General features: G+C 42.4%; 2 protein-coding genes across 6 annotated transcripts; both read left to right on the forward strand.

The window, feature by feature from the left end:
- The first annotated feature begins 7,503 nt into the window (after positions 1-7,503).
- Positions 7,504-50,248, forward strand: HIPK1 (homeodomain interacting protein kinase 1). Of its 5 annotated transcripts, none has more exons than XM_053393519.1 (16): positions 7,504-7,605; positions 16,331-17,408; positions 20,184-20,307; positions 21,781-21,900; positions 22,845-22,931; positions 23,373-23,557; positions 24,196-24,358; positions 24,854-25,076; positions 26,337-26,458; positions 34,250-34,384; positions 40,302-40,441; positions 42,684-42,866; positions 43,293-43,508; positions 46,862-47,094; positions 48,254-48,390; positions 49,523-50,248. In XM_053393519.1, the coding sequence occupies exons 2-16, from the start codon at positions 16,333-16,335 to the stop codon at positions 49,991-49,993; spliced, it is 3,615 nt and encodes a 1,204-aa protein (XP_053249494.1). In that variant the 5' UTR covers positions 7,504-7,605; positions 16,331-16,332; the 3' UTR covers positions 49,994-50,248. The 5 variants fall into 5 exon arrangements, with proteins under 5 accessions (XP_053249494.1, XP_053249496.1, XP_053249497.1 ...); XM_053393518.1 differs by having other exon boundaries at positions 7,505-7,605; positions 40,299-40,441; XM_053393520.1 differs by lacking the exon at positions 7,504-7,605 and adding an exon at positions 8,154-8,463 and having other exon boundaries at positions 40,299-40,441.
- A 15,007-nt stretch (positions 50,249-65,255) lies between these two features.
- OLFML3 (olfactomedin like 3) lies at positions 65,256-70,986 on the forward strand. Its single transcript, XM_053393540.1, has 3 exons — positions 65,256-65,476; positions 66,484-66,769; positions 69,501-70,986. The coding sequence occupies exons 1-3, from the start codon at positions 65,369-65,371 to the stop codon at positions 70,283-70,285; spliced, it is 1,179 nt and encodes a 392-aa protein (XP_053249515.1). The 5' UTR covers positions 65,256-65,368; the 3' UTR covers positions 70,286-70,986.
- Positions 70,987-71,601: the final 615 nt, after the last annotated feature.

Consider the following 71,601-nt stretch of genomic DNA (forward strand, 5'->3'; position numbering starts at 1 on the left):
AACTTGGAACCATTGAGGGAAATCACCCTTATGTGTCCTTTGCTCCAGGGGCTACTTAAAAAACAAAACAAAAGGGGTTAAGTACTGGACCATCAAAAGTCAAGAGGTTGCCAAGTTCCAAACCTAACATGCCAAATTCTTTCCACAGGTATAAATATCAGAGTACTCCTACTATAAGTTTGCCTCTCGAATAGTTTTTTCTTAAAAAAAGAACAAGAAAAAGAAATAGGTTTTGTTTTGTGTGTATATACCTATGCATTTTAGGAACAGCATTTCCTGACAGAGGTTTTCACATGAAATAATTTTTCCTTTCAAACAGGATACGTGAACCTCTAAGAAGACTAAACCAATTAAAAAAGTGTTTTTCCCATCTTTTCTCCCACAGCACAAATAATAATGAGGGGATACAAACAGTAATTTAAATATTCTATATCCGAGTTTCTCAGAAAAGTAATTGCATTTGTGTTAGTGGCTTTGACAATTTTTAAGTTACATACAATCTGTTTTCATTTATTAATCTAAGCACAACCAAACATTGTTTGTGGAATGGTATTTGTTTACCTTTTTGTCTGAGTATTTCTTATTAGTTCTGTCATTGTGGCTAGTTCAAGGTACTCACACAACTTTAAATTGCCATTCATCTTTTCTTGGTATTAACTCATTTTCCAGTATTTTGCTATTAACATTCTAGCCGATGTTGTCACATCAAGAAACACTCTTTTATTTTCATTTGGGATACTCAAGCGTAGAGTTACTTTAACAATTGTGTGTTTTAGCATTTATTTATTTTTGGTTCCTCATAGGTCATGTCCTTTTTTTTTTTTTTTACTTTGGGGACATGTCCATCACATGTTGAATAAGGCTCCTTCATTTTGTTGCATCTCCAAAACTTATTGCTGATATGTATTTATTCTGACTGATTTGGATGGGATCAGGTACCATATGTAAGCCATTTTCATGAAGTTCTCTTTTATCAGATAGCACATGGTGAATTTTAAGCCTTTTCCCAATGTTTTCCCATTTTTCAGTCCAGTAATAATCTGTGTGGTTTTGATAATATCTTTGTATTATTTAATAATAATTCTTCTCTAAATCTGATGTCTTTGTGTCAAGTCCGTTTTCATCTGACTGGTAATCTAATTTTTTATTTTTGTTTTCACCTTTCTTGTATTTCTACCCTTTTCTTCCTGTATATGTGGAGTAACTAAGTGAAGGAAAGCAAACTTAGTAGATAATAACAATAATTATATGGAAATGTGATAACAATATTCAAATGAATAAAATGCTTAACGCAGTAAGATTTTATTATTTGTAGTTTCCTAAGATAACTCTAGATTTTTTTTTTTGGCTTTCCCCCCTTCCTTTTCTAACTGTGCCTTTAAGTCCCCCCAAAAACCCTTACAGGATATCCCTTCTACATAATGTCAATGCAGACCCAATGATGGAAAACCCTCAGCCCAATTCCTCCTGATTACAAGGCTATTTATTACCTGCAGCAACAACAACAAAAGACACCAGAGTGGCCACAGCTATCTCTTTCCAAAGGATATAGACTGACGTGGGAGGGGGGCTGACAAAGGGGAAAAGTTGAATTGCAAGGACACTCTCTCACTTTTAAACCTCAAGACTCTGTGCTCCAGGATTGAAAAGATATGTAAAAGATCACAATTGCCTCAAGATATGCAACTGATATTTCATTAGTTTTTTGTGTGATAGTATGGTATGTAGGAATGCTAAAATGTGTCTGTTTTAATTGGGGGGACCCAATTATTGTGTGTCCTGTAATTGTTTTTATGTTCAATGTATAGTGTCTTATTGCTTACACCAGTGGAGGATTCTCATGCATTTTGAGCCTTCTAATAGATCAGGCTATTGCGTAATCCAGTATTTAGATTAGATCATGTTCCACCTGGCACTCTGAAGTGTGCCAACCTTCTCTAACCATTTTTAAATTATTTTAATTCATTTCACACACAAAAAGGCAAGCTTCAGGATCCATGAAACAGCAGATGCATGAAGGTATATATCCCTTGATTTAGCAGGAATGATCCCTTATAGAGTTAAATTGACTAATTTGGACAGGTGCCCTTTTTAGAATGTTTTTTTACAGATTGGTTTGAAAAGTTGAAAACCATGGTGCTATCTAAATTCTAATTGGACTCAGTTTGAATTCGACAGGTGTACCCAGACTGCAACTACCTTTTTTGTCCCTTAAGGCCAAGTGAGCAACTTCCCCATAGTGCAAGACCAGAGCCTATAATAATAAAATCCCATAGAAAGGTCAAGGCAAGGACATCTCTCTCACGACATGTCTAAACCTATGGCAAGGTGACATGGTCTATATGAAAGCCCTAAAGGGATTCACCAGGGATTGTTCCTGCTGTGGTATGATGGGGGAGAGCTAAGTTTGACACCTGAGAACACACAAAAAAGGCAGAAACAAAACAAACTGCATTTCCAATCGTTATTGGACCATCCTGCTAAGTGAAAAGCATAGACCACTATTGAGTAAATGTTTCTTCCAAAGTGTTAGAATGCCGCAAGTAATTCAGTAGCAAAATGTAACATGTTATTTTTACGCGATATCCTATATTTACACAAAGGCATCCATTTACAACGTACCATGTTATTATTTGTGGGGCAAAATTTTTAAAGAAAAATTCTAGCCTCAAAGGAGGGATATTGTGATAGGAATTTTGAGGTCTTAGATATATGTTAAATGTTCATAAGTGTACCAACCAAGCATTTACATAGATCAGCACAGGAAGACTGACCTGAAATCATTTTTGATTCCCAAACCGACCAAATGTTTTCTCTGCAAGGAGGGGGCGGGGTCAGGGAGCCTTCCCATTGTCTCAGGAATAATCAGCATTTCAATGGGTGATAGACTATCAGAGAAGGCTATCAGGAAAGGCAATCAGATAACCTGGCGGACAGGAAAAACAACACCTTTTCTGTGATGCAGATATGATGTTTGTGGGGGCTGGTCTTGGGTTACACCCCTTCTGTGATGTATGGAGGGGTGGTCTTGAGCTCCAGGGCAGAGAATTAAAAATGTCTATATAACGCCTTGCGCGCCATTGCTCTGGGTTCCTCCTGCGTGTGGGGAGTGAGGACCCTGTTGCAACAGAAGAATAAAGACCAGGCTTACTAGCTGCTTTGCTTCTCAATATTCTCTGGTTGGCCTCTGTTATTTTCTCCTACCAATAGGGAACCTATGTAAGGACACTATATGGGCTCTTGGATACCCCATAAGGGAAAAGGGCAGATTTTTGTTTACAACACACTCATATGCTATACTCTGAAAAAGCATGATGCAGCCAGTTTGCTGAAGGAAAGCAGGTTTGGATCTGGTCAGTGCCCAGACCATCAGCAGTGGAGCCATTGGCATCTCTCCCAGCGAGCCTTCAGAGAACCTATACAAAATGGATCCCAGTCTTTTTTCTCTCTTTCTTTTTCCCAACACACCTTGCTCTAAAGATTCTCTTTTCCTGTCACCTCAAACACACACTTCATCACCATGGCAACCTCTGCCCAGGCCCAAGAATTCCTCTCAGATGGGCCATCAACCCCTTTTTATCATGTGAATGCCTCTATCCCAGGTGAAGCACTGGCTTGGAAGAAAACTTTATGAATTTCAAAGGTTCAGACAGGGGTCAGCAAACTTTTTCGGCAGGGGGCCGGTCCACCATCCCTCAGACCATGTGGTGGGTCCCAGAGTATATTTTGAAAAAAAATAATGAACGAATTCCTATGCCCCACAAATAACCCAGAGATGCATTCTAAATAAAAGCACACATTCTACTCATTTAAAAACACCTGGCAGGCCCCACAAATAACCCAGAGATGCATTTGAAATAAAAGGACACAGTCTATTCATGTAAAAGCATACTGATTCCCGGACCGTCCACGGTCCGGATTGAGAAGGTGGTTGGGCCACATCCGGCCCCCGGCCCTTAGGCCGCCTACCCCTGGTTTAGGATTTTGACTCTTAGGTTGGCAGAGAGACTAGAAATGGTTCTGGAGTTTTCTTAGCAGCTCCCTGGTCCCCTCTGCAATCCCTAGATTGTAGCTGGATGTGTTCTTGTTAAGGGTTTAACTTTCAGCCACCTTCCCCTGTAAAATACTGTTCCTGGTCACAACACTGCTTTCAGAAGGGTGAAAAGGCTACTATTCAGATGCTTTTGACCTTTCTTACTCCAATTTAGGGGAAACAGAGTTAAACATCCCTTGCAAGAATGTGACACTGGTTGCATACACGCCATACCTTTAAAGCATATTTACCCCTGCCCAAAGAATCCTGGGATCTGTACTTTACTTCTCACAGACCTAAAATGTCTTTCTTAGAATCATAGAATCATAGAATCATAGAGTTGGAAGAGACCACAAGGGCCATCGAGTCCAACCCCCTGCCAAGCAGGAAACACCATCAGAGCACTCCTGACATATGGTTGTCAAGCCTCTGCTTAAAGACCTCCAAAGAAGGAGACTCCACCACACTCCTTGGCAGCAAATTCCACTGTCAAACAGCTCTTACTGTCAGGAAGTTCTTCCTAATGTTTAGGTGGAATCTTCTTTCCTGCAGTTTGGATCCATTGCTCCGTGTCCGCTTCTCTGGAGCAGCAGAATAACTAATTGTAATTCTCCTAATCCTTGGGGTGTACTGTGTGTGAGCTTTGAATGTATATTAAAGATCTGGAGGGCAGCCACTAATTCTGCTATCAATAGAACTTGCTACCACTGATCCTAGGGCTTGCCAATTGGAAGGTCAGTGGTTTGAATCCCCGTGACAGGGTGAGCTCCTGTTGTGCGGTCCCAGCTCCTGCCAACCTAGCAGTTCGAGAGCACGTCAAAGTGCAAGTAGATAAATAGGTACCACTCCGGTGGGAAGGTAAATGGCGTTTTCGTGTGCTGCTCTAGTTTCGCCAGAAGTGGCTTAGTCATGTTGGCTACATGACCTGGAAAAACTGTCTGCGGAAACGTCAGCTCCTTTGGCCAGTAAAGCGAGATGAGCGCTGCAACCCCCGAGTTGTTCACGACTGGACAGAGGTCCTTTACCTTTTTATACCTACACTAGAAAATAGCCAAAAAGGAAACTGCCTTATCCTGAGTCAGACCATTGATCCATCTCGCATTAGTATGATCCACACCAATTCGCAGCTGCTCCCCAGGATTTCAGAACTGGCTCTCTCCCAGCCCTACATGGAGCTGCCTGGGATTGAACCCAGGACTTTCTAGTATGCAAAGTAGATGCTCTAACACTGAGCTAGAAACCTTCCCTAAAAGGAAACCATTTGCTTGGTGTGTTATGTTGCATGTAATAGCTGGGCCTTGTGTCTTTAGCTGCTGCACAGCAAGATATTTAACAGGTGATGCTTTCTCCTCCACTACTATATACCTATGCTAGGAAAGCTTTACTGTTTTAGCATCTCATGCAGCTATTAAAAAGCAGGAACTCTACTGGGGGGGGGGAATGGAGACAATTTGGCGATAGCGTGTACATCTCACAGCAAAAGGTTGCATCAAATTTCTTCTTTAGACATGACAGAGAGGGGCAGACCCAGGAAACACAAGACATTTGCCTTTGCTCCTCTCATGAGTGAAGTCTAGAAGCAACCTGAGAAATGGTCTTTTAAGCTTCAGTAACCCAGCTATTTCTGTGCCTAACAGACTCTGCCTGAAACTCTTAAGTAATGTTTCAGTTTATAAAAGAGATGTACAGAGGATAGTAGGTTACAGTAAAATGGGCAGTTTAGCACTAATGGGGATATATAACAAAATACTTCTGTTCAGGCCTTGGGGGAGGGAGACAGTGTTTCCCCCCCCACTCCCACAAACATTTCTCTGCTGTACTAGATAAGGGTTTCTAGACTAAAATGTGACCATTTTTATTGCTAGACATGGTACTGGAAAGTAGAAAAGGGAAGAATGCCCCCCTTTTCCTCTTGAACCTGTATATTGTAAGGAAAGATATTTCAGTTGTGAAGGTCCAAATTAACACTTCTTTTCTGTCCTCCCCCCCCCACTGCTATCACATTGAGGGGGGGGGAAGCATGCCAACCCTGATTTTAAAAACATGCTCTGAGCATGTGCAGTTTTGCATTTTAAACACACTTAAATCATAGCACCATGACTGCAGGAACAAAATGAGCTTTGCTTCTCCTGCCTGGGTGGTAAATAAATTTACTTGGGAATAAGCACCATTTTGAAATAGAAAGAATAATATATTTTAAAAGTTTTTTTCTTTAAAGAGCATTATGTACATGGCTGGCCAGCTGTCTCTTGGCCATAAAATAGTAAGAAAGGTTTTTGCAGTGAATAGTGTCAGCCCTGATGGGCTCTGAACTAGCTCTGCTTGCTGCTGCCCAATCATCTGTGTAGTCATTTGGGGCATCCCTGAGCTGCAGGGTCCTGGCGTCTGGCCTATAGAGCATCCAGCCCCAGCTGGAAAAAACCCCAAAGCATTCCTTTGTAGCCAGTGCAAAGCCTTCAGTGTTTATTAATTCTAAGTTGAAACTAACATCTTTGTTAATTTTTATTGCAGATACTGACTTTGTTTACAGAGGAATAATGGAGGCATCGAGTGGCTTTCTACTTAAAAGTGAGCCTACTTGTTCTGTATACTTGTACCCTATTGAAATGTTGAACTGTTTGTTGGACCCATCTGTAAAATAAGGATAGTAAACTTTATTTAGCTTTGCCCTAGGCAAATGTACTGAATTGCTAAATGCTTTTAGAAGTCATGATAAATGAGCATGTTATCTCATGACCATTAGCCCCTTTCAGATTTCAATTTACAAGAACGTTGAACTTCCCTTGCCTTAGCAAAACGGCAGGATCACAGCATGAAGAGTGTTTTGCAACTACAGATTATATTACTATATTCAGTTATCCCTCTTGGCAACTACTCTTGCTGATTAGATTTGCCCCTCAAAAGGCTGATCTAATGTTGATTGGACCGTAGGACTAAGTGTGAAGCACTTAAAACTTTATTCACAAAGGCGCTAAAACGTGATGTGATTTACATTTGAATCGTATTGTTCTGGCCAGGTGAGACCAGAGTCGACTATATAAAGGCTGGCTCGCCTTCTCCAGAAATGGCCTGGTGTTTCTTCCAGCAGCGGTTGCGGTTGCTCTCAGGACCGGTAAATACTTCGTTGGCCGTTTGGAAGCGCAAAGAACTCTAGAATCATCCTGAAGACAAGTTCGGAGTGGATTCCTATCCCTTTCAGTCGTTGTCTAGGACTTCGGCGGATCGGTTGGGCTTGATCAGAGAGAGAGAGAGGACCTGTGCCGATCCAGAGGCGGGAAACTTGGGAACTTGGGCTCAGCTGATCTTAACCCGCGTGAAGATGGCAACTAAACGGCGCGCGCGAGGAACTGAATATAGCGGGGTGAAATGGAAAAGATGTAAGTACGGCGCTGCGCAGCTTTCCGGGGTCGAGCTGTGGCGGGGGAGCCACGTGGCGCGTGAAGCCACAAAGGGGAGCCTTTCCTTTAGGATGCTGCAGGCGAAGCAGCCGCGGAAGAGGACGGCGCTCTGCCCGTGCCTGCGCGCCCCAAAGCGGCTCTCCCCGCGGCGGGCGGATCTCGCTCCCGAACAAGGTGCCCCGGCTGATCTTTCAGGCCATGCTCAGCTGCGTCACGGGCGGCAGGTCCCGCCACGAGGGCCCGTCTCCTGGGTCTAGGCTCGGGGAAGCCAACCCTCCATGTTCTCGGCCTGTGCATTGGCGCACGTAACATGGAGGCGCTCCTTTCAAGGGCAGCGGGGTTTGCCGTTTCCATTGGAAACGCCCCTAGTATCTGGGCTCTGATCGTCCAGGGTTGTATCTCTCTTTCCCCCACCCCCTCCTTCCCAAATGAGATGGATCCGGGTGCCTGGGGAGGGCCTGCGTGCTTATGATTTGCGTTTTTGCTAACGTATCGCGGCCGCGACAATCGGAGAAAATGTCTCCCGTCACGACGGCGAGCCTCGATTCCTCGGCGCGGCTCAACCGCCGCTGATCACGTGGAGAGCGGGGGGAGGGGAAAAAGAAAGCGGCTGTTCGCATCCCCGCCTCGGCGCTCGGCTGCTTCCGCCTCGGCGCTCGGAGCTTGAGGCGTTAGCTGGCGTGCTGCGCTCGGCTGGCTCCGCCTGACTCAGTCGAGAGAGGGGCGCGGAACGGAGCGGGAGCAGCTGGGCTGAGCGGAGGGGCCCAGAGGGCGCGGCGACTGGAAGAGCGGCGGGGGCCGGGCCGGGCTCGCTGGCGGGCGGGCGACGGGGGCCGAAGCCTGGCGTCAGCGGCATCCGAGAGGCCCGGGGGCTGTCCCTGTGCTGGCCGCCTCGAGAAGGCCGCGGCGGCCGCGCTCCCCCTTGCCCGGGCCGGCCCCGTGTCCCGGGGCTAGGATGCGCCCGCTCGTCCCCCGGCACCGGCAGGCAGCTCCCGGCCCGGCCCGTGGCTGAGACACCCCCAACGGCGGCGAGTAAGTGCCCGGGCGGGCCCTCGAGGGGAGGCCTCGGGGTGGGATGCAGCGGGCGGGGACGGCGCTCTGTCGTGGGCTGTGGGCAGGTCGCTTCTCGGGTTCAGAGGCCGCCATCATCGCACTCGAGGGCCGCTGAGGCCTGGCTGGGGAGGCGGAGGCCGAGCGTTGCCAGCCAGATCGCGTAACTCTTGGGAGGTGGGGGTGTCGCCCGTCGAAGGGCGAGACTCGGGTTCCTTTATTTCTCTTGCTTATGCGGCCCCCGCTCCGTAACAACCTGTTAATCCACAAGGTTCCCCTTCTCACTGTAAAAAAACAAAACAAAACGTCCAGCGAGTGGGGCGCTGTGTAATCCTTTCCCATTACGCCCGTCGCTGGGGCCTCCGGTTAGTGAGTGGGCAGGGCATTTTCATATTCTCTCTCCCCCCCGCCCGCCTTCCGCCTCTGCCAAGTTTAAACTACGGTTCATTGAAATAAGTCCCTTTTAAGAACTTACTCCAGAGGCATATTCCTCCGCCATCGTCAGCTTTCCTGTACTTGTGCTTATTCATTTAATTACTACTTACGTTTTTATCGCCCCTCTCAAGATAGATATCCTTCCAAGGTGGGATGGCTTATCAGAAATATTAAAGCACATTTATTATACAAATATTAAAGCACACTTTAAGAAAACGTTCTAAAGAAAATCAACATATTGAAAAGTCTTCTGCTGCTCCTCACCCTGCCCTGTAGCAGAATGACCCTGTTGTGGGGAGTGGATAATCCATAGTCCAGCGCAGGCTCTGAGATGGTCTTCATTTCTTGTCTCTGCTGGAATCCTTCAAAGAGGACGCTTGGGTGTGGATTATGGGGACATAAGAAGCTGCTTTAGAATGAGTCAGATCACTGGTCCATTTAGCGCTAATGTTGTCTACACTGGCAGGCACCAGCTCTCCAGAGTTTCAGATGGGATGGTCTAGAGACTCTAGCCCTACTTGGAGATTTTTGTGAGGGAGAGCATCAGGGGGATTGCTAGGCGGTTCTGTTGAACTGAACTAGAACCTTTAGCAAAAACGTTAATGTGTTTTAACAAGTAGAAAAACCAAAGCGTAAGGCATTCATCAGTAAAATGTGTTCATATGAATTCCTCAGTGGTATTGTGATTCTATTTCCATAGCAAAAGTTTTCACTATGAGATTACTTGACATTTTAGTAGCTGAAGAAGTGAACTCTTGGTTTACAGCTGGTGGTTTTGATAAACTCAAATGCTTTGCATGCATTGTGGCATTCTGTTGTTGCAAATGCTGTTATTAAATATATCACAGAATGATTATGCTTGGAGTCAAAGCAGGTATTTAGTGCTGTATTCAGAGGGTATCCAGATAACCTGTTTGTGTTCTTAGATGAGTACAGGTATAAATAGCAAAATTCTGTAGCTAGACTAAAGCCAAAGCCTGATATCAACTGTAGAAAAAACTGGCCTTAGTTTGTTCCCCAGGCTGTAAAAGAATTGTTCACTTTGCTTGCAAGATCTATAATGGGGGCTCTGAGTTTATCATAGAAAACAACTTGGGCCTTGAAATCTTCAATTGGGAGTAGGTATTATGAAGTGAATAAAGGTTCTATAAATGCTGTTTTTCATTATTGATATTTTGTTGGTGAGGCTGATGCATGTGCACTTAAAGATATTTTCTAAGACCCCACAAAGTGCATGAGGGATAACATGCTTTATATTAACATCTTAAAGCAAGTATTGTACTACATTGCTTGAAGCAGAATGTAGCTTTAATTTTACTTACTGCTTATGAACAAAAGCTAAATGCCTTGTACAGAACCAAATATTTATGTAGTCTAGGACTGTGGTATCTTCGTAAACTCTGGATGTGTGTTGATGTAGTAAATGAAGAGATCTGTATAGAAATCTGCTATACAGTGGTACAGTACCTTGGGTTAAGAACTTAATTCGTTCTGGAGGTCTGTTCTTAACCTGAAACTGTTTTTAACCTTAAACACCACTTTAGCTAATGGGGCCTCCTCCTGCTGCTGCTGCGCCGCCGGAGCACGATTTCTGTTCTCATTCTGAAGCAAAGTTCTTAACCCGAGGTAATATTTCTGGGTTAGTGGAGTCTGTAACCTGAAGCGTATGTAACCTGAGGTACCACTGTATTAGTGCAGTCCCACCTCTAAAGCTATCTAGGTCACAACACCCTGAAATGCAGAACCTGCCACTGTGGAGATCACACCCTAATATTTTTTTTAGAACTAGATGAGTGGCTAGTGTAAACTTGTTGACATGGCTGAAGAATTGGTGGCAGCAAAAATGTGCTCATTTTTACTGATAGCATTTTGCATTAAGATCAATTTTATAAAACATGAACATTGCCGATGTGGCATCTGACCTAGCTTACATACAAAATGGGGTGGGAGTTAAAACAGTTTCCTGGATACTGATAAAAGTGTTTTACTGAAATTGAAACTTGTGTTGTGGTTGTTCTTTGAAACTTAATATGATGTTTTTAGTACAGCATTTATCCATGGGGACAGATGTTGTCTGGGAGTGAGAAGTTGAAGGGCCATCTCTTGGAGCCAAACTCATCCCTTCTTAACTACTGGTTTTTACATGTAACATGCTCCTGACAGAGTTGGAATAAAATGTTGGAAAGGATTTTAGCTCTTGAAAACACTTGAGTCTTTGCCAAAATCACAGAGAAAACATTCATGTTGTTCCTTTAATCTGCCCTTGAATTAGTAGTGTGTACAAGACATTGCTATCTTGGTTTAGAGATCAGAGCAGTCACTTTTACTACAACCTGGCTTAATTACAGTAAGATATGAAAGATGTTTGTAGTGAGTGGTTAAAGCATAATTGGGGGCAGGGAAGAGAAGACCTCTCCTGATTTAATCCACTGAGGCAGCTTGAACAAATGGATTAGCTGATCTCAGGAAAAACTAAACATACTACTGTTCTCGGTATCTGGAAGAAATACAGTTTAGTTGCCCTCCTCTGCACACGTTCCAGCTTGTCAATATCCTTCTTGAATTGTGGTGCTGAGAACTGGACACAGGATTCCAGGTGTGGTCTGACCAAGGTAGAATACAGTGGTACTATTACTTCCTGTTCCTATCACTGTTAAGCTGATCACCTGGGTCTTCTTTCCCCTGCTTTTTAAAGGTGGGGACATTTACCTGCCCCCAGACTGCAGGAACCTCACAGGTTCTCCAAGGCCCTGAAGATTTGAATTCATTTAAAGTAGCTAGGTGTTCTTTCCTATCTTCGGCTGCAGCTCTCTCGTTGCATCGTTTATTTTGTTATCACCAGGTTGGGCACTGCTTTCCTTTTGGGTGAAGACGAGACAAAGTAGGTGTTAAGCAGTTCCGCCTTCTCTCTATCGCCCATAGCGCTACTCCATGCAGCAGACTTCTACTTTTTTGTTCTTTCTCTGCTTCAAACATAGCCAAAGAAACCTCTTGTATTTTTCACCTTTCTTGCAAGCCTGATCTCATTCTGAGGTTTGGCCCACCTGACTTCTCCCTGCAACTGTATACTTTTCCTTCATTATTTCTCCTTTCTTCCATTTCTAATACATGCTGTTCTTAAATATCATCCATAAGATCTTATGCTGCCGCACTAAATGCCTCCTACTTTACTTTCTTGTTGGAATTGTCTGCCTTTGTGCCTTCAGTATTACACCTTTAAGTAACCCCCATCCATCTTGGACTCCCTTCTCTTTTAGAATTTCTGATCATGGGATCTCTCCCCGTAGTTCATTAAGCTTTTTGAAATCAGCCTTCAGAAATCCCAGAGTGCATGTCCAACTATACTCAGCTTTCCCTTGCCTCTGTATAATGAAACATGAAAGGACATGATCACTTCCTCCCAGTACTTCCACTTTGTCAATCAGTTCCTCCCTGTTGGTGAGAAAGAGGTCCAAGAGATGTTGCTTCTTCCATCTTCTGGGAAATGAAATTGCCGGTGGTGGAATTTGTTGAACCATACATTCTTGGCAGAGTTAGAGTTTCAGCATATATCAGGGTAGTTGAAATCTCCCATGACTACTAGCGCTCTCTTTTTTGAATGTTTGGTAATCTGCTGTAGGAAGGCACCACCCACTCTTCAGTCTGGCTTGAAGGTTTATAGCAGACACCTGCAGTCAGGTCACTTGTTTCCCTCCTACATTTTTTATCCATGTACTCTCAATCTGCCTTCAATTCTCCAGGTCATGGATTTGTTAAAAAGTGTATACATGCTTTACATGTAATGCTCTTCCTCTTCCCTACCTGTTTGGTTTGTTCCTTTTGAATAGGTTATACCCCTCAATTTTTACATTCCAGTCATGATTCTCATCCCACCAGGTTTCAGTAATGCCTGTTAGGTCACATTTGCCATCCTGCATTAAAAGCTCAAATTGATAATGGAATAGCCAGTTGAGCATTAGGCTGCCAGTGCTTAGGATAGTTATTATTTCCAGGAATTGGTATTTTTATATTGTGTAATGTGTGTGTCACTTCAGTTGGCAGTCTGATGCAGGGTTTTGAAATGGCTGCTTTGGCTCAGGCTTTTGTCCTGTGTCCTGTTTTCTTGTTTTCTGACTGTCTTGGTCTTCCAGCACATCACAAAAGATTTTAAGGAACACCCTGTTTTCATGTTGGGGTAATCCACATGTCTGATGAGACATACTTGAATTCTATATGTGCAGTCTAGAAGAGATCAAAGCATACTTTAAATTGGTTGTTCAAGTGTGTGTAACTTCCTCTGGATAGTGTCTCATCATTGCTGGCAACAATGAGTTAATTTGGCAGTCTTCATAGCTGCATGTAGTGACATACCCAAGATCCTACATAGAACTCCCTACTAAGTAAATTGATACACTTTTTTCAGAGCTGCTCTTTTGACCGGCCCAGATTACTTGTAGCAGTAAGACAAACAATGGCTTAATATGAAACAGCAAACATGTGAATTCACAGAGAGAACATGGCTCCTTTGCTTCTCTAACGCTGTTGTTGCACTGCTCTGAGCTAAACCATAGTTTGGCTTAGCATTATGTCCAAACCTAGGCTTGCTGCTTATCTCCCCAGACAAACCATGAGTAGTAAGCCATAGAATAAATATTAACTATGGCTCATGGTTTGTCTGGATTGAAATAAAACGGCAAGCCTGCATTTTGACATAATGGCTAAGCCAAACCACAGTATCAGGCTCAGAAGAGGAGCAAAGCAACCAGTCTTGTCTTTGGGAACCTGCATGTTTGCTTGTTCATGTGCTTTGTGGTGTGTGAATCTGGTCAGTGGGTAAAAGAACGGTGGCTTACATGGGCCATTATGAATGATGACACAAGCAGAAGCTTGTCATTGTCCTCTATGGACAATGTCAAATTGTATTGATGGAATAAGTTGCTTCATTGGCATTGTTTCTACTCCTAGCAAACTTTTCAGTGTTAGCTGGCACAAAAGTGTCAACACTTCTGTGAATGAACCACTGTTTCAAAATGGAGAAACTAGTTTGCAAAATGAGAACGGTTATGAAAGCATCTAAACTTTAGTCACAGTCAAAAGAAACGTGTGAATTGGCTGTGGTCTGGTGTCACACTACTACTAAGGTCTTGCAGGAAACGTGGCTTGAATAGCTGTTGGCAAATGCTCTGTTAGTCTTTAAAAACACGTGTTTCTAAAATTCAGGCTCTGCAAGTTGGAGAGAGTGTTTGCCAGTCTCCTTTCTTGAGCCTTACTTTCCTTTCACTGCAAAAGCAAATGATCAAAAGGTTACCCTCTGAATGTTTGGAACTAATGCTTTGAACTATATTTCCCCTCACCTCCAGCTATTGGCCATGCTAGTTGGGCTGCTGGTAGCTGGTTCATAACCTGTTTTGTAAGGCATTGCAGATTAAAATCTGTCCCCCTAAATAGGCCTGACAACAAGGAAATATTCGGACTGGACTTTGAAGGGCCAGTTGGAGCCTGCCGCCTTTTCTCTGTGACACTTGAGACATAAACCGTTAGACCATTTATGTTTTTATCTGAAGGTAACCTTCCATACCTGACGCGGGTGGCGCTGTGGTCTAAACCACTGAGCCTAGGGCTTGCTGATCGGAAGGTCGGCGGTTCGAATCCCTGCAACAGGGTGAGCTCCTGTTGCTCTGTCCCAGCTCCTGCCAACGTAGCAGTTCGAAAGCACGGCAAAGTGCAAGTAGATAAATAGGTACTGCTCCGGCGGGAAGGTAAACGGCGTTTCCGTGCGCTGCTCTGGTTTGCCAGAAGCGGCTTAGTCATGCTGGCCACATGACCCGGAAGCTGTCTGCAGACAAACGCCGGCTCCCTTGGCCTATAGAGCCAGATGAGCATGCAACCCCAAAGTCGTCCGCGACTTTACCTTTAACCTGCCATAATGAAATTGCTAGTGTTTACTTCTAATACTTTAATGTATATTGCTTTTTATCACATAGAACCACAGCACTGAAATTTAGCAAAATATAAACAGTAAAGCTACAGTAAAAGAAAATATCAGCTCATCAGCACCAGTTATTAGTAGCATCTGATCCTGACATTGCTTAATTGAAGGCAGTGTTGGTGTCCCTTTTGCAATACTGATGGTGAAGTCAGGCATATTCCCTTCTGCTTGTTAGTGTTTTCTAGTCAGTGTTAGTTTTCATTAAGTTGTACTTAAAAAAAAAAATTCCCTTCCATGTTCTCAAGGCACCTTTGAAATGAACTAAAAGCCAGTTGGTTTTTTTTTTTTTAAATACAGTGGTACCCCACAAGACGAATGCCTCGCTAAACGAAAAACGCGCAAGACGAAAGGGTTTTCTGATTTTTTAACCGCTTTGCAAGACAAATTTTCCTATGGGCCTTTCTCGCAAAACGAATTTTTTTTTTGAGTTTTTCCCCACAGGCTCCCTCTAAACTTCAGCGGAGCGGGGCGGGCTGGGAGGGAATCCCTTGGACCCCCGCCGGACTTCCCGAAGCTCTTTTGAAGTCCGGCGGGGGTCCAAGGGATTCCCTCCCAGCCGCCCGCCTTTAAAAGCACTCCGGGGAAAGCAGTCTGTCCCCGGACCTGGTCTAAAGGCGGTCTCCATAGGAACGCATTAATTGATTTTCAATGCATTCCTATGGGAAACTGTGCTTCGCAAGACAAAAAACTTGCAAGAAGAAAAAACTCGTGGAACGAATTAATTTCGTCTTGCGGGGCACCACTGTACTTTCAGCACAGTCAAGCTGTGGATCTGTGAAGTATCCTTAGGGATGACTTGCTTCTAGGAGTGAGGTTGGGGAGTATCCTTTGAGAAGCATGACCTGTCTATAGGAGTAATTATTGGGACGACATGGTGACTTGTCCTTAATTGTAGGTGGTTTGTATTTCGGTAGAGGTAGGATGGACAACTTGTTTGGTCGTGGTCAGGTGGATTACACATGTTGTATGTAAAACAGCAAATTAATGCAAATATTAACTCCACAATACTTTAACCAGCACATCTACTCAAAGCCATTTTATTAACTCACATGTTTTCTACACCTGACTTAAAGTAACATTTCAGCAGTTTTCCTCGTAACTAGGCATTTGACCACTTACAAGGAAAGTTGTACCCTCCCAAAAAATATTTATTGTTGTTCTTTGTTCCTGATCCTCCTATGTATGGATACCCGCTGGCCAGGGTGACCAAGAATCTAATATTGTTAGCTGCTGATGTGGCAGTTTGTGTGTAGCTATAGGCAATCTATGGAAAGAGCCATCTCCCTTGTTACCTTTGGGAAACATTTGGTGAGGTCACACACTCGCCATTATTACTTAGTGGGTAAAAAGAGAGCTGTGAATCTGGCTCTTTTTCCCAAGTGTGATTTCTTGTTGTGTGATATATTTATTGCTTATTCTTTAATTAGCTCTTTGTTTACTCTTCAGGTATGGCCTCTCAGCTGCAAGTATTCTCCCCCCCATCAGTATCTTCGAGTGCCTTCTGCAGTGCCAAGAAACTGAAAGTGGAGCCCTCTAGCTGGGATGTTTCAGGACCGAGTAACGGTGACGAGTATTACAGTCACAGCAAAAACCTCCCAGGTGCTCAAGGGCCAGCCAGCTCCTCTCACCAGGTAGCAAACTTCAGCATCCCTGCTTATGACCAGAGCCTCCATCTCCCTGCTCCTTCAGTTGAGCACATTGTGGTCACAGCAGCCGACAGCACAGGCAGTGGTGGAACAACGTCGTTCCAAAGCAGCCAGGCCCTAACACACAGGGCTAACATTGCTTTGCTGGAACCGTACCAAAAATGTGGATTAAAAAGGAAAAGTGAGGAAGTTGACAGCAACGGTAGCGTGCAAATTATTGAGGAACATCCACCTCTCATGCTGCAAAACAGACCTGCGGTGGGTGCTGCGGCCACTACCACCACTGTAACAACGAAAAGCAGTAGTTCCAGTGGCGAAGGGGATTACCAGCTGGTCCAGCATGAAATCCTTTGTTCCATGACAAACAGCTATGAAGTCCTGGAGTTCTTGGGCCGAGGGACCTTTGGGCAGGTGGCAAAATGCTGGAAGCGGAGCACCAAGGAGATTGTAGCTATCAAAATCCTGAAAAACCACCCTTCCTATGCCAGGCAGGGGCAGATTGAAGTGAGTATTCTGTCCCGGCTGAGTAGTGAGAATGCTGATGAATACAACTTTGTCCGCTCTTATGAGTGTTTTCAACATAAAAACCACACATGCCTGGTGTTTGAGATGCTGGAACAAAACTTGTACGACTTCTTAAAACAAAATAAGTTTAGCCCCCTGCCTCTGAAATACATTCGGCCAATTTTGCAGCAGGTGGCCACTGCCTTGATGAAACTGAAAAGTCTGGGTCTAATACATGCTGACCTGAAGCCTGAAAACATCATGCTAGTTGATCCTGTACGCCAGCCATATAGGGTGAAGGTCATAGACTTCGGCTCTGCAAGTCATGTGTCGAAAGCTGTGTGTTCTACTTACTTGCAATCACGCTATTATAGGTAAGTACCCATTTCATTTATTTAAACAACAGGTTTTTTGTTTTTTTGCATGGCATTCATCCTGTGGCACTTGATAGGTAAATTGTCTCCTGAAATCATGGCTGTCTGCTTTCTGTCTCCTTCCCATTTATCCTTTCCTGTTTCTTTTCCATTTGAGTTTTCAACTTGAAAGATATTTACAAATATTTTGCAAATAACTGGGTTGCTAAAGTTGAGTGGGAACTCAGAAGCCTGACTACTTCAAGCAGACTGCAGATGCCAAGGGGTGTGTGTGTCATTATTTGACATTTAGAAAAGGAACTTCTATGCTTCTAGAATTTGGGATGTAAAATGCAGTAGATTGAATAACATAGCCAGAATTCAGAAGCCCACACAAATCCCCAAGGGGAATTTATTTTTCTCTAATGGTAGTCATCCATGCCACATGAATAAGCACTTAAAACATTTTAAGGGTTTGAGATCACTCTGGATATGCCCAAGTTTGAGTTCAACCTGGCATATAGCCGTTGGCACTTGTAAGCCACACTCTTGGCGTTAAAATTGTGGTATCTGTGTTGGAGTGTTGGGAAGCTCAGATGTTTGTATCAGATTTGTCAGGCAGCTGCGATATTCAAATGGGTACCCAGTAGTCATGTTGTCATAAGCATAAACCATGGCTTGCTGTGCACAAGTGAAATCATGCCTGCATTGCTCTTCCTGGCTTTTGGGAAAAGAAAGCCATGATGTCTGGATTGATGTTATTTCTGAACCAGATATTTGTTGGATCAATCCATCAACCTCTGTTGAATGTTTTAGAAGTATTGGGTCTGGCATCACTTTCGCTGCCTTGACCACACCGGTGGTGAATGCCTATATATATGTTTGCTGCCAATATGCTTTTATGCCTGTCAAGTAAACTTATACACTTTAATTAATCTATATGGCATCCATGAGTGTTTATTGTCTACTGTGTGTACCTTCAACCCCGAAGACACTTCCCAGGAAGGAGCTGTGTTGAGATGTAACTCTGCCGAGTATGGCTACTAGCATACAACATGCACAGCGAAAGTGATGCTGGACCCAATCCTTCTAAATTATCCATCAGATGTTGATGGACTGATCCAACAGTATTGTGAGTTGGTTGTTCCCAACAAGTCATCATTAGTAAGATAAGAATAAAGGACTGATTTTCAGTCCCAATAATCCATAATCCCCTGTTCAAATGTACTGCGAAGACAAGGATTGTGATCTACTTCCTCCCAGCACCATTCATGTATAAACACGTCATTCCTTTTTTAAGCCTCTGAAAATAACAATATGCAGCTGGTTATCTAAACAAAATATATTTAGAACAAGGAGGGGAATTTGATCTACTACTTAGTTTGGTGATTGACACAAATAGTTCAATGGCAACTGCTGTCCATCTTGATATCACACGTGGTTGAGTTGGTGACTTTGTTGATTTTCCTGTGTTTGCTGGGAGAATATGACTAACTTGTAAGATGATTAATACCTACAATGCTTGGGTGTGTGTGTTAGGGTAGTGTTTCAACCCAACACTGGGATCTCTTGTCATTTTTGTGTGGTCATTGTATGGTTCCCTGGATAATGAATTTGGGTATAAATTCAAATTCCTCCTTAGAACTCACTGAGTGACATAGGATAACCACTGTTTTCCCAAAGGAAAGGAAACTAGGTAAAGAAACATGGAGCTGGGTAGAGAGGTTAGACCTGGTTGTCAACTGCAGTTTATGTTTATGACCACATTCCTTCTATTTTGGGGATAAAACCTTTAATCCTATAGATCTGGCAATGAAGTTGTTATTTTCCAATGTAGCCATGTTTGTCTTATTCGCTGGACTTAAGCTATATGAAATTAAATGTTGTAGTGAATTGTGTGCTAAATTTGTCAGATCATTTTCTCACTATTGCCTTTAAAACATAATCAGGCTGATCTTATACCTTAGCAGTAATTACTTAGGAGCTATTCCTATTGAATTTAATTCATTGAGTTATTCCAAATGTGAATGCATTAGTATATAGCCAAAGGTTGATTGTGTGGAAAAGTCATGATTCTGTGCCCACAGAGTAAACACCATCGAACATAAAAGCTTTACTTTGAAGTATATAGGTTTGGGAAGTGTGGTTGTATCAAATATCTTTGATTCAGAGGAACAGTCTGTCAGCAGAATGGGGATTGAAGCGATATTTGGCAGTCCCCTCGGCAGCACCTTGTGCCACCTCAAACCCTGTTTCAGAGGGTTCCTCAAACCTCTAGAGCATCTCTGGATCAAAGAGTCCCCCTGTCACCAGAGGGACAACAGTTGTTATAACCCCTATGGCTTTGTTAGGCTACCCAAGTGGAACTCGTTGAATAGAAGACTGCATTGTGCTGGTATTATAGAAACTATGTGTATTGCTAGTTCCATTTATTAAAGAAGAAAAATGTACTTTGAGATAATTGCATCAGTTTTGACAGATTTCAGAGGGTGATCAATGATACTCTTTTGCAGTAAAAGCAACTGAATACTGCAGCACCTTACAGACTAGGAACGTCGTTATGGTATAAGTATTTGTAGGACAGAGCACACTTTACCAGATGCCATACATTATCTGGGGTGCTGCATTAAATGTTTTAAGTCTTTAAGATGCCATAGCACTGATTATTGGTTTTGCTATCAGTTTTGCTCATTCATTCTTGGCTATACATTTGATAATCTAAACTTTTTAATTCAGTCAAGTTTGTGGGATTTGTGAAGTTGTTAGTAATCAAATATACTATTGCATGTTTTTCAGAGCTCCTGAAATCATCCTTGGTTTGCCATTTTGTGAAGCTATTGATATGTGGTCGCTGGGCTGTGTGATAGCTGAGCTGTTTCTTGGTTGGCCACTGTACCCGGGAGCATCAGAATATGATCAGGCAAGTTTGTGTAGATATTTATATAGTTTACATTCAAATCTAAATTCATATTTGGAACTGGATTTAATATCACTTTAGCACTTGATAATGCCTGTCCAAATTTAGCCACACTCTTATAAACAAAAAGGTGCCCTAAGCTGATTTCATGGTATTTAAGCCTGCAGTCCTAAGCAGCTTCAATCAGGAATAAGTGCCATTGTACTCATTGAGGCTTGCCTCTGAGGAAATAATGTTAGGATTGCACTGCAAATGCATTTGTGATTGGATTATAAACATCTAATTCATGAGCACTGTACAATTGATCTAGAGAGCTGGATTAGATCAATAGTCCTACTGTTTTCAGATGGACACATGCAAGAAGCACTGGTTAGTTGTAGTGCTTTGCATTGCCCCATTCAGTTCCAATACCCAAGACCAGAAATTACAAGATTATATAAATCACCCAACTGTATAAACTTCTTTTGAATGGATAGGTTACTGGTAGATAACATAATATGCTGACATTCTGACTTCTGCCCTGGCCATGACAACACCTCTCTGCTGATGAAGGAGGATGGGACATATTCACTGATGATGTGCTTTGCCTGAATCAGTGCTGCTCCCTCCTACCTCTGCTTAAGCTGACTACAGGCATACTTTTAGACAGTTGCAGTTCAAGATACCTGGCCTATCCATCTTGGTGGGATCAGCTCAATGAGCACTTTTCCCCCATAGCTCTTTTGAATGTTCATTTGGTTGGGTAGATGGGGGTCATGTGGTTCCTCTGATCAAGGCACACACATTTTTCACTGCCATTTCCAATTACACCATTGTTCATGATTTACCATGAATCCATTGGTCTGGGCTATATTCTTTTCTTCAGGACAAACAAATCACATTTTATAGTGGCATCAATGAACAAACCTTGGACGTGGTTTGCTTGGAGTGAAACAACCCATGACCCCTGGTTTGGACCTACAGTACAATTGATTTTAATCATATGCTGTTGAAAGTAGGCTGGTTAAAATTGCACAAATTAAATGCAGGCAAGTAGAGCACCAGGTCTGCTCAGGTTACCCAGCACATGAGAGCATTTAAGCTCTGTGCCTTGCTTGTGGGACAAGGCCGGCTCTGAGATGCTTGCACAAGATGTTGTGGAGCCATCAGAGTTCATTGACACTACACTGGAATCCACTGGAAATGATTGTTTCCTGGGTCCAGTCTAGAAATCAGTTCAGCCCTAACCAGAAATTGGGAATCTGACGCAAGATATGGTTGGAACTGCATAATGCAGTAAAATATATTAAACAACTAAGGTTTGCAAAGAAATGTATTTGCTTCAGCATGGTAATCTGTTAAGTGAATATTGTCTGAGGCAGTTTTTAAAAAAGAAAAGATCCCACTGTATGTTTTCCTTCCTCTGGAAGGAAATGCATTTAACTATTGACACAGCATTCTGCCTTTATCATAGATTACTTCTTTTTTCCATTGCAGATTCGTTACATTTCACAAACGCAAGGACTTCCAGCTGAGTACTTACTGAGTGCAGGAACGAAAACAAGCAGGTTTTTTAACAGAGATCCAAACTTGGGATACCCATTGTGGAGACTAAAGGTTTTTAATTTTTTCAGACATTCAATTTATTGTCTAAGAGCAGTATTTGCAGCTTGTGTAGAGGAAAAACCTTTAGTTATTGCATGTTCACCACTAGGTTGGAGATCTAACCCCATTTACTACGAGGAAGCCCCATTAAATTCAGTGAGACTTAACTACTGAGCAAATGTATTTCTTCTCTGGGCACATCCAGTGAAACAGTTACAATAAAGAGAGCTACCTATTGGTGTGACTAATTTGTATGCAGGAGCGAGTCTTTTCCATTTGGCTGGACTTAAAAAAAATATTCTTGATTTTAATTACATTCTTTTTTTTAGTATTAATGTCTGCCCTTTGCCATAAGGTCCCATGGTGGGTTACAGCTTTCAAAACAATGTCAAAAACAATTTAAAACAACTAACTTGTTCAGCTGAATGTTATAGGAAAGGAGAGCACTTTTAGAGAGTTACAAAGATTCACAAACAGAAGGCTCTCTTTGTCACCAGCAAAATAACATCTTATTAGAAAATTTAAGGCCATTAACATTAGTTCTCAGAAAATTTTTCAGTGACAAACCCTCTTTTTGCTAAAAGATATACTGTCAGAAAATCACTTTTGCAATCCCCTTTGCTGTAAAGCCATCCAGTGATTTAAAATCACCTTTCAGAGTTTGAACTACTGTTTAGAAACATCTGAAGCTTCACATTATGGCTGCCTTGTAAAATATCTGATACTTTGCTCAGGTTGGCTTGTATTTGTCCTTGAGAATATAGATGAGAACATTAATTTGGCACAGTGTCATTTTTCACAAGCTTAGGTAGCAAGGTTATGATGGCCTATCATTTCTGCTTCATAGGGCATTCCATTTGTCAATGGCTGATTGCTTGTTGACCTAGCTTTGTTTTTATTGCACTGAACTCTAAAACCCTGTTAGAGTTGCTTGTAACATGTATTTTATTTGATAGACTCCAGAGGAACATGAATTAGAGACGGGAATAAAATCAAAGGAAGCTCGGAAGTACATTTTCAACTGTTTGGATGACATGGCGCAGGTGAGCTGCTGAGAAAAATAATAATGCCTTTTATACTACAAGCATAATTACCCAGAGCAGTAGTATTTTACACTTGCTCTACATAGGAATCAATTATATTCCCTTCCTCAGAAATTAAGTTTGCAATTCTGTGCCCTCTTCTTGGGAGTAAGCCTCAGTGAACTCACTGGGTCTTATTTCTGAGTAAACATGAGTAAGATTTCATTTTCACTTCTATTCAACATGCTCTTTTAAGTAATATAACAGTGTGATCCCCCCCCCCCAACATCCATATATTAGAGAAACCAGAAGAAGAGAAACCAGATCCTGAGTCTAAAGTTGAAATGATTCTGCATTCTGAGAGCCTAGAACAAATGTATATTGTGTATCTAGTAATTTCCCTGCTATAAAATCAATGGTTTATGCAACATAGATCAAGTTCCAATTTTTTTCTCCTACAAGGTAAATATGTCTACAGATTTGGAGGGAACAGACATGTTGGCAGAGAAGGCGGATCGAAGGGAGTACATTGATTTGTTAAAGAAAATGTTGACAATTGATGCAGATAAGAGAATTACTCCGCTGAAGACTTTGAACCATCAGTTTGTGACAATGAACCATCTACTGGATTTCCCACATAGCAACCAGTAAGTTTCTGACAGATGTTTGAAACAATGTTTGTTCATTTTTTCATTCACCCTTATAGCCTGTCCCTCCCTCAAGGTTGAGACAAGTAAAAAATAAGGCATATGAAAGCATTCTAGAAGTTCACATTAACACAAAATAAATTCAAATTAGAGCAAACTTGATTTAATCAAAGGAATTCCCAAAGTGTATTTATTACCTCAATGGAGTTACTTTTTAAAAAAGTTGTTGCAGCTACTTATTCCACCAACACCTTTGATTTCTCATAGTCAGAATCTTTATATCCCAGATATAAAGTGGATACTTGGCAGCCACCCCAAAAGTATACCATTAGGATTGGGAGCATCTGGCCGTCTAAAAGTTGTTGCACTACAACTTCTGATTATCCCTGACCTTTGCCATGCTGGATGGCATTGATGGGAGTTGGAGTCCAGCAACATCTGGATAAACACAGGTTCCTAATCCCTGATCATTACTGTTTGAACTTCGGGATTTTGATGGAGGGAGAATGGCACTCTTGGTTATATTGATGCATGTTAAAATAAGGTGCAGAAGCATCGCACACGTAGCCTTACATGCTTGGTAACTAACTACAGTTTCACAGCCACACAAATCTCTTTGACATCTCATTTCCTTTTAGTGTGAAATCCTGCTTCCAGAACATGGAGATATGCAAGCGAAGAGTGAATATGTATGACACAGTTAATCAGATAAAAAGCCCATTCACAACACATGTTGCACCGAACACAAGCACAAACCTCACCATGAGTTTCAACAACCAGCTCAATACTGTGCACCATCAGGTAATTAGTTGTTTTTTTAATTATTATTATTATTATTATTTATTATTATTATTGTTTTGAGGAATGAAAACCAATAAAAACGGCTTCCGTCATTTCCTGGAGTGATTCAGCTTAATCTAGATTATTAATCATGAATTTAATCTGAAATCAATGCTATATGTAATCGGCAGCTACCACTATGCAGTGGCTGCCTTATGAGTTCCATACCCAATTCTAGGCATTGACCTTTAAAGCTCACCATGTCCTTGGACCTCTCAGAGCAGCTCTCCTGTGACCTGCCTTCATCCCTCACCCTTTCCCATTGTAGCTAACTAGCTGTTTAGTATTATACTGCTCACCAGCTGGTCTGTAAAATATGTCAACGAGACAGAAAGTTGGGTTAAAGTGAGCGGAAAGCCTGAAGCGTTTCTTTTGTATTGGTTTTTGTGGTTGATTTTCAAATGCTTGAGCGAAAGACATGTTTTGGTTCTAATGATGAATGTTCCTGTTTTCCAGGCTAGTGTGTTGGCTTCAAATTCTACAGCTGCTGCTACTCTGTCTCTGGCAAATTCAGATGTTTCACTGCTGAATTATCAGTCGGCTCTCTACCCATCATCTGCAGCACCAGTTACGGGTGTGGCGCAGCAGAGTGTTTCCTTACAGCCTGGAACCACTCAGATCTGCACCCAAACGGATCCATTTCAGCAAACTTTCATTGTGTGTCCTCCTGCTTTTCAAAGTAAGTGTGTGTGTGTGTTGGGGTCTTTCCATACTATTTACAAAAATAATATATAGTAGTTTTAAAGCTATAACAGCTAAGGTGCACATATATTACATATATGCCACTAGGGTATAATTTGACACTTTTCATGTTTTAAGAGTTAAAAGTAAAACTAGCATGGTGCTCAGTATACAAATTCTGAAAATCGAAAGTTTTGAAATAAGTAAAATAGGATACAATGTGCAGCTGAGCAATGGATTTGCTTACGCTTAGGCTAAGTGAAGGAATCCAAGATGATTTGAGGGTTGCTGCAGACAAACTTGGATTTATTGTTTCATACAGAGTTGGATTTGGGGGATTATTATGTATTCAATTTATATCACACATTTCTTACTGAGCAAGTCCAGGGAGGGTGCAGATATTGTGCCCCTTTTCACAGAAGTCGTGGGCAGGGTGGTCCCCCGTTTCCTTCATGAGTATTGCACAGGGCGCTTGTGGATGTACAGCTACTTTTACTGAAGTAGGCACATGAGTCTCCATTACAGACCTTTATATAGCAGACAAGGTATTCAATGAGCTCAACTGCAGTAGCCTGCTGATAGAACCAACCTCTTGCCCAAGTTGGCTTCATCAGTAGTATGTATGGAATTACAGTTCTATTTTGTAGAGCAATGGTGCTTTGTTGTCGATTCCCCATGTTTTGAAATCTATTTCAAAATGCATTGCCACACATTATACATCCCAAAGAGAGCTGTACCTTCATTATCTATAGATATACCTATATCTTATTTGAGCATTACTCCATATTGGCCTCTAAAAAAACACTTTCAGAAAAGTTGGAAAATACAAAGATATTGCCAGTAGCCAAGCAGTAGATGACCAGTTTCCAGATTGCAGTAGCTGCAGCCTGGGATGAAGCTTCTCATGGAGCTGGAAAAACTTTATTTTAACAATACAGATGCCTCTCAGTCAACAGCTGGCATCCCAATATCCAAATGCCATTGTGTCCTGAATGTTAAGAGCAAAATCACTAAATGGGTTTGTGGCAATCCACCGCCACAAAGGAAGGTGTTTTTGAATAGGTGGTATTCCAGAAAAATACTGCTTAGACTGTACAGCTGGTCTGCTGCACCAAGTGTGTAGATAGACTTAGGCATTTCTCGGTGTCAGTAATTATTTGCTTTGTCTTTGTTTCGTTTGTTGGTAAGTGGGCTCTGAAAAGTGTTCAGATAATTAAAAGCAGTAGATTAACTGTTCTCTTTTCGTTATTTCCTACAGCTGGTCTTCAGGCAACCACAAAGCATTCTGGCTTCCCTGTTAGGATGGACAACACTGTTCCAATTGTGCCACAGGCACCAGCAGCTCAGCCATTACAGATCCAGTCCGGAGTTCTCACACAGGTAAACGTAAGGAGAGCCCTTAAAATGTCAGTAAATTACCCCGAATACAATTACTGGTTTGTTCTAGATTAAAGTTGGGAACCAGAAATTACTCAAAGTTGGGTGGCAGAGTCCTGCCTTCCAATACCAAAGACAAGACAAGAAAGCATGGAAATTAGTCTGTTTTTTAATCTAATCATCTATCTACATTAAAGGTTTGGCCCTAATAAATGGGCTAACCTATTTAGCTAAAATAAAGTTGTTTTAAATTCTTCTCAGATTTTATAATACTGTTCTATTATGGATACTCTGTTTTTCTACACCACTCACATATTATCTGAATGCGGAGTGGTTTTTAAATCCTTAGCTATAAATGAAGTGCAAGTGCAAGTTTTCATATGGCTACGTTGAGTCCCAAGTCGATTCCTCTTCCCTTTTCCTCACTCTTTCTCCCCTGCCCCCATTCATAGCAAGAATACTTGTTACAACTGCATTGTTTCATTTTGTGATGTTGTATTCGTAAAAGCTTAGATGATATCAAATAATTAGATTTCAGTATATATTATTTTGGTACTCTAATCCCATTTTATATCCTAGAAAAACCAAAGTGATATCTGCTTCCAGGAATACTTGTATTTTGCTAAAAACTAATGGCGATTTTTTTTTTTCTTTGAGTGAACATGTTCTCGGGTGGGGTGAAAGCTCCCTCTAGCCTTCAAAGGCAGAATCGCAGCTTATTCAAAGGATTTAGCTCACATCCACTCACCTTACGCGGCTTTCTCCTGCCTTCACTCTGAGGCAGTTGGGGTTCACACTCTGCTATTCAGATTTGCTCAGGCTTGTGTTTTGGAAGCGATTTCCATTCAGCGTGTGGTTATTTTCGCAGAACCCACTACCCCCATGCTGGAACAAGAATTCTAAAACTAAATTGGCACATCTTCAATGAAAGGGGAAAGGAAGTTCTTGTGAGTTTGATATCAAATAAGAAACTTCGTTTTGGGGTTTTTTTATGGGGAGGGGACTTTTTCTGTGTGGTCTGGTTGGCAGTCCCCTTCCTGCATCTTTCCATGACTGTTTCAATCACTTCTACATTTGCTTTTTTCACCTTGTCACTTGACTCCCTTTCATTTTTATCCTCCTTAGTGGCCATTTCCTTACCACTTCAGGCCCTTGGGAGTTAAACAGACCAGTTTTTCCTCTCAGCATTTTAGTGGCTGTTGGGTTCTTATGCTGGCACCCTGCCATTGTTGACTCTTCCCAGAGCTCCAGCCAGTGCCAAAGCAGTGCACCATTTGTATCCGTTTGGCAAAGCCATTGGGCATAAGGCACAGAAGCTTAGCTTGTTTCCCACCCCACCGGAGATGATCCCCATTCGCTCTGAGCCAGTGCTGCAGCAGTTGTGAGGAAAACTTCAGCCACATTTTTTTTGGGGGGGGTGTGTCGTGACAAAAACATATATAAATCGAAAGCTAAAGTCTTTAGGGCAGCCAAAAGCATCATATTCTTCGAGCCTCTTGCGGTGACAGTTTCCTTTTTAAGTTCCAGCATGCTTTAACAAATCATGGCTCTGCTGATTTGGAGGTGGCTGAAGGCACATTGTGGAACAGAATCCAATGGCACTGTGGGATAATCTCTGCTGAGATTAATCCAACTCCATTAGGTCTAAGGAAGTCTGATCTGCTTGGAGTAAAAAGGAAGGCTGGAGGGAGTTTAGATATTTTTCCTACAGCTTGCTTCAGGTCAGTGGAGATAAGGAGGCCCTTTCTGAGGGGCTGGAAGTAATGTTGGTCTAGTCACGACTTGTGGCACCTTTTGAAGAGGATTTTTGGGGTGGTTGTTTTTTTGCTGCTTCTCTCTCTCAGGCCATTTCTGTGCCTCATAAGGCTCCTCTTCACAGCTGCTCTCTGTAACATCATGACCTCTAATCCAAGTTTGCCCAAAGCTCTCTTCCAGGCTTTGCCTAGCACTTTCAGTAATCTTACTTGGGTGCAGCTTCAGTTGACTCCTCAAATGCTGCTCCAGATTAAAGGAGCCTTGTTAGGTGACTTTGCTAAAGAACTGTTGGGTGCCTAGCAACAACCTGCAGTCATTGCCTCACACTCCTGGCAGTGTCTGCTCAAGCTCCTCAGCCAGTTATTGTTCCAGTATCACTTCTGGCTCCAGCAGTTCCGGCTGTTGTACCAGCTGAGCTATGGGATTCAAGTGGCCCGAAGGAAAGGCACACAAGAAGTGTAAGAGCTTTTCTGCCTATAGGCAGTTGGAAGATTGAGGATGCTGTGTTTGAAGAGGAGTTTTCAGACGTTGATGACTGGAGTGAAGGACCAGAGGTTGAGGAAGTTCCTTCTAATAGGCACCATTCCTGCTTCTTCTCTGAAAACCTATGACACCTCTGGATCTTAACAAGCCTATGGATAAGCCAGCTTGCATTTCTTCTAGTCGTCTCAGCTTCACCCGAGAGAGAAGGCAAATGGAAAAGGCTTCAGTAATATATAAGTAATAATAATCACAATGGTATGAGGAGAGGGTACCTGTTGCCGTAATTATTCTGGTGGATTTGCAGAAGTCTGACTTTGCTCGAAGGGAGTCTGCCTTCACGTGCACAGGTCCAGACAAGAGCACAGACTTGTTGAAGAAATTGCTGATGCCACAGTCCCAAAGGATCACACCATATTACTGGTAAATGTCTTCAATCAGATGAACCAAAGCTATGAGAGCAGGAAACAGCTCAGTAAGCCAACAGTGCCTTTCATTGGTCTTACTGAAAGTAAAAAACTGAACTGGCATTGCTGTCAAAATGGAGGAACTTGAATCCTGGGCAGCTTCTGTGCATGCCCCCAACACTTCACTGGCAGATACTGTGAATATTATGAAAGGAAGAACAACATGGACAATGGATATGAAAGAGTTGCCATCTTTGTTGTAAACTGCACTGTTTATCTCAGCAAAACTGTGTTGTAAGCGAGGAAGAGAATAGATTCATTTACAGTGGTGCCTCGCAAGACGAACGCCTCGCAAAACGAAAAACTCGCAAGACGAAAGAGTTTTCCGTTTTGGAGGTGCTTCGCAAAACGAATTTCCCTATGGGCTTGCTTCGCAAGAAGAAAGCCCATAGGGAAATCTCCGCCGGCCTTCAGAAGAGGTCCTGGACCTCTTCTGAAGGCCGGCGGGGGGCAAAAGTCTTTGCTCCCCCCGCCTGCCTTCCCGGGATAGCGGAGAAGCGCAGCGCGTTTCTCCGCTATCCCGACGGCTTTTGAAGGCAGGCGGGGGGAGCAAAGACTTTTGCAGGCGGGGGGGCAAAAGTCTTTGCTTTAATCTTTGGCCATCTGAAAGTACAGTGGTGCCTCGCAAGACGAAATTAATTCGTTCCGCAAGTTTTTTCTTCTTGCGAGTTTTTCGTCTTGCGAAGCACGGTTTCCCATAGGAATGCATTGAAAATCAATCAATGCGTTCCTATGGAAACCGCCTTCAGACCAGGTCCGGGGACAGTCTGTCCCCCGACCTCTTCTGAAGGCTGGGGGGGGGGCAAGGACTTCTCTGCTGTCCCGGGAGCTTTTAAAATGCTGGCGGGCGGCAGCGCAGCGTTTGCTGGCGGGCGGCAGCGCAGCGTTTGCTGCCGCCTGCCAGCATTTTCAGATCGCCCCGGGACAGCGGAGAAGTCTCCGCTGTCCGGGGGCTTTTAAAATGCTGGCGGGCGGCAGCGCAGCCTTCGCTGCCGCCCGCCAGCATTTTCAGATCGCCCCGGGACAGCAGAGAAGTCCTTGCCCCCCCCCAGCCTTCAGAAGAGGTCGGGGGACAGACTGTCCCCGGACCTGGTCTGAAGGCGGTTTCCATAGGAACGCATTGATTGATTTTCAATGCATTCCTATGGGAAACCGTGCTTCGCAAGACGAAAAACTCGCAAGAAGAAAAAACTTGCGGAACGAATTAATTTCGTCTTGCGAGGCACCACTGTACTTTCAGATGGCCAAAGATTAAAGCAAACAATGTGCTGCTTCTCCTAGGCTTTCTTTGCATTATGCAGGCTACTCTACCTGTTGTGAAAACTCCTAGGACTGGTATTCGTAACCATGATTTGCCTTATGATGACACTTGCCCTTCAGAAAGTAGGAAGGCTAGAGGCTAAGATTTATCAGCTACTTTAAAATGAGGCTGCATTTTAACCTGTATTTTAAATTGGTTCCCCCCCCGCTCTTTTCCCCTATTATGTTTTTACTATGATTTTATTGGTGTTAGCTGCCCTGAGCCCGGGGAGGGTGGGGTATAAATAAAAATTATTATTATAATTTTATTGTTGTTATTATTATTATTAGTAAAACAAAGGACACTTGACTGTTTTTTAAAAAATGATTTTATTAAAGATTTATTGGTTTACAAGACACTTTATTGCTTTTCCTTCATAATTCACCTGTTTAACAGGGCTTCCTTTTTAAGATTTTCCTTCATAATTCACCTGTTTAACAGGGCTTCCTTTTTAAGATTTTCCTTCATAATTCACCTGTTTAACAGGGCTTCCTTTTTAAGATTTACCTGTTTAACAGGGCTTCCTTTTTAAGATTTTCCTTCATAATTCACCTGTTTAACAGGGCTTCCTTTTTAAGATTTACCTGTTTAACAGGGCTTCCTTTTTAAGATTTTCCTTCATAATTCACCTGTTTAACAGGGCTTCCTTTTTAAGATTTACCTGTTTAACAGGGCTTCCTTTTTAAGATTTTCCTTCATAATTCACCTGTTTAACAGGGCTTCCTTTTTAAGATTTTCCTTCATAATTTACCTGTTTAACAGGGCTTCCTTTTTAAGATTCCACCCCCCCTTGAACTCCCCCCTCCCGCATCCAGTTAGCAACCTCCTTCCCCACATGCGCTCCTCGTCCCTCCAGTTTGAGTGTTTTTCCTCCCCCTCCATTTAAACTCCCCCCTCCGATGGCAATGGGCAGATCACTCCCAGTTTTTGATACTGGGATTGCAGCCTGGTCTATTGCGTTCATTTCATGGATCAGTGGTCTCATTAGATAGTAAAATTCATGTTAAATTGCTGTTTTGTTTTTAATTGTCTGGAATGGATTAGTCCATGTTGCATTACTTTCTGTGGAAAAGCACGCCTTGGTTTTGGAACGCTTTGGTTTTGGATCAGACTTCTGGGATGGGTTAAGTTTGATAATCACGGTGCCACTGTACCTCACTTCTGCAATGTCCACAGAAAATTGCTCAAGAAGTAAAGAGGGGCTGATGCTAGTTAAAAATAAACATTTTTTATTTCCAGGGATGGGGAACCTGCTGCTGGGAGGTCATAGGTGTCCCATCCTTGATATCAATTGCTAAATCTGAAAAGGATACGCTGCTGTCCCCCAGAAGGATTGGAATTGGTGCTTGTCCTGGGTCCCAAATTGGTCTCAAAAGTCCTGTTGTTCTGAGCATCTCAAGAAGAACCAGTGAGATGCTAGAATAGCCGGTCATAAAGTTACCCATTGTGAAGTGCAAGCCCTACAGTGGCTAAGGACTGTTTCAAAGATTAGTCCCAATATTAGACTAGTGTTTGTTAATGAAAAAGTACTATAATGCATTGTCAATTTTTGTAAACTTCTGTTTGAATCTTAAGCGGTTCTTTATTCTGAAGTATTGACTCTTCCAGTGGAAGAAAACTGTATTTTCCATGGCTTAGATGCTGCAAACAGCAAATGTTGTGTATATTCTGGAACTTTCTTTTCCTTGAAATAATAAAATGTTTTGGAATTGCCTCTTTTATTTCCAACTTATGGAACATGAATGAACCAATCTATTTTCAGTACTCCCCATGTTTGCATGTGTTCAATCATATGTCAGTTCTGTCCCTTTTCCCCATTAAATGAAATTTGAAATTCTGGAAAAAAGAGAGGACTATACTAAGAACTGGTCCGGTATGCCAATGAGTTTCCACAATGGATCAGACTTAAATGGATCAGCTAAAGCTCCCAGCCATTGGAACTATGATTGCCTTAGTTTGTGTGGGATGCCCAGTTTGAAGACTCTCACATGCACAAATTGGACTTTGGTCTCAGGAAGGAATGTGATCCCAGTGCATCAACTGTGCTTGTGCTGCACCTGTATTTTCTCATGCTTCTCTGTGGCTGTACAGAATTATTGGACAATTCTCAACAGGATCCAGTGTGATGCTGTAAGACTCTGCTGAAGGTGTACTTATAGCGGACAACTCAGTGGATGCTACACATTTTTTTTGTCCTGAACTTTGGTGGTTGGTGTGGTAATGAGATGCACCTTGTGGCTGTGGCATTGGAATGTGGATCAAGCTTCTCATCTGAACCTCTCCATGGAACCCTGTGTGGGACGAAAACGTTTTGGCGAGAAGGTAGTAAAGGACATTTTAGTTGAATCCAGGTTCAATCCACAGAGATGACTGACACTCTTACAGATATTTGCAACCAATACCAGCCATTTTATTCTGTCACTTCGGTCTTGTTCTAGGTTTTCCAAAGAGTTACATGCAGATGATTCTTTCCAGCTTGAAAGATTGCTCTTGGCTACGAATATAAGGAAGCAACAATCTTTTTCCTGCGTGGACAGGTGCCAGTTTCAGTGACGTAAGTTTCTGTCTGTGGTGGACCAGCAACATAGAGAAGGGAGTACCGTTGAAGGGAGCCACAGTGGACATCATTCATTTTGGATGCCAGCCTCTTAATCTTAACTGATGCCAGACTCAAACTTCGGGTCCCTTGCCTTGCTATTCAGCACTTCTCTCTGTAGTTTCCTTTTCACCATGTGCTTTTACGTATGACAACACTGTAGTGAAGAAACAGTGGGTTGCCGAGAGAGAACCTGCTCTCTGGCACTTCAAAATGAAGCCCCTAGACCCCATCTGAACAGTGTTTTTCCTGTATGTTTTCCTTGTTTGTTTTTATATTCTTGTGGTTCGTTTGGGCTGTAGCACATTGGACAGTCATAAACTATTTGGATGTGAGCAGAATCTTCTAAACAAGCTGTAATTCTGCCTCTGAGCATTAGAGGGAACTCATATTCCACCAGAGAACACCTTATCACTCAAAGGAAAAATACATTTCAGGTAAGACCAACAGTCCTGTTTGTTTCAGACCAGAAGATCCAGAAAGCCTAATGGTTACATAAATGGCTAATATAATTTTGTGGTCTTTGCCATGGGACTTGGGTGATATCATTGCAAACATGTTCAGGTCAGGCATGAATAAATGAAAGATGCACTTTATAACTTGTCCTTTTTTATATCTATTGTGGAAGGCATTTGGAATTACTCAAACTAGCACAACAGAAATCCAATATGGTATTCTTTGTAAGTGCAACAAAACAAAATGATTCTTATCTATTAGAGAGTGAAGTTTTAAGTCAGTTTGGTTGTGGAGATGTTTAATGAAATTATTCTGATCATTGAATTGCCTTTTATTTATTTAAACAGAAAGTCAATGGACAGGCAGGTATTGCTGTTTTTATCTTAAAATACCAGAACACTTGTTTTGCAATCTTACATGTCCAATAGGACATTTTGGAGGCTATTAGTCTTTCCAAGCCTTCCCTGCACTAGTTTAGATATTCCTCAAGATTAATATTGTCTCAAGTGCGGTAAACACAAAAGTTTGTTCACTGAAATTCAGGAGTACTTAATATCACGTAATATCACTTCAGGCAAGAGATACTGAATTAAGTTGATAGAAAAGCATATTTATATCAGAGCATACCCATGAGTTCTGCAAGCCACTCAAAAGCGCCACTAGTTTCCTTGCGGAGAAACCCTTTCTGGGCCTGTTTCCTCAGTACATTTGTTTCACTCACTGCCTAATCTACATTTCAGGGAAGCTGTACACCACTAATGGTAGCAACTCTTCATCCTCAAGTAGCCACCATCACGCCGCAGTATGCGGTGCCTTTTACTCTGAACTGCGCAGCCGGCCGGCCAGCGCTAGTAGAACAGACGGCTGCAGTACTGGTAATTGCCTCCCTTGATTGTGTTCACTAACGGAGTTTTTGTTTTAACTTAGACTTGCAGAGGGCATGGAAGCATGTGCCATCTTGTGGCTGTGTTCTTGCTACATCTTAATGTCTCGTTGTTTTTCCTCCCCAACATTGCTGAAGCACTGTCTGACTCTGATGTTTAGTGTTGCTCTGTAAAGAATCCAGATCCATTGACTGTTGTTCTTTACTAGCCTAGTGTGTTGATCAATCTCTTCTCCTAGTCTGAGAAGAGTGGTAATTGTATTTCTTCTCTCTTTACTCTCCTATCTTTTTTAACATTTTATTGATTGAAAACAAGGGGTATGGCCCTTAGGTTGACTCTGCCATACGCATCTGGGCAGCCAGGATTTGACAAGTTAAGCTTTTTAAAGCTTCTTCGCATGTAGAAATGTTTCAGGCACTGAAAACTTCTAATATCGGCAAATACTTTATTAATAAACGGCTTTAACAGTACAGATTTCTTAACCTCTGTTGAACAATGCTGACCTCCAATTCTCCCTGGCTTTTCATTACCTCTGACCAATCATTGGCAGCGTGCATCATCCTCAGAGAGATGTTGCTTCCCACCAATACTTTTAGTTCCTTTTGCATTTCTTGGTTGAGATTAAAGGTGAGCTCTTACCTTCTAAACTGTTTCTCAGGATAGTTTGTTCTTAAACTTGCTGGAGATACTAAGGGAAGTGTCCGTTTTCAAATTTTTCTTTCTCTGTCTGAATTTGACTGGTACCTTCAGTGGAATTCACACTGTAGGTGCCAAAAAACAGTCAATTGGAAACTCCAGAATCAGATCAGTGAAGTTTATGGAAACATTGCAGTGCACTTGAAACCCTGGTGTCCTCACGTGTCTTGCAAAGCACACTTCCATTTGTTACATACATCGTTGTCTTTTGTGGCTTTAAAGTGATAATTCATGAGCATCTTTATCTTCAAATAGATACATTCTGGAGCATTGTTGGCTCTGGTCAGAACCAAAGTCTCACCAGATGAGGAACTGCTTCTTTTGGCATTGCTGTTTACACCATAGCAAGTGTAAGAAGGCAGACAGGATGGGATCTTAAAGGTTATATAATTGCATGTGCTGAAAAGACAACTTAAAAGATTTCATAGGTCTCCTGTCTGCCTCCCCTCATTCAATTCAGATTGAATTTCAATTGTGGAAACATGGATGCCTGTGCAGAACCTAAATGTTCTGTGACTAGCTGCTGTAAAAGACTTGAGTTTCTCATCCAGTAATCTGGTACATTCCTCTTTGGACATTGTAGAATACTTAATCCAGCGTTGTATATACTCGACTGTATATACTCTTAATCAAAATTCATTGACAAGGAAAGCTGTGTAAGATCTGTATAAATCATTCAAATTAAGCACTTTGTATATATATACAATTCTCTTTTGGCTCATGGGAAGGGGAGAAGAGCTCTGCAAGGCACTGACAACTTGAAAATCCTTTTGCGATTGGCCCCCCCCCCCCACTTCTTTCTTTGATTTCACCAGGCACTGCCTGTGTTCTTTCAAACCTCTTTGCAGCCTTAAGGTCTAAAAACTAGCTTTAAAAACACAGACAAAAACTTACATTCTTGGAATGTTGAATTTTGCACACCATACTAATTTCTGTACTTGTGTGGTGCAATGACCGAATTTACACCCCCCACCTCCCGACTAAATCCACCTGCCTACTTGGATCCTGCTTTTCTCTCTGAATTTTGGCTTCTAATAGCCTTTTGCCTGAAGTGCTCACCTTTAGTGCTTTCAACACTTCTCCCTTTTGCCGCTTCATCTAAGTTTGCATTAGCCATTTGCTAAGCTTTGCATATTTTTGTCCCTCCTCTGTCAAGCAGTTCGTCGCTTGGAAGGCCCGATTTCTGCCTCCTGGTGGGACATTAGATCTCGCACTGTATTAAACTCTCTGCTTTGTCTTGTGCAGGTGTTGGCTTTTGGAAAGAGGCATGGTGTGACTTTAACATAATTCTCTCTTTTTTTTAATTATTCCGCTTGTATTGGCAGAGGGGTTAGCAGTTCTCTGCTTGAAGGCTTCTTTTTGGAACCAGTAATGTGGATCTGTTAATTGCAGAAATATGTCAACTTAGAATGGCATGTGTGCATGGTTTCACAGTTTGACCATATGTGTGGAACTCTAAAAATTTATATATACTGCAGAACTTGTATCTTAAGAAGACTTTCTGTGTAGGGAAACCACTGTTACTGGATGGGTTTGAATTTAAATATGGAAAGTGCTGCAAGCTTATAACTGATCACTACACATTTAATTGTGATGAGCAGGGGAAGTCTACCATAGGAGTAGGTTTTAAAGAAGCTGTCAATAGAGATTTCACTTTTTTTGTATTTTTGTGCCGCTTTTCACTCGCATGAGTTGCAAAGTGGCTTTCGTACAATAAATAACATAGTAGAACATCACAAATGTAACATAAATTATAAAAAATAATTAACAAATTATCAATAAAGCAACTACCTTCTATAAAACACTAATCTGTTTTTCAAGTTAAGAAAATCTTCGCAGGCAATGCCTTGCACCAGGATGCAGCCTTTCTGTCATCGTTTGGAGGGGGAGGAGTTGTTAGAAACATATACTCTGTCCACACCTTTCCCTTGTAAACCTATTTAGCAGTGGGCACAAAACAGAATCTCTTGCTCTCTAGAGTTGCTCGCTCAGTAGGGTAGAGGCACAGCAATAGCCTCTCAGCCATGGAGCTGGTGCCATCTACCAGGAAGGAAAAGGCGACTGCAAGGTTGGGGTTGTGTGGACTTGCTTACAGAGCCAATCCTTCCTTCCTACTGGTGCATCCACACAATCCCTACCTTTTCCATCCCAGCAACTCCACTGCCAGGAGGCTAGTGCTGCTTCTGTGTCCCACCAGACGAGCCACCGCTGCTTGCTTTGTCTGCAGAGCAGAAAGTGCTGTAGTGGAGCTGGATCCCAGTGGTTCCCAATTAGGGGTCCACGGAACGCACCCATGGGGTCCAGGGACCCCTCCCTTGCCTCCCCCCTCAACTAATTTTATGTCCCTTTTTTCATGGTAACATCACAAATGTTATGGTCTGTTTTAGGGCTGTGTGATTTTTCAATATGTTGCCAAAATCAGTTTTGAAATCACACTGTGATAACAATTTTGACCTGGCAATATGCAGCAATATATCACTCCTTGCACAAGGGAGAGCAGGGCAGCCGATATTGCATGATTGAGTGCATTTGATGTCAGCATGCCCGTGGTGTATGCAGATGCCACACGCCTGGGTTCAATTTTGAGATGGGGCGCAACCTCCTCATTGGAGCCTGGCTCCTCGCTCCGAAAGGCATCTCAACGTTTGAGTCAACCCTAAAAAAACTCAACTACAACCCTACAAAAAGTTCAACAGCTTTGGGGTAAAATCCTAAAAAAATTCACAATTTCAATCCTAAAAAAAGGTCCAACAACTTTGTTTGGCCCTTTGGTCGGCCCTCACTGACCTTTCCTTCACCAAATCAGGCCCTCTTTGAAAAAAGTTTGGACACCACTGTGTTAAGGGCTTTGTGTGCGGCAGCTGCCAGCTCCCTTGCGTCCAGCCACAGCACCGGTCCTGGGTCAGGTCTGACCCTGGAGGTGGAAAGGAGAGTCAAAGCAGTGTTGCTGCTGAGGCAGTATTCTCATGCTGGCCTGTGCCCAGTGGGTTCCCTCTCCCCTGCTCCCCCATGGCGTGTGCAAACCTGGTGCAGAAAATTGTGGGTGCCTGGCCACTTCATGAGGGATGTGCAGGGGGCCCTGGAGCACCCAGCCCCCCCTGCATCTGGCACCTGTGCCTCATGCCGAGGGAAAACAGGGCAGCTGACGGTCCTCATTTCAAGCCACCGTGGCACTACCTTCCCCTGGCACTGAGGTAGAGCAGCTTTACTTAGCAGGAAAGCTGCAGCAGCCACAGTGGATATGCATGTTCATTGGCTGCCCCCTGACAGCAGCTTGAAGCACCCCCCAGTCCTCTCCCACTCAGACTACATGCAGTGGAGGTGACTCTGCTTCCTCTTCTCCTCACCACACCCATCCCATCCCTGCAGCTGCTCCTTCCCTCATGCCCACACCTGACCTGCAAGCACCCCACCCGCCCAATCTCTGTGACTGCTCCTACCCTCATCCCTATGCCTGATCTCCAATTTCCAACATTGTGATATATTGGAATATCATGATGATTAGCTGCTGATATACCACAATGGTGAAAACCAGATATCGCTCAGCCCTGGTCTTTTTTTTTTTTAGCATACCTAAAATCCATTGCCTATTAGGGACTACCACCAAAATTTTCAAAAGTAGGGCATCTGGTCGGTCATTCGGGAGCTTCAAAAGCTTTCTCCAGCCCGAACATCACAGTGACTGATACCAAAAGGCATTAGCACGCTTAGCGATCCTTCAGAGTATTCACAGTTCGCGTAACATACTCAGTAGCTCAACATTTTGGCTAATCTACTTTATTTACATATAATATAATTGGAGCATTCTGACTTAGCTCCTTCCTCTTTCTCATCAGACAGCAAAGAGAAAGAGACAAAGGACAAATGTCCCACTTCACGGAACACAGTAACATCAAAACATCCTGTCTCCGTCACTTCCCACATTGTGGAATGAAAACATACAGTCATGTGATAGAAAACAATCTCATGACTGCAAACACGGAGCAAGAATCCTAACACTAGACGCATCAAAGAAGCGTTTCAGTTCAATGCAAACTTTAGGAGAAATTGGATTGGCAAAAATGGAACTCCACAGCACCATCTGGTGTCGTAGTGTTAGAATGCATAAACAACTTATATAAAGCGCTTTTTCTTTGCCAATGCAGCTGAGTCCAGAGTCTACTGGAAACAAAGTTTGCCTCTAAAGCCTGTCTAAAATGTGTAGACCCTGGTAGCTGAAAAATAGTTGTAAGAAGTTAAATTTCATTTGTAATCTATAGCCATTCTTTTTATAAAATAAATGCTGAAGATACTTAAAACCCCTGAGAGCCAAATAATTGTATTCTCTTGCATTTCTAATAGCTGGATCATATGTGCAGTTGATGTGCCTAAAGCCACTGTAATAGCAAGTTATCAATTTCTTTAGGGTATTTGCCCAAAGTATTTCATACGCAGGCAAGGAAACTCTCAATTCTTGTTCATTTTACCTTTCGGAATACCCACAACTTTTTTATTTCTATAATGTGTGGTCTTCAAAGCAGTTGTTCCCCAACCATTTGGACTCAGCCAATCCTGCTGTACTTCCCTCCTGCCCTGTACCAACACCTGTTCTCCAAGTGTGGATGCAGAGATCCTTGCATGGGTTGTGTGCAACAAGCTTGCTGCACTGTGCAAGCGTCTATGAGTTTATATACTAAGTTAATTGGTGAGCAGGGTAGGTATTCAGGTAACTCCAAAAAGGCAAATTTCAGGCTGAAAATATTTTTGTGAACATTTACTTCCTTCCCATGTGATAACCAACCACTGGCATTGGAAGAAAAGAATACTAAAAACTCATTCTCCTTCTCCCCACACACCCATGCCCTGAAGTCCCCAAGGCTCACCCACCCCAATAATTTGGAAATCATCCCCCCCCCCGAATCCTGAGCCTGTCACTAAGCTGCTTAGATGCATTCTGATACATTTTCTGCAGTACAATATGAACATCAAACTCTGTGGCAGGTAGCCTCTGTGATGTAAACGTAACCAGAGTGACGGGGGTGTTTTATCCCTGAATATCTTGTTCACTTCCTTTTGTAAAATTATTTGTAGAAATGCATTCACATGCCGTTATCTCTGCAAGTTAACAGTCTACTTACTTCTTTTACTTTGAACAAATTGATTTTTCTTCCCCAGTCTTGAAAACGTTAATCTTAGTAAACCTTTTGTTTTTCTGTTTGCTGTCTTGCAGCAGGCTTGGCCTGGAGGCACCCAGCAGATCTTGTTGCCTTCTACCTGGCAACAGCTTCCAGGGGTTGCACTGCACAATTCTGTTCAGCCTACAGCTGTGATTCCAGAGACAATTGGAAGCAACCAGCAGTTGGCCGACTGGAGGTGAGCAGAAAAGTAGACGTAATCTTTCCACATTACATGTTTTGAGGCTTGAAACACAAGGTGATGCTGGTAGATTGTTGGACCTAAAAGAATTGGCTTCCCATGGACTGGACCTCCTCCCTCCCTCCCTCCCTCCCCAGTCTCTGGGGTGAACAGTAGTGCCGTGAGAAGGGGAGGAATCCCTGAAAATTGGGTGGAGGCAAATGCCGCAAGTGGGAGCTCCACGTCTGGATGTTGCTTCCACCCAGTATTTAAGGATTTGCCTCCGCAGCCCGCTCCATTCAGCAGAGTTTCCCGAGCCTCAGGGAATGAGGCTCCAAAATGAATGATTGAACTCTTGCACCATTTTGAGATGTAAAATAAGCAGTGAAACTTCATCTCATTTTCTGTATAATAGGTGTGGAACCAGGGTCCTCCAGATTTTCTTAGGCGTGCATCATCTCTGACATACTGGCTGGGGCTGATGGGAGTTGTAGTCCATAGCATCAGAAGGGCCTATAGGTTCCCCATCCATGCTTATATCACTTGTTTAATAGCATTGTATTGACCTCTGCCTTCTGATACCTGTATGCCTGACACAAGTGTTTTAAGTGTGTGTATAATGAGTGCGAGGGACGCGGGTTGCGCTGTGGGTTAAACTACAGAGCCTAGGACTTGCTGATCAGAAGGTCGGCAGTTCGAATCCCCGCGACGGGGTGAGCTTCCCATTGCTCGGTCCCTGCTCCTGCCAACCTAGCAGTTCGAAAGCACCTCAAAGTGGAAGTAGATAAATAGGCACCGCTCCGGCGGGAAGGTAAATGGCGTTTCTGTGCGCTGCTCTGGTTCGCCAGAAGCGGCTTAGTCACGCTGGCCACATGACCTGGAAGCTGTACGCCGGCTCCGTCGGCCAATAAAGCGAGATGAGCGCCGCAACCCCAGAGTCGGTCACGACTGGACCTTTACCTTTACTTTTATAATGAGTGCATGTAGAATTGGCAGTGAGACAATGGAACTCCTTCTCCTGAGTTTGGTGAAGTTTAGGTATGTTTTGAAAGCTATGCAAGACACCTGTCTGGGTTGTTTTCTTTTGTGGCTTTTGGGAAAAGGGTACTGTACTTTATTGTCCAGAGGACAATCCAGAGGACAGGATCACACTTCAAAACGACCTTGACAGATTAGAGAACTGGGGCAAAACAAACAAGATGAACTTTAACAGGGAGAAATGTAAAGTATTGCACTTGGGCAAAAAAAATGAGAGGCACAAATACACCTGGCTTGAGAGCAGTACATGTGAAAAGGATCTAGGAGTCTTGGTTGACCACAAACTAGACATGAGCCAACAGTGTGATGCGGCAGCTAAAAAAGCCAATGCAATTCTGGGCTGCATCAATAGGAGTATAGCATCTAGATCAAGGGAAGTAATAGTGCCACTGTATTCTGCTCTGGTCAGACCTCACCTGGAGTACTGTGTCCAGTTCTGGGCACCACAGTTCAAGAAGGACACTGACAAACTGGAACGTGTCCAGAGGAGGGCAACCAAAATGGTCAAAGGCCTGGAAACGATGCCTTATGAGGAACGGCTAAGGGAGCTGGGCATGTTTAGCCTGGAGAAGAGGAGGTTAAGGGGTGATATGATAGCCATGTTCAAATATATAAAAGGATGTCATATAGAGGAGGGAGAAAGGTTGTTTTCTGCTGCTGCAGAGAAGCAGACACGGAGCAATGGATCCAAACTACAAAAAAGAAGATTCCACCTAAACATTAGGAAGAACTTCCTGACAGTAAGAGCTGTTCGACAGTGGAATTTGCTGCCAAGGAGTGTGGTGGAGTCTCCTTCTTTGGAGGTCTTTAAGCAGAGGCTTGACAGCCATATGTCAGGAGTGCTCTGATGGTGTTTCCTGCTTGGCAGGGGGTTGGACTCGATGGCCCTTGTGGTCTATTCCAACTCTATGATTCTTTGATTCTGTGATTTATTGATAATCTACTAGGATTAAGGATGTAATTCTCCCCCCCCCATCCCTCTTGGGAAGCTTGTGGTGCTTGTCTGTTCAGATAGATTGACAAACCAAGGACAAACATCAGATCATGCATTCTAGGGCAGTCTCCCCTACCTTGTGGTGACCTCTAACTTGGCCAGGCTGGCTGGGGTAGTCCAACATTATCTAGAGGAGAGCACAAGGATGGGGAAAGCTACTCAATGAGTTGATGTCTTTTCTACGGTACCTAAGATGGGCATTTCTGCATTCTTTCCTTTTGCCTTTAGAAACGCCCATTCACATGGAAATCAATACAGCACAATCATGCAGCAGCCATCTTTGCTGACCAACCATGTGACTCTGGCTACAACCCAGCCTTTGAATGTTGGAGTGGCTCATGTTGTGAGGCAGCAGCAAAATAATGTCGTGCCAGCAAAGAAGAACAAACAGCCATCTCATAGTGCCACAAAGTAAGAACTTCTTCCCACTGTGATGGTTCTTGAACAAAACAGAGAAAAAGCACTTTTCAAACAGACCCGTATTATTTAGACTCTGTGTGTTGCCTAATAGCAGTAAAGTTAAAACTGGGTTAAATCTTACTTTGGCAGTCCTGTTCTGAGAACTGTCATGTATTGACACCTACAGATGTTTCTGTAGTTTAGAAATAGTTAATATAAGCCATCTAAACGTGGAGTATGAAAAATCTCAAGCGGTGTTTGGGACATTCACTGATAAGGGCCTCCTGTGACTTCTAATTGATGTTATTTTGTACTGATTTGTACATTGTCCTTTAAGCTTCACTAGTCAAGCTAGTACAAATCCCTTTAAAAGAAGGAGTGTCAATATTGCCCACCAATGGATTTACTTATGATAACCATCATTGTATTTTTCCATAGGCCTGCATCTACACTAGAGGCAATTCCATCTCAAGTCTACTCTCTAATTGGGAGCAGCCCTCTGCGTGCCACATCTTCCTCCTCCAATGCTTTCCTTCCGGGGCAGGAGCAGCACCAGCCCATAGTCATTCCAGACACTCCCAGCCCCCCAGTCAGCGTAATCACCATCCGCAGTGACACTGATGAAGAGGAGGACAACAAATACAAGCCTGCAAGGTAGAGGTTTTAGCTCCTTCCTAAGGGGCCATTGCTAATGCAGTCCTTGAGGGAATTCCAAAGATAAGTCAGGAATACCACTCAAGAATTTTTGAGCAGGTTCGTTTTTAAGTCTTGAAGGGATAGCCATCGGATTGTTCATCTTTCTTTTTTTTAAAAAGATATTTATTGAAATTTTCAACTTTAATACATTAAAAAAGAATAAAAAAAGAAAAAACAAAAAGGTTTAAAAACACATAACGTTCACAATCCTTATTTTTCTATAACATATTTTCCTGACTTCCCCACACCTCCCCTTCTTATATTCCAATTCAAAATGTTAGTTCAGCAAGTTCTTATCCCTAATTTTAACCTTTTTCTATTTAATTCATTTTTAAAAACCAATTTTGCCTTATCCAAACTTAAACATCAATACTTATGCATCAATACTCATTCTTAAAAGATTTTTCTAATGTCGACCCAAATTCCCTTCCACAAATTCCCCAATTTTCATACAAATAACAAAGTAAAGTAGAAACAAAACAGATTGTAATTATGCACCCTTTGGATCCCCAAACTCCACCCCCCCTTTCCCGGTTTCAATCCCCAACAAATGTCCATCAGTCTTAGTCTACTATCAGCCTGGAGATCTCATGTCCGAGGCTCTTAATTCTCTCTCAATTCCTCTCTGCCGGTTTTTTTGATAGTCCTTAATATTAAACACCAGATCTCGGAGAAGCTCTGGCCCAACGGGATCCATGTTTCTTCCGGCCAGACCTCCATACTTAAAAGTGGAGCCCGAATCATGTTTCTTACTCCTTTCAAGTCCAAATGTCCCCAAAGCTCCAACTTCCACCTTAATAATAATAATAATAATAATTTATTATTTATACCCCGCCCATCTGGCTGGGCCTCCCCAGCCACTCTGGGCGGCTTCCATAAAAACCAAAAATACAGTAAAATATCACATGTTAAAAACTTCCCTGAACAGGGCTGCCTTAAGATGTCTTCTGAATGTCAGGTAGTTGTTTATCTCTTTGACATCAGCTGGAAGGGCGTTCCACAGGGCGGGCGCCACTACCGAGAAGGCCCTCTGCCTGGTTCCCTGTAGCTTTGCTTCTCGCAATGAGGGAACCGCCAGAAGGCCCTCGGCGCTGGACCTCAGCGTCCGGGCAGAATGATGGGGGTGGAGACGCTCCTTCAGGTATACTGGACCGAGGCCGTTTAGGGCTTTAAAGGTCAGCACCAACACTTTGAACAAATTTGTACCACCAACACCTTAAGCAAATTTGTAATCCTTGGGTCTTCAGATCTCCACATAAGGAGATCTCTCAGTTCTTCAATCTCCAATTCAGACCAAATTTTCGACATCAAGTTCTTATTTTCCTTTGTAGCCATCATGTCAGGCCTCTGGCTCTCCTTTATCATCTGCAAAGTTACAGCTCCTCCTTCCTTTTCCTCAGGAACAACATATATCTCCTTCTCCACACTCTCAAAACTCTCAAGTTTCTCTTTTTGTCCAGCTGCATGGGCTTCCTGAGTCAAATCCTTATCAAATTCAGTGATGTTATTTACTGTTAACTTCAGAGTTGCAACATTTGTAGCCAAAACATCAATTTAGCCTTGTAACTTTCCCAAGAGAACAAAAACTCTGTCCAACCCAGCCTGAATTTTCCCTCCTCCAGCCATTCTTGTAATGTCCCAAATCCCCCTCTAGAGGGATTTTGGTAACTTAGTATTCTTTCCAGTTCAAATCCAAAAATCAAGTTAGTTTGTAACAGTTCTTCCTTGTTTTCAACAAATTATAACCAAATTGTAACAAATATAGCCAACAGAAGCAACAAAAACAAAGTCTTGACAGCTAATTTGACAGCCGTCAAACTCTTCAATACCTCATCAGCAGGCTCTCTCGCGGGGTACTCCCGGGTCCGGGGTGGCGGCACTTCAGCTCCCAAAATTAGCTCTTTATCCTCCAGTAAGATTTCTTATATTGCCAAATCGTGAAATTAATGTCTTTTACCAAGTAAAAAAGAAAGGGTTCTCTCGACCTTAGTTAGCAGGTCCTTGCTTTAGATTATTTACAAGACGGGGAGACGGACTTCCTGTTTGCGCCTTCCCCGATCGTGCCTAATTCAAAAGAAAAAATTTTCTTTCCAATTTCCGTACTACTCACGGGTTGTTGCTTTAAAGTCCAATTGCTCACAAGAAGAAGTCAGCGCTCTCCGACCATGGCAATGTGGCTTCACTCCGCAGGAGAAGCAGTCGACTCTCAGCACCGCGCCGCTCACCCCGTCCCCCGTTCCGAAGCCTTTAAAAAGGCTCCTTCACAGGTCGGGGGGCGCAAATGGTGCCCGCCGAGTCACCAGGTTCACAGGCTTCACCACCTGTGATTTTTGAGGGTCCCCGCGTCGCCGCAGCGGTCAAGACCCAATCCTGCGGAGCCGATTCCCTCCGGAGCTTGGAGGGAATCCGCCATTAGCCGATGGCGCTAACCCGGAAGTCGGATTGTTCATCTTTCTTGGGACGTGGTGGATAACTGAACACTGCTTTTATAGCTCTAGTCAGATGTTCTGGACTGTATGCTAGATCTGGTGGCTAGGGACTAATACACAACAATTTTTAGTCATGCAAGGAAGTTGTGGATTATGCTGCATAGGTTTGTTCTGTATGAGTCAACTAAACAGTAAGTGAACATAAAAGGTAGTGTAATAAAATACTAATTCCACTGTAATTTGAGCTGGCCCACTCCAGGGGATATCAGAAATTGTGCTTAGAGGAATGTGAACTCTTGCCTTCAAACCTTAAATTTCTTTGTCTTTATAAAGGGTAAAAGCTAAAGAAAATTGAGGGAGGCACATAATTAAATATAAAGCTGAGAAGGGGTGGGAGTTAAAAAGCAGCAGTGCATCTGCATGGACTTGGAGAAATGTTGCTTGAAGTTTCAGTTGTATGAATCAATTTAGACATAATACTTGCTGGGTTTGTCTCCCCTGACTTGAACGCTTAGGAGTGGTTGGGGGGCTGTGCTGTAGAAAATGTGTTGAGTCAGAGTGATGCAGTTAATAGGATGATGGACTTGGACTGAAACACCTAGGTTTCAATTCCTACTTCACCCTGAAGCTCACTTTGGGCCTGCTGCACCCACTCAGCCTAGCCTAATAGGGCAGTTTTGAGAATGAAATGGTGTAGTCCTCATGTTTGCTCTGGGGAGAAAAGATGGGGTATGAATGTAATACCTAATGCAATTCTTAGAATTGTGAAGCTTGCAGCAAATAGTAGTATACCTCTCTATTTGGCTCCTTTGTGTGTCTGAATGTCCTGGATATACATTTGGTGAAATGTTTTAATAAAGCAGTTGAATGTTTTTCTCTTAGCTTGGGCTTGAAGCAGAGATCCAATGTCATCAGCTACGTTACCGTTAACGACTCCCCTGATTCAGATTCCTCGCTGAATAGCCCCTATGCATCGAATGCGCTTTCCACGCTCAGGAGCTCCGGGGGAACTCTAGAGCCAAGCCGAGGGGCAGCTGAAAGCTCCAACTCCCGCACCATTATTGTGCCTCTCAAAACACAGCTCAGTGACTGTATCGTAGCCACCCAAGCCTCAGGTAAGAATGGTTGCCAGCAAAACTGTCTTCCATCATGGAGCTCATTTTCATTTTAGTCTGTTGGGGATGGTTTTTTTTTATATATATATATATATATATATATATATATATATATATATATGTGTGTGTGTGTGTGTGTGTGTGTGTACACACGCACACACGCACACGCACACATATCTATATATCTATATCTATATCTATATATCAACAACACAGACAGCACTCTGTTATATGTATTTATCTTTTGTGACTATTTGTATATATTTAAAATACAATAAAGTTTTTACTAGAGAGGGGCAAAGAATCTAGACAGTACAACTCTCCCCTCCAATATAAGAGTATTTCTACTACTGCCGTCATTCACTAAGTTACCTCCTTTTTTATTTTAGTTGTATTTGTGTCACTTTGCACGAGGCTTCCCAAAGTGATATACAATATAATAACACATATGAAACATAAAAACAGTTAAAACAGTTATCCAGCCATGTGTTCATTATAGATGTATGGTTGTTCTTGATGAGTGGAGGACTTGCTATGTTGAGCAATTTAAACATAGGTTTCTTATTTGGATGATTTAAAGGCCAGAGAACTGGCCTTTAAATACTCAAAATAGTAAGATTATCCTGAACTTGAAATTGGAACTAGGTTGAGTGTTTTATGGACCATGCTTTGCAGACCCCCCCACTCTGTGTAGGTGCTCCTTTGTTTGCTTGTAAAGCTATCAAGTCATTTTAGGATAATCCTCTTCACTTGTACAATTATTTCCCTCCATAGTAACTGGTTGCTATGCATCTTTAACAGAGCTGTATTTAATATTCCCCGGTTTCAAACTTTGTTTTGTGGAGGGAGCAGTTTTGGAGTAATAAAAGTTCTGATAACTGCTATTTTTGTAATACCTTCATAGAAATCTGTGGTGTGACCACACTTGGAATACTGTGTACAGTTCAATTTATTACCATCATGCTGCATGGCAAATCAGTTTTAAAACAGAGGGTACTAGCAGAAGTAGTTTTTAATATGACATGGATGTGCTGTTTATTGTGGCAAGAGGGTGGGGGAATTCATACAGTCTATGCTGGTTTCCAGCCACAATATCTAGTTTCAGCTCCTTTACAAAGTGAGGCTATCTTGTGGACTAAATACTGATTTAACATTTCAGGTGTCCTGAGTAGCCTGAGCAAGACCAAGCCAGTGGCATCTGTAAGTGGACAAGCATCAGGGTGCTGTATCACGCCAACAGGATACCGGCAACACCGGGTGGTGACAAATGGTGTACAGCCGCTCAACCTTAGCCAGGTAATCAGGGCTTTCCTTTCAGATAAATACTGGCTGTAGATCCTGCTGTGGTGTTGGACATTAGCAATGACTAGTGAAGCTGAACAGTGAGAAATACTCCAAATGATGATGCACAAGGGAGCTGCTATAGATGGGAATTGCAAGGTGTAGTAGAGGCAACTCCCCACTTGTGCACGGCCACACATGCATGGCGTGGGGAACCTGGAAGTGGGGAGCACTGGAGTGCCCTCATGGCTTGCAAGGAGACCCTCCCCAGGGCATGAAGAGGATGTCCTCTTTTGGCTCTGGGGAGGGTCTCTTTGGGAACCACGAGGAATGTCTCCTTGTGAGCCATTTCACTTAATGCACACAGGGGGCCAGAACGTAACCCCCACATAAGTGGGGAGTCACCTGTATTCAGGCAGATTTGAATTCAGTTGTTAATTCTGTTTACTTCATGTCCCTACAGTTTGGGGCCAAAATAGGCCTGTGCACCAGATCTGCCACACATTGTTCCTTCCGGCACATTCCAGGAACCTCTACTATATGAAAGGCTTTTGAGTTGTTGTGGTATCTAGGCTTTAAGCCAGATTCGGTGCTGGGGAGAGTGCAGTGTCACAGAATCTTGGTTTTCAAGCTAAGCTATCATACTGTCTTCATCTCGTGTTTCCAGCTAAACATTTTGTGCTACAACTTGATGCCATATTGAGCAGTTCTAAGTAATATCTATCTCTCTTTAGAGCTGAAACCAGAGTTGGCTTGTGCCATTAGTTTGTTGCTACAGAATAAGCATTGATAATTTTAGAATATTTAGAATTTGGAGGTAATCTACTCCAACCACTTTCTTAGTGGAGTATCTGCAGTGCAGGATGCAACAGCAGCACCCCAGAGAAATGGTGGTCCAGCCCCTGCTTTAAATCCCTCCAGCAAAGAACCTCTGTTCATTGTTTTTTAGCTCTTAAGTTCCTCCTAATGTTTAGCCAAAATCTGCTGCTCTTTAATTTCCGTCCTGTCCTTTGGAACAACAGAGAACAAGCCTGTTCCATCTTAGCCCTTCAAATTATTCATCTACATGGATGGCTCCTAATACGGGTTCTTTGAATAATGTCCGTCTGAATGTTTTTATCCATTGCACTTTCCCCCTGCTTTGCAGAACCAGCAAGGAACTGTCCTGGCTTCACAAGAGAGAAGTGGAAACCCAGCTCCACGGAGACAACAGGCCTATGTCGCTCCCCTGCCAACAACGATCGCTCAGGCTCCCTACAGCTTCCAGCATAGTAGCCCAGTGCACCCCCACTTGGCAGCAGCAACGGCGAGCCAGCCTCACATGTACACCTACGCACCCACTACTGCGGCCACTCTGGGCTCCACCAACTCCATCGCGCATCTCTTTTCCCCTCAGGGCTCTTCCCGGCACACCACATACACAACCCACCCGAGCACTCTTGTGCACCAGGTCCCAGTCAGTGTGGGGCCCAGCTTGCTAACCTCTGCCAATGTAGCACCTGCTCAGTATCAGCATCAGTTTGCCACCCAATCCTATATTGGTGCTTCCAGAGGATCTGCTATTTACACTGGATATCCACTGAGTCCTACCAAGATTAATCAGTACTCTTACTTGTAGCTCTTGGGCAGGGATTAATGGTAATTGTTTTCAACTTGATCGTAGAAGTGATGAGATCTGCAGTGGGTTTTGCAATATTCTAACAGCTCCACAACAGGAACATCTGCAGAATCGGAGGAGAATAATGGGACCACCTTCCTCTTGTTGACAATTCTCTGTATGCTGTCTAGAGTCGGGTTGTCACTTGGTGGAGCCCTGCTGTTTGGGGGAAAGCTCAGGTAAACACCGGGCAGAACCTTTTGAGTCATATTCACATTCAGATTTTACAGTTAAACTTTCATGGATGCTTTAAAAAAACAACATCAAAGGCCTGAACCCCCGTTTATTTAAAGCTATTGTTATCTTAATCAAATGGGGAAAGGAAACCAAGGACTTTGTGAAAAGGCTGGATTTTTTTAACTCTTAAACTTACCTTAGTACTTGTTTAAATTATTTTAGCAGCTTGCACAAATCCATATTGCCACTAAAAATGCACATTTAACTCTAGGTTGCTAGGGCAGATTTATAAACTTGAGTTAGTATTTTAAAGTTAATTTTGTAATTCACATTCTTGATAGGCAATAGCTGAATTCTGCAAAAGCAGTTACCTTCTCATTTCTCTGTGTGTATATTTTATATATGTATATATATATATATCTATATATTTCGCTCCCCAGTTTCTTGGTTTTAATTGTCTTTTGTTTAAAGCTAGTGTAGCAATTTTTATTATCAGTCTCCATTTGTACCATAAATCTTTTCCCTCTTGTTTTAAAAATTTAATGTATGAATCGCTAAAATAAAGTTGAATTTTAAAAAAAACCAACCACAGAAAGTATGAATTTACTTTCTGTTGTATGTGTGATCACAGCCTAGAATATGGTTTTTGACTGTTTTGCCAGAAAGCTCTTGTTCTGTGCTGAAAATGCATAGGTTTGCATTATGACTTGAGGGCAGGAGCCACTGGGAACTTCTTCTGATTGGGACTTGCTGAATTGAATAGGAGATAACGCATCACCTGTTCATTTCCATAGGCTTCATCAGGAACTCAGACAATTACACCCTTTCAGTTTGATTTTTTAAAATAACATTTGGAGCTGGATTCCTTTCCCAGAAATGCAAGGGTCTCTTTCCCTTCATATCTTTCATTTCCTGATCTAGTTATCTGAGGAATCCGAAATTCACCAAAACATCAACCTACTGATATGTACAACTTTTTATACTCCTGCAAGCATATCCCTCTGGGATCTTCTTGGCAGAAAACTTTAAAGCGCTCTTATTAAGACTTGTATACAGTAAGTGCATGTAGGAATTGCAAAAACATGACACATAAATTGCAGATTTTAAAGGTTTATTACTGAATTTAAAACTATTTTAGAAGTTTTGTAATGGTGGTGTTTTAATATTTTACAGAAAATGAAATATGTACATATTGATTAGAACAAAATATAACAAGCAAAATTTCCTGCTAATCCCAAATGTTCTGTCTTTGTAATCAAAATGTGTAGTGGTTATACTTGAACTCTGTACTTAGTGTTCGTCTAACTCTTAAATGTTTCTGGGGATGAAATTTATCTATTCCTTTGTATTTAAACCAAAATGAGTTGATACATGTTGGAATGTATGTGAAATAATGCAATTGTCTAGAGCTCATCACTGTAGCACTGAGAGAGAGAAAAATGGAGCCGCATGAGAGACAAGGATACCTTCTGATTTGTTTTGCACAGGTATGTGTGACTGGTGTGTCCCCCACCCCCACCCCCAAATATTGTAGTGCCTTAAATGATTATGTAGTGTGACTAGAGTTTACAGTGAGCTTGCCTTATGATGGACCAGCAAGCCCCTCCGCTCTCCGTCAAACTGAAGCAATTCATTGAGCGTATCCAACTGAGGATACATAAGAGGTAAAAAAAGGTTGCTTTAAGTTTCAATGCCAACATAAATGATCTGGCCAGAGCTAAGTATTTCACGTGTGTTGATTTCAGCTAGAAATTTAAGGGTGTGCTAAACACATTCCAACTGAAATTGATAGCCTCAGTTCAGACATCAAAGCCAAACATGGTTTCTGCTAACCATAGTTTAAAACTGATGGTACAGAGCTGCTTGTCTGCGTTTATTTTCTGTCCTCTGTGCACTCAGATTCATGTATATGTAGGTTTCCTCCTCAATTGCTCAGCAGTCTTAAGGAGGCAGAGCAGTGACTAAGTCATTGTCAATTCGTGCATCACCATGAGTTGTCCATTCATTTTGCCAAACTATGTTTCTTAACAGTGGGTTGGTATTATGTCCGAAAGGACAAGTCATGGTTGACTGTCGGTCAGAAAACAGGGAATCAGAAACCATGGCTTTACAACTATGCTGAGCAATTGAGGAAATCTACATATACATGAAACTGAGAAACCATGGCTTTACAAACTATGGTGATGCACGAATGTTTGTGTCCTAGGTATTTTATTTGGAGTAAAGTTTTCCCCACCCCACCCCCGATATTACCTATACTGTTAGCTGTCGATGCATCTTTAATAGGGTATTGTGCTGGGAATGCATTGGGAAATTTATCTGATGTTGCAGAGGTAATTAAGCATGTGCAATTACTTTCCCATAAATTATATTGTGACATTATATTTCTCCCCCTTGTGTGTAGCAGATTGTTTCTTGTAAAATATTACTAGTTTGGTGTTAAGAACTTTTATACCAAAGAGAGCCTGCTGGAAAGCACATAATATTCTGAAGTTTTATTTAACACCACTAGTAATGTGGCGCTTTGGGGAAGATTTGAGAGCTGTAGCACTTGGTATTGTAAGGAAATGCACACCATCTGCAGGCCAGTTTAAGTGTGCTTTTGTACCACACTTGATTTTCTGGGTTCTGTCAAACTACTGTTCATTTCATCACCGCCGTTAAATAGAGGATGATCTTGTCCAAATGGAGAATCAACTGGCTCAGAGCGTGGTATTGCTACAGCAATAAAAGGCTTTGACAGCCTTGAAAACCCAGTTCGTATTCTGTCTGGTCTGGATCATAAGGCTAGTTAGTTTGGGTACATTATGAAGAATTCAGAAATGAAGAGCCCATTTCTGAAACAGTAGGGTCAGGGTTATTGCCCTGTATCATCATACAAGCTGTTCACATTTGGGCAAGGCTATAGCATGCTATCATGCATTTTCCAGAAAAATTACATTCTTTGTAATGTACCAAAACTAACTAGCCTTATGATCCAGACTAGACAGAATACGAACTGGGTTTTCAAGGCTGTCAAAGCCTTTTATTGCTGTAGCAATACCACTCTCCAGGCCAGTTTATTTTCCATTTGGACAACATCATCCTCTATATAATGACAGTGGTGAAATGAACAGTAGTTTGACAGAACCCAGAAAATCAAGTGTGGTACAAAAGCACACTTAAACTGGCCTGCTGGTGGTGTGCATTTCCTTCCTTCAGTGATCTTAGTCCTACTGGGGAAAGTGGCATTAAGTTTGTGGACCATAAGCCTTACAGTTTTCCTTTATAATGAGGAATCTGTTGTTTTTGGCAATAGGAGAGTGTTTGGTTAACACCGTAACTAGCTGTGAACCTTTTACTGTACTTTTGCTCTCAGTTCTTTTTAATCTTTTCCAAGATTAATACAGAGGAAAAGATATCAATACAGAGGAAAAGAGTAAAAAGGCATTTCTTTTTCTTTTTTTTACATCATTGGTGTCAACAACACTTTCTGTTGCTGTAACATTATCAAAATGGTTTCTTGCTTAGTGCCACGCCCATTTTTAATTTTTCCTCCCCAAATTCTATGGCAAGACCTTTAAGGGCAGAGTTGTGCCTTTCCACCCAAAGAGATAAAATCATAATGCACCTCGCAGAAATCCTGAAGAGTGTTTTTGAAATTGGGTTTTAAAAACACTTAAGCAGTGGATTAATGTAAAGACTGCTTTCAGTTAAAATTTTAGGGAAGTAAATTCAAAATGCTGTTCTGAAAGTTTCCCTAAAATTTTAACTGAAAGCCAGCCTTCTTTACATTGGAAATCCACTGCTTGAGTGTTTTTAAAACCCAGTTGCTACAGGCTTCCCCCCCTTCCTGCTTTAAACATTTTGCATGTAAGAAATCCACAGGTCCCTTACCCCTGACTTAAAAGGACAATTAAAGCCCATCAGAGTTAATGGCATAGGCAAACTCTGGCCCTCCAGATGTTTGGGACTCCAACTCTCATCATCCCTAGCTAACAGGACCAGTGATCAGGGATGATGGGAATTGTAGTCCCAAACATCCGGAGGGCCGGAGTTTGCCTATGTCTGGTCTAGACAATCTTTAGAAATGGTTCTTATCCGGTAACTCTGGTGGGCTTTAATTGTCCTTTTAAGGGATAAGAACCATTTAAGGTCATTTTGTTGCTCTGGCTAGTTTCAGAGCAACAAAATGTTTTTTTAATATCTGAGGCAATTCATCAAGGTCAGTCTAGACTAGCTAACAGGACCAGTGATGAGGAATGATGAGAGTTGGAGCCCCAAACATCTGGAGGGCCGGAGTTTGCCTATGCGTGGTCTAGACTGACCTTGATGAATTGTCCCAGATATATAAAAAAAACATTTTGTTGCTCTGAAACTAGCCAGGCCTGTTCTAATGGTTCTGCCCGACCAAGGCCTCATTTTCACAAAGAGCAGATGTGGTTGCAAACCCTGTGCCTGGACTCCTCTTGCTTTGGGCTGTAGGTGGGGGTGCACATGATGGGATGTTTTGGCATACCACCTCTACACCCCCAAAAGCATAATTCCCTGCACATAAAAAGTGTCAAGCTAATATAACCCCCCCCCAAGCATGCAGAAAATGATGTATGACACAACATTGGCTTTGTGTTAGTATCAATTCACACACTGAACTGCATTTGCTGTTTGTGAGAATTAGGCCTTAGGCCCTATCCTTTTCTCCCATTGCAATATCCAGCTTGCCTCCCTGCGGATGGAGAGATGTTAAGGCAATAGCTGCGCAGTCTATATGTGAACCTACTATTTTAGCAAAAGCAATGTTTTACGCAAAATTAAACACTTAAATGCTGGGGCTGCATTTTTGCACGCAGCTGAATGTGTGCAAGTCCTGTTGGAATCTGTGGGACTTGCATGTGTGCAACTGTTCAGCTCTGCAGCCGGTGGTGGGGGTTGCACAGTAATTTGCCTTTTTTTGTAATAAGATGAAATGTTTCACCTAGTCACTCTTGAGATGAGTTAAACCAATTCCTTAGTGTTGTTCCTGACAGCTGAACTCTCATCTCACAGCTATTGATACTCCACTGCAAAATCAACTTCAGAGCTTTACTGCTTGCACATAGTTGACCAGTGCAGCGCTATACCTCTGACTCAGTTTTTTTAATTTTAAAAATACATGAAATTAAAATGCTTCTAGGTGATTGGATTGGCACAGCCCTGCTTTTTCATTTTAATTTTTAACTTATGAATGGTGCCGCATGTTGACATAGTTGTTTGTTGCTAAACTTTATATAATGTGTGATTTCAGATTCAGCTTGAACTATTATCTAACTCACTACATGTAGCAGTGCATTATATGTAATGTTAGTATTTCTGCTTGAATCCTTGGTATTGCAATGGAATTCCTACTTTATTAAATGTATTTGATATGCTAGTTTACTGTGTAGAATTTAAATTTTTTCTGGTTGTGCTCTTCCTTTTTACAATCCGCTAGATAAAGGTAGTTTCTGACAATTACTGATCTATGTTTGTATTGCCAATGTACTTAGGGGGTAATGTAAAAATCATTTTAACAAAAGGAAATACAGATATTTAAAAAAATTTAATACTAACTATATGGGAAAATGGTCCATTGTGAAAACATAGTTTATCTTTGGATTCAATGTTTGTCTTTGGTTTTACAAAGTAGCTTGTATTTTAAGTATTTTCTACATAATATGGTAAAAATGTAGAACAATTGCAATGCATCAATAAAAAGGGTTAATTTTCTGTACTCTATTCATTTGCTGTTTTATGACTCGTGTTTTATGGTTACAAGTCCCAAAGGCTAATTGAAATATTTCCTTTAAAAATCAAAAATTGAGAAAATTTAATGTCAGTGGTAGAGCATCCGGTTTGCATGCATAAGGTCCCAAGTTCAGTCTATGACATCTTTAGGTGTTGTTGGGGCAAGAAACCCCAGAGGGCAACTGATAGTCATTGCACCTGTCTAGAATGAACCAATGGTCTGGCTCTGTATAAGGCAGCTTCCTGTGTACCAAAATAAAGAGTGCTAATACTCTGGATAGTTGATGTGGGGCCCTAAATATTGTCTTGGGAGTGTGGGTGGGTTTGTGCATGCCCCTGTATGCGTTTGCAGGGCTGCTGGAAGGTAAAAGGGATAATATTGGGGGGAGGTTAAGGCCAGGAGCCCCCCCCCCCCATTCTTTGCTGCTGCAGTTTCAATTAAATGTGTGTACTGCCCTACATCAGATCTCAGGGCAGTTCACAACATAAAATTGCAATATAAAAACTACAAAGCGCATAGTAAAAACAAGAGCAACACATTCAATGGGGCATTGGATGCCAATCAGCCAAAGGCCTGGTTGAAGAGGAACATTTTCACCAGGCGCCTACAGGTGTGTAATGAAGGTGCCAGCCGAACCTCCCGATACAGATACAGCTCTAATGTTTGAACACTTGGCAGGCAACACCATTGCTAAGGACATTTAATCATTGTTGCTAAGGAATTGAAGGAAGGAAGGAATACACAGACCCACACATGTCCCTCCCAGAGCAGGAGGAAAGCTGGATGGGGGAGGATACTGGAGTAGGTTTGTTGAAGCACTTTTTTCATGTCCATGTTATTTAATTCATTCATTCATGCGCTTTACAGAACACAACAGAAATGTCTGGTTTTGGTATGTTTTATGCAGAAGCAACTCTCTTGAAATTAAGTTTCCTTCCTACTGAGATAAGAAAATGCTATTGCAGGCCCTCCCCTTTGATTTTCTATGTTCCCTTCCCACCCCCGCATCAGTACTGGTCTGCTTGTTATTAATGAGCTGTTATTTATTAATATACAGCAATCATCTTTAATCTGGCCTTCAACATCTGAGAGGTGTGGTTTTCAGGACCCACTCTATTCCTGTGACTGTTTTAACTGTTTTTAACATTGACCTTTAAATGTTGGTAACATGCCCAGGCACCTGTAAGTGAGGAGTGGGTAATCGTTAAACACAACAATACAAAAATATGCATACAAAATGAATTGGCAAAAACAATAAAATACCTTATAACTCCAGCAGTTTACAGTGGTTTGGGGGCGGGGAGAAATGGGGATCATTGTGTCTGGCAAGCTGAAATATTTGTGTAGGTGGGGTATTTGTCACACTGTGACATGGTATACTGGCTATGCCTGGGAAATTCTGGACATATGGCAACCCTAACTTTTCTGAGCATTATCCTGAATAATCTGGAAATTACCATTTGTGTGTTTGCGTTCTTGTGAATGTGCGCTGTTCTTCACAGAGGTGTATGAACAGATGTTTACATTAGAAGTAATTACTTGCACAAGCTCCCCTGCCCCCCTTCCCAAATCTGGCCATTCCTCTGCTCTAGAAGTAGCCAATGTGGTGCCCTCTGAATGTTGCTGAACTTCCAACTCCCATCAGCCACCAAATTGTTTCCACTTCATATAATGAAAGGAAATGGGGATCAGATCTGGAAACCACAATGTCTGGTCAACCCTGCTCCTCTTTGCTCATTCTCAGAAGTACCATAATTTCCTGTTAGGCTATTTCTACGGGGGGGGGAGGGGAGGAACACCTCCAAAAGCTTGTGTAATGGAGCTCCAAATTTCACAATGTTGCACCAGTTCTTGAAACAGACTGTGGTGTTCAATGCATATGAGATCTTGAGAAAAATGCTGAAGATAGGTAAACCATGTTACCCGGGACGCGTTAACCTAGCTGGAAGAATGCTATGTTCCTCATTACGGTCTCAGCTAATGGAACAGTTTCTAGTGTATTATCTCCCGTGCTTCTATATTCAGTCTGTGGATAACTATCGCAGCAGTGTAAGGAAAAGGTGTTTGCAGGGGGTGCCTTGTCTGGCAGATGCCTGCAAGTGCCCTAACACTGAAAGTTGGAGTCTGGAGCCCTGGCTCAAATTAAGCCTTGCCTACTTAATTATATCTACCTGTCATAAGCCTAACCAGCACTGCTTTAGTGCTAGGCTGGCCTACTTTACATAAGACTGTTTTGTATTCGATGGCATCCCCTGCAAACACCTGTTTGAAAGATTATATGAATTGAGTTTGGTTTGAAGATAAAGGACCATACAAGGAAGAGCAGGGGCCTAGAAGTTGCTTTTAGCAGTTAGTACCTGGGCAGCGAAAGACTGAGGGCACAAGGAGAAGGGGACGACAAAGGACTAGGTGGTTGGACAGTGTTCTCGAAGCTACCAGCATGAGTTTGACCAAACTGCGGGAGGCAGTGGAAGACAAGGTGTGCCTGCCATGCTCTGGTCTATGGGGTCACGAAGAGTCCGACAGGACTAAACGAAAACACCTGGGCAGCAGAATGAGCAGGCATTACTGGCCATCTGGTTATGGTCATTCCACTATGATGTGAGATGTATTTCAATTTTTTTCCAATTTGCTTTATTTATTAAATTTGCATACCACTCTATATTCGTAGATCTCAGGGAAGTTCGCAGCATAAAATTGCAAGATAAAAACCCCAAATTGATTCTCATTTCTAAATTTGCATCTTTATATATCAATTAGCATATGAACATTTCATTTCATTTTTTGTCATTTTTGGTGATGCATTTCCTCTGTTGTCGAGATAAGGAAGTGACCACCTTATTCAGTACATTTAGAAAAGAAAAAACATACCACACATAAAGGGCCTTGTCAGCTGCTTGAAAAGAGGCAAGACTATCTAATGAAAAGTAATCTTGTCCTTATAGCAAGTTACAGAGCCTCTGCTAAAGTTTGCGTTTATTTAGATGGCATAATATTGAAATGATTTTGGTGCAGCCTCTAGGTGGCACCATAAGCCTTTGAGTCAAAGCTATCTTACACAAAAGCCAAAGAGGTAGAAAAATGTAGAGCTGCTTTGTTTACCCAGCAGACTGGGGTAGCCAACATGGTGGCCTCCAGAAGCTGTTGGAAAACAACTCTGCATAGCCAATCAGTGGGAAGAATGGAAGCTGGAATGCTAAAACAGCTACAGTGCACAAAATTGGCTGCCCAATAACGCTGCTTTAAAGGCAAGTGACCCATCATGGCAAAATAAATGCACGCCAAAAAGAGCAACAGTGGTTTGGTATTGCTGGCGGGGGAACAAAGGAATCCCTAGCTCATATTGTGATAGGAATTTTATGGTCTTAGATATATGGTAATGTTCATAAGTGTACCAACCAAGCACATAGATCAGCACAGGAAGGCCAGCCTGGAACCATTTTGATTCCTAAACTGACCAAATGTTTTCTCTGCAAGGTCAAAGTGGGAAACCTCCCCATTGTCTCTTTCCTCACAAATCCTGTCTTAAGGACACATTTAAGATCTGAATAGGGTGTGAGCCTGTGACCTGGCCCAGGAACTAAGTATTTATCACTACAAAAGAATGGCTGGGCTCCCCAGGCAATCCAATCAAGTAACCTGCCAAACAGGAGATAAACAACAACAGGAGAAAAACAATATTCAAATTTCTGTTTTAGACCGCCTTTTCTGTGATGTAGGTGTGATGTATCTGAGGGGTGGTCTTAGGTTACACCCCTTCTGTGATGTATGTATGATGTTTCTAGGGGTGGTCTTGATCTACAGGAGGGCAATTTCAAAAGTCTTTATAAGGCTCTGCACACCATTTTTCTGGGTCCTCCTCCTCTCCTGCGTGTAGGGGGAGCACCCTGTTGCAACAGATCAATAAAGATCCAGCTTACTAGCTGCTTTGCTTCTCAATATTCTCTGGTTGGCCTCTGTTATTTTCTCCTACCAAAAGGGAACCTATGTAAGGACTCTATATGGGCTCTTGGATACTCCATAAAGGAAAAGGGCAATTTTTGTTTACAACAATTTCATGTTAAATTTTGTAGCAGAACCTAGAAAGAAATACTGGATATGCTACTGTACTTTCCCCTTCTTTTTACCCTACCAAAGATGAACATTTGGAACTCAAATGCAGTGCTACCCTTGTGATGATGGTGGGAGTAATAGTGTGGGGAGAGTTATCTACATAAGCAAACCTGCCATTTCATTTCTCTCCTCATAGGGAGGGTTGTAGCTCAGCAGATGCATTGCATGCAGAAGATCCAGGATCAATCCCTGGCATCTCCAGGGATTCCTGGAAACAGGACAGGAGCTGGTGCCAGTTAGTGCACACTATGCAGAGCTAGATGGGCCACTGATCTGATTTGGTGTAGAGCCCTGACTTCTGTCTTGGGCGGGCAAATCAGTTGCTCCTTACAGGCAAGCTTTGCGAGCCATTCCTGCTTGTCCAATGGCAGGGCATGTGACCTTGAAGCTCCAGAAAAAGGGAACTTGTTCTTTCCTGAAATTAATCAGAAACTATTTGCATTCTACAATAATGCTACTAGACTGTCAGAGAGATATTGATCTATTGCGAGATTTGCTGTAGACCTGATTGCTTTGCTAATACAGGCAAGCAGTGGCTCATTTCTAACTGTCTTTGTCAGTGAGGGTTGTTTTTTTTTAAATTAAAAAACCCCCCACTTTAATCAAATGCAATGCATTTGAACTTAAATGTTTCCGGGCCTCTTTCCATTGGCTACTGTTTCAATGTCAGTTAATGTTAGTGGTCTTCGTCTCAATTATAAAGGTTCAAATCTCCCTTTTTTCAGTTTGTGGGGATTAAATGAGAAGTGGGAAGAACCTTGAGCTCCTTGGAGGAAAATGTGGGATATAATTGCAATAAATGCAACAAGGAATAAATAAAATAAAATAAAGAATAGGAGCAAGGAATCGGGAAAATGGTTCAAAAACCATTTAATTAAGAAAAAACCTGGTTTTTAGTGATGCTCTTTCTTTGAGCAAAAGGGATTTTGCGGTGGAGGGTGGGCAGGAGGGTTTTTCAGATTATCTACCTTCAGATAACATGCTCAATATTAACCAGACTTGTATGGAACAATTTAACAGAGGATTTTGGGCCATATTCTAGGGAACACCACTATCCCTGGTGCTGGGTCTATTGGACAACCATGGGAATGAATAGGGTGCACTATTCTAGTTGTTGTTGTTTAGTCATTTAGTCGTGTCCGACTCTTCGTGACCCCATGGACTGCCTCCCGCAGTTTGGTCAGACTCATGCTGGTAGCTTCGAGAACACTATCCAACCATCTCGTCCTCTGTTGTCCCCTTCTCCTTGTGCCCTCCATCTTTCCCAACATCAGGGTCTTTTCCAGGGAGTCTTCTCTTCTCATGAGGTGGCCAAAGTATTGGAGTCTCAGCTTCACGATCTGTCCTTTCAGTGAGCACTCAGGGCTGATTTCCTTAAGAATGGACATGTTTGATCTTCTTGCAGTCCACGGGATTCTCAAGAGTCTCCTCCAGCACCATAATTCAAAAGCATCAATTCTTCGGCGATCAGCCTTCTTTATGGTTCAGCTCTCACTTCCATACATCACTACTGGGAAAACTATTCTAGTAGGATATCCTATTAAAGCTAGCAAGATTATTCTCTTGCATCTACATATTGCAGGCAGGCACCAGGGAATTTTATTTGCTATTACTGAGTTTCTCTGGAAAAAATGATAGATAAACTCTAGGAACCTCTGTTTGAAAACTACTCTAGAGTTGCAACATGGCAGGGGCCATAAACTAATTTGGCCATAAGCCTTAGAGCAGGATGTGAAGCCTTGTTTTGTGTTCCATGTCTGAATGAGAACAGAGGTCCATTCCCTATGAAAACATATTCTGACCATTGTAGAGCATCCGAGTGGGCAAAGACCAGCACTTCTGGCATTGCATATGAAGTGGAGGCATGTTCTGAAAGCAGGTGAGGCAACTGAATCTGTCAAACACCTGTTGAGTGTTCTCAAGTAGCCCAGGTAGTATTAAAGACTGCAATAATGAATGAATGAGTGAATGAATGAGCCTTCTGTCTTTCCCATAACCACTTCATCAACTAGTACCCCATTACTTCTTTTACTCCATAAAACTTGCATGCAATAGTCCTACTTGCACCCTGCCTGGAACTCAAGACTTTGAACCACATTGATGGCCTAAATGGTCCTGTTATCACCACTGCATTGACTTCCCAAGGATGAGTAGCAAGACGATCATTATTCTATCATAAATGTGTGGGTCCTGTCATATTGTTTGAGCCAACGTTTAGAATTTGCTGCTTATGTCAAATCAAGAGTTTTGCCACTTGATACACTATGTACTTGGGATCTGATTCCTCTATATAAAATTTATGTGCAATGGCATCATTTATTAACTGTGTCTATATGTATAAATTGTGGATGACACCTGCAAACGATATGTGACTTTTTCAGGATTAGTTAGCATGCGAAAGCCAAGATTTGTGTACCTAGGCACCCTTCATAAATGACACTATGTGCATTTATTTTGTACTTGGGAATCAGATTCTGAGTACAAAATGTATCCACTCAATTCAGATCATATTATCTACTATCAAATTCCATGTTGAATAAACTAGTTCAAAATGTAAGGAAAGTAATAGGATAATCTGGGAGGTGGTAAGGTAAGAAAGCAGCAAAAGGGCTGCACAGAAATAAAGCCCAATATGACTTCTCACCAGTACTGCAAAATATTTTTGTTTTGGGGCATTCTTAGGGCACAGAACCTGGTTGAAGACTTGCCCATATAACTGTGACCCTCAATAAGAACTTTATTTCTTTTGAACTCCTTGTTAGCCACCCCTCACTGGAAATATCTCATGTGATATAACTGTGCTTTTTTAAAACAATGGAAAACCCCTCAGATTGGTTCCTCATTTGAGGAACCCCTAGCCTATGACATCTCTACTCCACACTAGCAGAAAGAGAGTCAGGAAATGTCCCTAGCAGTTGGGGACCAGAAACTAGACAAGGGCATTTTTTCTATGAAATGTCAAAGCAAGCTCCCTGGGAGACAGGTTAAATGAGACCCTCTAGAACAGAGGTGCCCAAACTTTTTTCAAAGAGGGCCAGATTTGATGTAGTGAACATGCGTGAGGGCTAACCAAAGTTTTTTTAGGATTGAAGTTGCTGAGCATTTTTTACGAATTTACCCCAGGACATATACTGCCATGGGGGCCGGCAGGATGGATTAGGCTCCCGAGGCAGACTTTGGTGAGGGATGGTGGGAAAACATATTTTCCAAAGAATGAGACATACAACAGCCCACTGTGTGAAATCCTGCAAAATGAAGGGTTAGGAAAGCGGTTAAATTTGATTTTGTTTCACATTTCTCAAGCCAATATGCAAACTGAAACACAGTTATTCTTTGACATTTTTGTGATGCTGTTCTCAGACCCAGACTTTGTGCACACAAATACATATACAAAAACACATTATATCAGGGGAAATTGCTTGCAGAAATATGCTTATCAGCAGAAATGCTGATGAAATTTAATGATTTTTTATAATTAAAAAATCTCAAATTGCTGCAGAAATGTGGAGGACTGAAGATTCAGTATCTGAAATGAGACACTGAAACAAAAATTGAGTGATTTTTCCATCTCTAGGAATGTGTGTAAGTAAGAGAGAGAGATTTGAGCTTGACCCATGTATAGCATCTCACTCTAGTTCCAGAAATCAGCATCCCTGTGGTTTTCTAGTCATTGCTTTGGCTGCAGCATCAAAATTTTGGAGAGACTTCTGTGTTCTGGCCTTGCTTTTTACAGTATGTGATTTTCACAACAAGAAATGGAATGAGATCAGGGGAATGGAAGGGACAGAGGAGATGGCCGGTTGATGTCAAAGTAAGTACACAGAACTAGGGCTTTGACGTTAGTACATAAGCAATAGCTGCTAGATGCTTCCTAGAAGATTGAATTTAGTACATGGATTGGCTTATATGATGAACATTTCTATCAATGGCACTCAGATAACCCCATGAGCAAGGGAGATGGGTGGGGAAGGAACTTCAAGATCAGTCTTTCTTGACTCAGCAGTTTTAATCCTGGAATTATGTCAACTAGAACATAATTATTGTATTTTATATTGAGAGATTGTAGTATTAAACACCCACCCACCACCACCACCGCCACCACCAACTGGCCTGTTGGATAGTCCACTCCAGTTTGGCAATAGAATGTGGCTGAGATTTCTGCACTGCATATGCAGAGCCCATGTGCCTACAAGTTGTCTTTTCTGTTGAGGTTCAGCTGTGGCATGTTGTTTGGAGCATGGCCAGCGGATGTGAGAAATCTCTGCACCTTCACACCCACAGCGTATGTGCAATTGTTGTGGAAAAAGGGACTCGACCATCCTGAAATGCTGTTTTTACATAAACAAGTCAAAGAAGAAAAAAGGAATCACAGCTGAAATTTGTTTAGGGGTTGTTACTGCTGAAAAATAAATCAAGTATACTAGGAAAGAGTTTAGTCTATATCTCATTGCTAATAGCACTGCAGGTTCTGAATGAAGAGTGGGAACCTACAGCCTTCCAGATGTTTGTTTGTTCAGTCAAAAGCATGGATAAACTGCTTAATCGTTTGTAAATCTATGAGCAGTGCACAATATATATTAAATATCATTTTTTAAAAACACAATGTAAAACCAATAAACATAAGTGAAACAAATAAAAGCAGGAATTTGGGGAATTCAAATAAAGAGAAACAGGGTCTGTTCTTAAGGGTCAGGTTAAGCCTGTTGCTGGACACCAACAGCAGTAGCCCATGTGGCCAGTGATCAGCGATGATGGGAGTTCTTGTCCAGCAATCTCTGGAGCACCAGAGGTTCCCTACCATCTTCTAGACCCAGACTTATGGAGAGTTCTTGCACCCCCCCTTTTCTGGTTCAGAAAAAGGAATAATTCAAGTTGGCTAATATTGCAAGTTAAAAATATAATAATAAAGTAAGAAAAGAAACCAAAGCAAGAAGCTGATATAGTGGCAGATTAAGAAACATTTTAAAAAGGGTACCAAGAATGATCAAACAATGGTCAAGGAAAAGCCTTCTGAAATGGAAGGCAGTGGAATTGCCATCATTGAGGCATTGCTCAGCCACACATCCTTGGTGCTTGAATGATTCTGGCAGTGACAGAGTTAAGTCTCACAGCTGTTCTCTTCATGGGATAGAGCGGCCTCTCTCCTCCAGAACTGGCCATCTGGTTTTAATAAAGTGCAGCAAATGAGGCTGTGCTCCCTCCCCCATTTTTTTACGGAGAAACTGTCAAAACATTCCAATGGTGTGAGCTCGACTGCAGCGCACAGACCGCGGGCAAGGCGCAAGACACCAGGTACTGCAACCATGGCTCCCCAACATGCCTTGCTTCTGCTGGTTATCGTGGCCAATGCCGTTGACGGGCAACAACATCAGTTAATGGAGTACATGGAGAGGAGGCTCGCTGTCTTAGAGGTGAGAGCATGGGAGCAGAATGGTCTTCTCTGGGCCTGGTGTTGCGCACAGGGCAAAGTGCGTTCCAGATTGGATTTAAGGGTGCTGGCTCTGCAGTTACTTGAATATCTAACTTTGACAGAAGAACAGCAATCACCTAACTTGGGGCAGGGGCAGGGAGGCTCCTCTAGAGCTGCATAGGTTTGAAAATTATTATTATTGAGGAACTATAATGGTCTGTTGTCCGTTATCTGTTGACCATTAAGGAAGGTTATTTCCTGTAGGTGCAGGTGGTCTGATCTTTGAGAGTCTGGGGTAGTAGATCTGGAATTCTTGGGCTGCCCTGTGTGGAAATGCAAGACATTGCATTGCCTTGCTCCTCATTCCATAATGTCGCAGCTCCTTAGAACATAATTGGATCTTTTGTTTCAAAACTCAGTGGTTCTACAGCACTCTGTACACTTATCAGCTAACTTCATCTGATAATCCGGCAGCAGCTATCCAGAGCATCGGTAGCTGGATGCAGAGCACTCACTGACTGGGAGGATAGGGTAATAAAAGTGTCAAGACAAAGGCTTTTTAAATCTAAAATAAAGGCATGGCGTTTTCTTATCGCTAGGAACAAGCATGTGTTTGCAGAAAGTCTTGATAATGTAACTGCAGAGTGCATAGGGACGGCTAAGAATGCAAAAGGCAGATGAGAATATCTCAAAATGAACAGGCATCTTAACGCCAGGACTTTAAAGCCAAGCTTACAATTTTGAGAGCCTGATTCTTGATTTTAGATGTTCATGCAATCTGTCAAGACAAATGTAACCTGGACTCTACATGGCGACCAGAGTCCCAGGGTGGGTAGGTTAATTCTGTGTTTTTTAATACTGTCAACCACCCTGTGATCCTCGAATGAAGGACAGGATATAAATTTTAATAATAATAATAATAATAATAATAATAATAATAATAATAATAGTTTAGCATGTCAAGGGGGCCTTCCTCAGGTGCCTTTTCTTCTTTCCTCCTTCTCTTAGGAGCGGATCACGCAGTGGCATGATCAGAGCAGCCGTTACTCCACTGAGCTGAGGGATTTCAAGAACAAGGTTTTGTCCATGCTGGAGTCAGTGGAGAAAGACCGGGAGACACTTCGCTCAGAGGTAGAAAACACTGCAGTGCGAGTGGACCGGCTGGAGCGAGAGGTGGACTACCTTGAAACTCAAAATCCTGCCCCACCCTGTGTGGAGGTGGATGACAAACTAATGGAGAATCAAGTTGCCAATGCCAAGAAGCGCAAGAATGAGAAGTATGACAAAATGACAGGTGAGTGGACAACCTCACAGCATGCACTCATACTAATGGCCGTGCCAGATGACCCTGCAAGGCAGGCTTCAATGGTTGTTGTGGTTGTTGTTGTTTTGCTTTGTGTGATTCTTCTACAAGTCCCTCAGCATTGACCATCAGTGCTATATTTTGTCCCCATGGCACAAACATCCGTGATTAGTTGCAGAGGAGAGAGCTGTGTTTTTGGGAGAGGAATACAGCCAATATTGCTATGTGACTTTTAAAAAGGGACTAGATCACATGCAGTCTAGAGCTGGACACCTATTTCAATGCACACACACCCTCCGATCTCTGGATAGTAGTGGTTAACTGATAGGCCTATGAAAAATGGCAGCATGAAATTTGTGAAGGCTGTTCACAGTTCTGTGAGAAGGAAGAAGGGGTCTCTTTGTTCGCAAAATGACTCTTTTGTTTAGCAAACCTTTCTTTATTTATTGCATTTCTTTCCTGCCCTTTTTTGGGCAAAGGAGTCCCGAGGGCAACAAAATGGGGAGGCATTGCTGCAGCAGGAGGGAGGGAGGGAAGTGGATATGCATTGTGAGGAACTGCAAAGCCTTTAAATATTTTTTTAAACAACAACAACAAATGAACATTTAATGTTCGCCAAATGATGAAGGGAGTGGAGTAGGCTAGAGCAGGGTAATTAATTATTAAGCAATGTCACAGGCACTGTCCAATAGGGATTTGTGACATCGGTGCAACTACAGTCTACACAGGAATTTCAATAGCAATGGCTAAGCAGTTGGGTTGGATGGATAGAAAATATTATAGATTGAATCTTGGGACAATGTGTTATCTCTGACATAGAAAGGAAGATCTTTTGCAATATATGTGCAGCAGCTACTTCCCATAAAATAAGGGAGTAGCGTACTTGAACAAGTAAGTTTGTGACATAGCAGGTTAGAATCCTGTACACAGTTAGGCTGCTGAAGTCCCATTGGCTTCAATCAGATTTAAGCAGACTGTGAGCAAGATTGCAGCTGCGGTATCTAAAACACATCCCAGCCATTGCAAGTGAGCAATTCTCCCAGGCATAATGTTTTGTGAGTCATGCGATTCCTCCAATGCTTCTCACAAATCTGACTTCCCTGTGAAAGGCTTTTCCATTTGGGCTAGTGATCGGGGAAGCTGGGAAAGTATATTTCTTCCGCTGCTGGAACAGACTCCATTGTTGTGTGCCCTTGAGACAAATCACACCATATTCCAGAAAGTCAGTTTGCCACATAGCTAGCTCTTCATGTGTCTCCTCACATCTGACTGTTTTCATGCTGCAGTGCTTTGTTGTTTTTGGTCCTTTTGTTCCAGATTAAAGTCTGCTAAGATGCACAGATAAATCTGACATGGATTAGTTGTACGTTTCTCATCCATGTCAGTTGCATATCTGTTCTATCCCCTTTCTGCATTAATCTATGATTCCTCACATCATCTGCATGAAAACATGTATATAAATAATTCTCACAAAATATAAATTTCTAAACAAATGTTCTTGGTTCAAGTATGCATTGCTAGCAGTATTTATCTGCATCTGCAAAGCAAGCAAACAGAGCAAGAAAGAGTGAGCCATCCTTGTTCCTCCAACATCTGGCAATGAGCAGTATGCAACCTCTGAATACGGATGCTGTTGCCATAGAAGATTGCCATTGATAGACCTATAATTCATCCATGCAGTGATGATCCCTTATCAGGAAAGGAGCAGCTGTGAAACTCTGCACAGCTATGTAATATACTCCCAACTTCCAAGCACCTTCTCCCTGCAGTTTAGCCCTTGAGGAGAACTGGTTAAGGAGGCTACTCAGTCCCAACCTTCAGTGTTTTAAGAGACGGCCAATGGAAACTGTATGCTCTGCTGCAGAATCAGCTATTGAAATAAGTGACTTGCAAGACAAATAGTAATGAAAGCTTTGTTGCTAGAGCTAAGCTGCACAATGTAGTAGAGAAGCCAAAACCAGGAGAGAATCAATTCAGTTTGCCAGAAATAAATCAGGAACAGCTAGCTATATTAGTACTAAAAGGCCAAGTCTTGTTTAGGCTGCTTTTTAAGCAAGCAAGTCTAGCCTCAATTCAACAGTGATTTGAGACTTTGAGGGCAGCTCCCCTGGTCCGCCAAAGGGTGCATGTTTTTTGAGGGGGGAGGGGGGAGGAATAGGAGGCAAGATCTATTGAGTTCCCTTTCACAAGGGAGGACCATGCAGAGAAAAGTGCAGAATTAGCAGGACTGGGAGAATATCTTCCACATGTGATTAATTCTTTTTGTGAATATAATGTGAATACAAATGTCTCTACCACTTCAGGAGCTGCAATTTTCATAATGCAAGAGACACTTTGAAGACAGGTCTTTGGTCTTATCTAGTACTATTTGTCAACCAGATGTCTGCAGGAAGCTCACAAAGAGGACGGGTGGTGGTATATATTTTATGTGTGTATGTTTGTATTTTATGCACACACTGCTTTTCAGGCACCAACCTTCTTCACAATACAACCGAATGAATGGAAATGCAATTTTAAACCAGTCCCAAGAGTCTCAGATTTAGCAAGGGGTGGGAGCAGTAGGAATTAAGGCATCAGGTTCTGAATAGGACAGATATTCTGGAATTTGTGATTTGCTCACATGTCCGTACACTGCTTTTAACGATTCCTTTGCAGTTTTGTGCTATAGATTTGAGAACGAGAGCAAAGCACACTGTAACTATCCTATGACTATTCTTTATAGATTGCAGTGACACAGTGTCCCAGGTGAAAGCCATGAAAATCCTAAAGCGGTTTGGCAGCACTGCTGGACTCTGGACTAAAGACCCAGTGGGAAATTCGGAGAAGATCTATGTGTTTGATGGCACTAGCAACGACACCGTGTATGTCTTCCCCAGAACGAGAGAGTTCACGCTCTTCTCTGCTACACGAAAGGCTGCACGCATCAAGCTACCCTATCCATGGGTCGGCACTGGACACTTGGTATATGGGGGCCATCTTTATTATATCCGAAGACACGGCACTTTCCAGGTTATCAAGTTTAGCTTGGCCAACAAGACTATTGTGGATAGTTCAGTTTTCCCTGCCGAGGAGCAGATCCCTGTCTTTGGTCTTTCATCCTATAACTACATTGATCTGGTGGCCGACGAGGAAGGGATCTGGGCTATTTATGCCACACAAGAGAATGAAAGAAACATTGAATTGGCCAAGCTAGACCCTGCAACCCTGGACATTGAGCAAATGTGGGACACACCATGTCCCCGGGAGAATGCAGAGAGCGCTTTTGTCATCTGTGGTGCGCTCTATGTGGTGTACAACACGCGACTGCCCAGCCGGTCTCGTATCCAGTGTGTCTTTGATGTCAGTGGCTCAATGGCAAATGAAGATGCTCCCCTAGTCTACTTCCCCAAGCGGTACGGCTCTCACTCCAGCATGAAGTACAACCCCAAAGAGAGGCAGATCTATGCTTGGGATGATGGCTATCAGCTTATTTACCGCATGGAGATGAAGAAGAAGACCGAAGTCTGAGAAAGGCCTAGAGCTCTGGTGGACAGCGCATCAGAAACATGCTCCATTGCCTCCCTGCAGATACGACTCAGCTGCCTACTCATGCACATAGCATGTTCAGCTCCTTAGAAAACCAGCAAGCATGGAGTAGACTGGACTTCCTGATACATCAAACATTTTTAATGCAGAAATTGCCTACATTTGAGGAGGGGAGGACTCGCCATTTCTTTCTTTTCCCCCAGCTCACTTAAAATTGGATTATTATTTTTAGGTGCGGGGGGCCTTATGCTCGAAAACATAAAAAACTACTGGGGAATAGAGTTAATCAGCTCTATTTTTGAAGCAGGGGCACCCCCCTCTATGTTTCCATACTGCCTTAGAAATCAAATTGGCATCACCCCGGCAGCCCTGCTATTTCATAGACGCCTCCCTTTTCAGAATGACAGCCCAGAAGGATCTTAAGCTGCCTGCCCAAATGAGGCAGTGAGCAGGCACTCATGATAACTATAAGGCCAGGCACTGCAGTAATAATAATAATAATAATCCCATAGGGTTTGGTTAATTTAACAAGAATGTAAAACCTATTTTTCTTCTCGCTTTCCTTTGCCCTCCAGAAGCTTTAATTGGACAGTCCAGGTGGCAGTTTCCTGCTTGCTTGTTGTACCTTATTATTTCTGTTGTTCTATTTAAATCTCCTTTCTATAAATCAGAATATGTCTGTATCGGTTTTAGTTTTGTTTTGTTCATATGCCGCTGAAAATACTAGAGGGAGCTGCTCTGGCCCAGCCTTCATATTGAGATCTCTCTGATTTGTGGCCCCCTTCTGAGGTGGTGGTTCTTGTTGTTTGCCTGAAAGTTAGTGCTTTGTTAAAGATTAGTCTAAACAGAAAGCCGCTCATGAAAGCTACTGAGACTGGCTTGCCTGAAATCTCTCACAACAAAAACAAAGTCAGCTTTCTTCCAATTCCCAGCTTTCCTATCTAGCTGTTCTGTTCCCTCCAAAAGTCAATGAGAATTGATTGCACTCGGAGCCTTTGGTCATGTTTCAGGTTGTCCTCCTTTTCCATTTGTATTACAGTTTCTTACTAATTGCTGGATTTGTCTAATTCTGGCTCTGTTCTCATGCCATTGCCTCTGGGTTCTTTCTTTGTTAACTGAGCTGTGTACACACTCCCATTTACTTTCGCATCTACTAAGCTCCCACCACTCATATGGGAAGCACTACATCTCCAACATTTGCCACAATCCACATCTATCCTGTCATTTCTTCTGAAATACTGCATTCTGATGCATTTCCCCACAAACCAGCTCTGATAAGTATTGAGAAAATGTGTTTT

The sequence above is a fragment of the Podarcis raffonei genome, chromosome 6, assembly GCF_027172205.1.
Source record: "Podarcis raffonei isolate rPodRaf1 chromosome 6, rPodRaf1.pri, whole genome shotgun sequence".
NCBI lineage: Eukaryota > Metazoa > Chordata > Lepidosauria > Squamata > Lacertidae > Podarcis > Podarcis raffonei.

Coding starts and splice junctions, on each gene's coding strand:
- OLFML3 (XM_053393540.1), top strand. CDS start 65,369: ATGGCTCCCCAACATGCCTTGCTTCTGCTGGTTATCGTGGCCAATGCC. Junction 65,477..66,483: donor GGAGGCTCGCTGTCTTAGAG/GTGAGAGCATGG, acceptor TCCTTCTCTTAG/GAGCGGATCACGCAGTGGCA. Junction 66,770..69,500: donor GAAGTATGACAAAATGACAG/GTGAGTGGACAA, acceptor TATTCTTTATAG/ATTGCAGTGACACAGTGTCC.
- HIPK1 (XM_053393518.1), top strand. CDS start 16,333: ATGGCCTCTCAGCTGCAAGTATTCTCCCCCCCATCAGTATCTTCGAGT. Junction 20,308..21,780: donor GAGCATCAGAATATGATCAG/GCAAGTTTGTGT, acceptor TTTCCATTGCAG/ATTCGTTACATTTCACAAAC. Junction 22,932..23,372: donor GTTTGGATGACATGGCGCAG/GTGAGCTGCTGA, acceptor TTCTCCTACAAG/GTAAATATGTCTACAGATTT.